The 72089-nt window shown below is 43.6% G+C and overlaps 1 protein-coding gene across 1 annotated transcript; it reads right to left on the reverse strand.

The window, feature by feature from the left end:
- Nucleotides 1-2736: 2736 nt before the first annotated feature.
- LOC124545712 (cytochrome P450 6k1-like) lies at nt 2737-56568 on the reverse strand. Its single transcript, XM_047124657.1, has 7 exons — nt 56552-56568; nt 54615-54739; nt 35037-35296; nt 29304-29442; nt 17263-17484; nt 6074-6325; nt 2737-2903 (listed from the first exon to the last, which is right to left on the reverse strand). Exons 1-7 carry the CDS (start codon nt 56566-56568, stop codon nt 2737-2739), a joined length of 1182 nt encoding a protein of 393 aa, XP_046980613.1.
- Between the last annotated feature and the right edge of the window lie 15521 nt (nt 56569-72089).

A 72089-nucleotide genomic window follows, 5' to 3' on the forward strand; every position in this document is an offset into this window, starting at 1 on the left:
TTGAGAAGGTGATTCTCAAACGCATCACTAGACACTGCATAACAAATGACATCCTGAGACCGGAGCAATTCGGCTTCAGGAATCACCACTCCACAACACAACAACTCTTACGGGTCGTTGAACATGTAACACATGGCTGCAACATAAACAAAGCTACAGGGGCGGTGTTCCTGGACATCGAAAAGGCTTTCGACCGTCTATGGCACAACGGCCTCATTCGCAAACTCAGCGACGCGTGATTCCCCGACGGGCTGGTGCGTCTAATACACTCATACCTCACAGACAGGAGTTTCAACACTGACGTGCAGGGAAAACAATCAACACGACACGGTATACACGCGGGAGTACCCCAGGGAAGCATCCTAGGGCCCCTACTGTTGAACCTCTACATAAACGATCTCCCAACCACACACAACACAACGATGGCAATCTACGCGGATGGCACAGCCATCCTCGTGCAAGATTGGAAACCATCAAACATTACGTCACGCCTACAGACTGCACTCAGAGTGGCTGAGCCTTGGTTGGAGAAATGGCGTGTTAGAGTAAACGTCGACAAGTGCGAAGCCGTTCTGTTCACTAGAAGACGGAAGCAACTGCGCAAACACCGATACTGCAGACCAATAACTCTACATGCACACCCAATACGTTTCCGTGAGAAAGTCAAATACCTCGGTGTCTGGCTGGACCGGAAATTACTCTGGGGGGACCACATACAACACATGACCAACCGAGCTAGAGCGAGGCTCAAACAGCTCTACCCTATGCTCAACAGGCGTAGCACACTGAACAGAAGGGTGTCGAGGTCCATGTACATGACACTTATTCGACCCCTGATGACGTACGCAGCTCCTGTCTGGGGATACGCTGCGCCTACACGCCTGCGCCGTCTGCAGCTCATACGAAACAAAGTACTCAAAATCATAAGCAATGCTCCACGACACACACGCATCGCGGACCTTCCCCGGGAATGCCGACTTGAGACTCACGGAGGTAATCCACAAACTCACCTCAAGACTATACAGAAACTCCAGACATTTCCAGAACCTGTTTATTCTGAATCTGGGGAACTACGACCACAACCACAGATGGAAACATAAAAGACCAAAAGACATACTTGTAAGGACCTAACATCTATGGCTAAGCACACGCAAACACAACGGTACAGGTGAGCCCATTACTGGATATCCAGCTGTAATACACTGCCGAATAACTGGCACCACGCAGGGAAGCCGTACCGTACACTGCATGCAGACAAGCTCCACACATCCCACGCACAGTGAGATGATCTATGGCCGATCTCCCACTACTGTATAACGATCTTGACTGTTCCAGGAATGTAGCGGCTGCAGCAACTGGGATACATCGCCATCGCTTTCCACGGTAATGATGCATGATACCCATACTAACAAATCCAACCTTGCATGAAATATCGCATCTAGTAAGCCACTACTGCTCTTACTACCCATCCCACTGTCGCAGAGGTTTTTTTCCCCACGGCACGAGCCTTGGCACTTTTTCCCCTCTGCTCTTCAAATCGCTACCCTCACTCGCGTTCCGTCCACTATCTATCACCTGATGGACCGTGTTAATGCGTAGTCTTACCCAGACGCACGGATAACATCACAGCCCAGCATCCTGTGATCCACTCACTAGATAACTAACATGTTGACGGAGGTGACAGTAGAACTTTTGCTTTGGTCACCACGTTGGTGCGGGCGTGGAGGGGCCCCATCTCTCTTTAAACCCACTTTCTTTATGCGGCTGAGCTGATAAGCTGACAATTTGCATACCCAAGTGTGCAGTGTATTTCACGCTAATATTACTTTTATTGAATGTCCCCCTTGATGGTGATTCAGTCTTAATTGTCATCACTGTATTTGCAATTACAGTATCTCTCATTATGCATCTATTGTTCATTAGTACTTACCATTTGTCATTTTTCATTTCAGTTTCTCAACATTCTTTAAGTGTAGAATTCTATCTCTTCATCTGCAAACATATCTTCTAGCTTACTGACGGTATTGACACCTCCTTTCCACGTATCTTAGAATTATTTATTCTACATTAGAGCCATTTAAAGAGCCAAATAGTAATCATAGGTCACTGGTATCACGTATGTATATTTTTTCTCAGGAGGAAAAGTATTCCGTAACCCAAGGTTCGATTATCTTCCGCATATTTAGTGTGTTTATTTCTCATTTTCCGTTGCTATGTGCCTTACCGCAGCGTCGATCTCTGTAGTTTATTCAGCCTCCGGGACAAGGGGTGCGCCGAAACCTTATCCACATCTTCGACGTCCCTTTTCAACAGGTTATTTGAGGCAACGAGAATAGTTCGTCATGTGAAAGTCTTCAGGTGTCAGATATTAGGACGAGAAAGACAGAGGGAGACTGAAATCTTAGCGGCGGCTGGTGTCAACAGTTCTAAATGCTAGTCATCTATGACATTTCTGTTTGCAAGCTACAGCGAAGATTCAATGTTGTTCCGACATTTCTTACATGATTCAACAGTCGTTTCGAATATATATAATTATATAGGATAATTGGTACGTTACAGTTTTTCAGTAGCAATAAGTATGGCCAAATTCGATAATCAATTTAAATACTGTTGGTCAATGTCAGTACATTCTATCATACTGTAAACGTATAAAAAAGTGTTACTCGCGTAGTACCTGTCTGACTGTAATGGATCATAATTCACAACAGATCAATTTCGGCGACCTCGTCGCTCTCGTTAGGAAATCTTCTCGAAGGCCAACTCAAACGATCCCTCTGACTTCCGTATCAGCTTCCGACGGTTTGCAGCCTGAGGTGCTGGAGTCTTCTCAGTGACGCTCACGCGGAAGTTGATCAGCACGTTCGCCAGGGCGATCTTCATTTGCGTGTGTGCTATTCTCAGTCCTGCAATAGAAAGACTTCGTGTCATTACAGTGTTGCCTGTATTGATGTGAATCCATTTGATACCCATTAAGCAGGCTTATCTGCAAAAGCACATATAAAAGCGATCCAATCTCAGTCTCATTGTTTCACTTCTACAACAAATAATTAGAAAATGGATAATGTTATAGAACCATATTTACTCAGAAAATACTGACAAGAAGTTTCTGTTTGGTTCTCCTTAACCAGGTGACCGCTTCTTCTCCCTCATTCTGGAGGAATGGATTTTTAACAACAGTATGACGCATTTTATATAGTTTTTTCTTTGTTTCTCTTTCTAGTACACCGAAGAGTGAGACACCCAGGCATAAAGATCTTTGATCAGTTACCTAATAATGTTATGAATGTGGTGATGTTGCGGTCTTCAAGCCCCAGACTGGTTTGATGCATCTCTAGTCTACACCGCCCAAGGCTCTCCATCTCCGAATAACTACTTCAATCTACATTCCGTTGAACCTGCTTACTGCCTTTGAGCCTTTGACTCCTTCTATAATTTTTACCCCCTCCCTTCCCGCCCCTTACCAAATGGACGATTCCTCCATGCCTCAAGATGTGTGATATCAATCTAATCCTTCTTTTAGTCAAGTTGTGCCATAAATGTCCTTCTTTCCCCAATTCGACCCAGTACGTCGTCATTAGTTACCCGACCTACCCACCTAGTTTTCAGCATTCATCTGCAGCGCCACATTTCAAAAGCTTCTACTCTCGCAATTCGCAACACGATCATCGCGAGAGGGTCAGCAACCGTGTGATACTTAAAATGTTTCGTTTATTTTGTGATATGACTAGTTTTGATAAAAGTTGATCTTCACGTCTGTGTGGTTGCATAAGCAACCGCTAGCATCCATACAGAACTACTCATCGGAATACTGTAACGAAATGTAATTGAACTAAATTAGGCTCTGTTGAGGGATTTCAATTAGGAAACTGGATAACTTAAGTAGTAGATGATTTTTGCTATCTGGGCAGTAAAATAACTGATGACTGTAGAAGCAGAGAGGATATAATACACTTATTGAAAATTACAAGAAAAGCATCTCTTGTATGAACTGTCTAAAGCCGACATTTTATTTCCGTACAAGGCTACAACCCAGGCAAATATCTTCAGAAAAAGACTTCGACACACTTAAATTAATATTCGACTAACGACCTGCCACGGCTTCGCACTGGTAGCGCCAAGCATCTACAGCCGTAAGACTGTCTGTCTATCAGCAAAAACCCTACAGTAGTTCCTGAGATTAGCCATTACACACAAGACAGAAAAACGCAGCGGGATACTTTAATTTATAGTATGTATAAATATTAACAACTTTCTTCAGAAATGCTTTTCTTGCTGTTGTGAGTCTCTTTTTATGTCCTCTTTACTTCTGACATTATCAGTTATTTTTCTGCATAAACAGCAAAACTCACAAACAGCAAAACTGCGTTTAGTACCCAATTTCCTAATCTAACTGCATCAACAACGCCTGATGTAATTCGACTACATACTGCTACCCTTGATTTACTTTTGTTGATATTCGTCTTAGATGCTCTTTACAAGACACTGTCCATCCATTCCAAAGCTATTTAGTCATGAAAAAGTATTCCTTAACATAGGTGGAACAATCAAGAAGACAAAATTTCAGATTATGCCTGAAGCTAGTTCTATTCTTACTAGATACATGACAACATTAACTAAGCGGTCAGAGGCTTTTGTGGCTGAATGTCTTACACGGATGTGATATGCTATTTGGGGTCACAATCATTCACACAAAGGGGTTTTTAGTTGCTGCAGGATCTTCTCATCAAACTTTAAATCACCAGCTTTCTCCTCAGAGTTTGAACATATTTTGTCGAAGTCCACCTACATAGGGAGAAATGATCATCATCATCCGTCCCTCTGTCTGTCTCTCTCTCTCTCTCTCTCTCTCTCTCTTTCTCTCTCTCTCTCTCTCCCTCTCTCTCCGTCCCTCTCTCTGTCTCTGTCTCCTCCCCCCCCCCCCCCACACTCACCCCCCTCATGTACACGGGCGAATGCGGCTCAGCTGGCCATTCTAAGGGAAATTGAATTTTCACGAAACCTTTGACAGAAGATTGCCTCCTACACATTTTGAATCCATATATTATAAGGCGACACACGAAATATTTTGAGTGAAAGAGGAAATCATGTATAGGAATTATATGCATTTTTGAAGCCTTAGATAGTGACCACTTTTCACAACCTAGAGGTTAGTGTGGCCAGCGCTATCACCAGAATATTCCATGTTTATTGTTTTGATTTACAGGCTTATTTCCTAGGCACCTTGATACTCCGTATCTGAAGTAGTGCCATGTGAATGGAGCAGACCGTTTTCAATTGCATTTTTCTATTAGGCCAAATATAAAAGACCAAGGACGGTTTGAAATGACATAGATTTATTAATTCGGAATCGACAGAAAGGGATAGGTAGACGGGTATATAAAAGGGTTTAGAACTCAAGCTGATCTGTAGTATTTTGTTTGTTATCTGGAACTAACTAAATCTTCTTGGGGCAAACACTGTAGCCACTTTTTCCAATGGGACACCATGTCAGCATTAGTGGTTCACTATATACTATCAAACTGAAAGAAACAAGGAACTATAGTACTTTGTGGAACAAAAGAAGACGCTCAAAAAATGATACGATGAAAAATTATTGCTCTGCGTATGGGTGAGGTACAAGGATAATATAAATCATTTTCTTTACACAAGGCGACTGAAAATCAGTTAAGTTTGTACTAAAAAGTGATAGGATAAGCTTCCTCTCTAAACTGACAACAGTGATAGTGTAGAATACAACAAGTTTGACAACACTATTCAAGGCAAAAATAAGTAATGCTCGCTTTTCCCGCCCTGACTACTTTATCCTACCGTCATACATGTTTGTGTTTGTGGGTGTGTGAGAGAGAGAGAACATAGTTAAGCACAAATAAGTGCGTTCAAACCTAAAGGTAGCTTAAGATGAATGTAAAAGATAGTGCTTTCCACGGAGAAAGTGTGTTATTGTAGTAAACTGATTCGTTTCACACCACAGCGAGAGACCGTAGTTGTGATTTATAGAACGAGCGATCCAAATGAAGTAGCTAACTATAGAATTATATACGGAATTTGTAGTGCCACAGCGCAGCGCACTCACCAGGGCACTGCCTCGGGCCGTCCCCGAAGGGCAGGAAGGTGTGGCTGGGTCTCGCCTTGCCGCCCTCGCCGCTGAACCTCCCCGGCAAGAAGCGCTCTGGGTGCTCCCAGTACCGGGGGTCGTGGTGCAGGCCCAGCACCGAGACGACGATGCCCGTGTCCTTGGGCAGCACTATGTCTGTGCCCGGGATCCGGAAGGGCTGCGTCGTTTTGCGGTCCAGGAAGTTCATCGGAGGGTAAAGCCGCATGGTCTCTGCACAAAGCGGTGAACTTATTCACTCATCATTCTCACACACCGAAAACAAATTCAGTGGGCAAAAATTAGTCGCCTCTTAAAAGAGCATTGAAGATGGTGTGACCCTCCATAAATGACAATGAAGTTTCTACGCACCAGGAGATTGTATGCACACACCCCACTGAGGTGCAACGATGTGGAAACGTGACAGGTTGCCAGAAAAGAGCTATCGTGTTTGTGTTTTCCCGTGGCCCGCTATGAAAAAAAGGCCGAATTATCTTCAGTACAGATGTCGAGTGTCCAACGTGTCTACAAGGACTGGTGAACCACTCGTAGGCATGTAACACGGCCTAGGAACAATGGTTGTAGAAATATTTCAAGCGTAACAGACCTGAGACGAGTGTCACACCTTGTGAATGGTAGTAATTTCAAACACGATGGGAACTGTTGCTGAGAAATACGGCTAAGTCCATCTCAACCAGTTTCGGAGCGAACATTGGACGTTTGGAGTTGGGTACGTCCTAAAAGCCTATTGCGCGTAGCAGCAAATAAAGCTGTCGATTTTCAGTGGGCCAGACAACACAGAAACTGATCGTCTGTAGTGTTGTCCCAGGAATCGCGATGGCGCCTCTTTTCAAGTGATTCAAGATGTCGAGTGTACAGGCGGCCCAATCGAGCGTTTGGGACTTATTATATGGAAGTTATGTAAGGGGCAGTCAAATGAAAACCCAACACCCGCGCCGGCCGGTGTGGCCGAGCGGTTCTAGGCGCTACAGTCTGGAACCGTGCGACCGCTTCGGTCGCAGGTTCGAATCCTGCCTCGGGCATGGATGTGTGTGATGTCCTTAGGTTAGTTAGGTTTAAGTAGTTCTAAGTTCTAGGAGACTGATGACCTCAGAAGTTAAGTCCCATAGTGCTCAGAGCCATTTGAACCATTTGAACCCAACACCCGCAGCAGTGGGACCATGGAATGGTTCCATTTAAAAAAATCGTCCCACGCGTTAAGACATTTCTCCCACTGGGACAGGAGACGATCAGTTCCTGTTTCATGCAACGCAGTCGACCTTTGACGGATCCACAACCGCACTGACTCTCGCACTTCCTCGTTCGACTGAAACAGACATCCATGTATGTTTTCCTTCAGGTCGCCAAAGATATGAAAATCACACGGTGAAGGATCGAGGGTGCACGGAGGATATTGCGGTGTTCCGCAACCAAATCGTTGAAGCATAGTCTTCGACCGATTGGAAGGGTGAGGGCGAGCGTTATGATGTAACAGGGTGATTCCGTCCAACAGCATTTTGACTTGATGGCCCTTCGCAGTTTCTGCAAATTATTTTCATAGCGCTGCGCATTGATTGTTTTTCCACGCTCGAGGAACAGGCGAGGAGAGGGCCTCTGCAGTCGAAGACCGTCATCACCTTATCGGAATCTGTGTGAACAACTTTGGAAATCTTTGACGGGGGAGATGTGGAATCTACCCGGTACTAGCTTTGCCGTTTGCCGTGGGACTGCCGGAATATTGTCGGACGGTATCACGATAAGGCCTGCCCCCACCCTGCCAAGCAGACTGAGGCTACGCTTCAGCGACTTGTTTGGCAAACACTGGAGCACCCTCCGTAGAGTCCGGATCCTTCACAGTGTCATTTTCACATCTTCGATGACCTGAAAAATGACGCTCATTTCAGTCGGACGAGAAAGTGCAAGAGTGGGTGCATTTGTGGATCTGTCAGCGGCCGACCGCGTTCTACCAAACAGGAATTGATCGTCTCGTCCCCCAGTGGGAGAAACGTCGTAACGAATGCTGTGGTTACTTTGCAATGGATCCATTCCATGGTCCCGTTGTCGCGGGTGCTCGGTTTTCATTTGACTACCTCTGATAGTTCAGAATGGAGGAATCCCTATGATTGCTTTTGAATACATTATGGGAGTGGCAGTGATCAATGTGTTACAAATGTTTACTATTAAAAACGGTCTTGATCACAATTTATATGTATCAAGACTGTTTTTAATAGTAAAAATCCCTATGCTGTTTTGCGGGGTGTTAATCGTACCATGACTCAGACTCACTCATCATGTAGCTTGAACATGAACCAGAATGTTTATTTCAACATTCTCGGTGACTGAGTGTTGCCTCTTGTAACGGGACATCAAGCTCTACCATTACATTTCCTCAACAGTACTTGTGGATACCAGAATTATTTTTCGAATTTTGGACAGTTTAATATATCTCCGTTGCTTTTCTGAAAACTTTCATATAGTTTTATACCCAGTGTGTTATATTTAAAGCTAAAATTTATGAAAAGGAATTACTTTATAAAATATTTTAGTTTCTATGTTATAGTCGATAAGTACTAGTTCTGAATGTACAGTTAAAATTATATTTTTTTAGAAACATTTGAAATTACGAATTATTTGAACACTTAAAGTTTCTATTATTATTTACTCAATGCCGTACTGTTTACTATGTTTATTTGTGGAATCATTTATGAAATGATAATTAAAATTAGAATTTATTTGGTAAGGAAAATTGTAAACCCTTTCTAATACTGTTATTTCCACAGAGTGTCAGAGTGGTAAGCTTGATTCTGATGTGATCGGGCGTATTTTTGTATAATGGGTGCGAACGATGTAATTTCGGCTTTGTTAATGTGAAAAATCAAAATACCGTACGACACACTATAATGTGAGAAAATCAGTGGAAAATATATTTAAGCAAAAAATTCTGCAACAACAATCTTCCAATCTATTTAGTTTAAACCAACCGTGAGGACCTGGTGTTAGATATCCAGCTTCAAGAATCAGACCCTGAAAGAAGTCTACTGGGCCCACTTGTATGTGGCACCGGAATACGATAATAATACTAATGTAAACTAAACTGAAAGTATGATATTATAAACAATGTATGCCTCTGATAGGCTTTATGAGGCGGATCGCTGACTGTGCACGACCGCAGATCCTAAGTTACTGTTTCTGGTCTGATATTGTAGTGTTTGAGTAAAAGAGCGCTTGGCACACAGTCGTAGGTGTAGGGTGATGTAGACAGTTTTTGTGGTGTGCTCTGTGAAGCCACCAAGTGTTGGATTGATGTAGGTATTACGAGAACATGGAAGCAGAAGTTTTCATGCGAGCAAGGTAAAGATGTTAAATAATTACGATTTTCGTTTTGCCAGCGCGTTAGTATAGGTGAGTTGGCTGATAATTTGAAAGTGTTGAGTAACCCCAGAATTTATGTAAACTAGTTAGATATTTCACTTTTGTAATGCTTCAAAGATTTGTTAACAGAGCTATATGTAATTTGATGATTTGCATTTATGCTGGTTAATGAGGTTAGATAATATGAGTACTTGCTGTAAAAATGTCATTGTTTGTGGATCAGTTAATAAATATGATTTTTTTGACCGATGTAACTTCAGCTGCCAAATATTTTTGGAAAACCAAACTTAACTTGCAATATAATTTCGCACAAAAACATCAGTGTCAGTAATTCACTACAATAATTACCGCCTCCCTGTCCAGGTCATATATTTTTCAAAGAAAAATTTTCTTAAATGTTCTTGTTTATCATCCAAAAGAATTTCGTATGCATTTCATGTATAATGGCCAGCATTGCACACTGCTGAGCCTGTAGCGAGCACTCATATTTTTTTTCTTTTTTTGTGAGAGACCAGAATACATTACGTTCCACAGTTGCTGCTTTAGAGGTAAGACAATTTAATTTATTGTTGTGTACACAGGGACCGAAGTTATCAGTTTTGCACAGGGCCAGAGGATTCAGTGCCTAAGGGGCTGAATGTATTTTGCAGTGACTGTATTTCTTTATTGGTAATGGAAGTTGCATTGCCCAATCAGTTTGTATAAACTTTTGCTAACAATAACACAGAGTAACCACACCACTTGCAGTTACAACACGCTACACGATAATTCGAGTTAAGTACCCATTTCACAGTTCAGACATTCATTCAACGAAATCTAGCACTGATAATATTTTTTTAAAGAACGTTACAACCCCTAGACAAGAAGAACTAGAGCCATCTCAATATGACAAGCTAAGGAAACTTGAAAGTTTATTGTAATCTTCGATCTTCTCAAACCTTCATCAAAGACTTTGCTTATGAATTACTTGGACTGTGCATTGATCAATGTGAACAGTAGATGGAAGAAGGAAGGACGGGGGAGATTACACCCCTCCTCTACTTCTTCATCACGAATAAGGTGTGAACACTCCCGTTTTCCATTACGACAACAACATGTTCACAGAGCTGCAAGCATACATTCCTGGTTTGACGAAGAGTCAGGCATCCTATAGCTCCTCGGATGGCACCCTAAATCACCCGACCTTAATCCTATAGAAGAAGCCTGGGACTATTTGTCACAGCGGGTGTAACGCAATAGTCAACATCTCCGCAATTTAGTGTCTCTAGGGGGCCTAATCACATTCGCTTCAGCATTATACGGCGTTCTTAAAGAAACTTCTGGACTCATCTTTTCTCGCCGAATTGAGGCCATTTTCAAAGATAGATACGGTGTTACAGGATATCGGCCTGATGCCTACTATTGGTTGTCGATGTCTTGTCCGTTGTGATCGTTGTCGCTACTTTACACGGATGTGGAGTTTTTCTAAAATATTAATAAGTTCCACCATTATGTAACACTACAGCTCAGTGAGATGTATTCTAGAAGTAAGAGCCGTTCAGACATTAAAAATAATCGTTAGAAACAGTTTTAATTGGCTGTTTCAGTTTTCTATCAATCTTCTTCGCATATCCGGCTCACCGCCGTTAAATTCTAATCACTATTCCTAACGTGCAGCTAGCTTCTTTAGTCCCTCAGCATAGAGGAAAACCCACTACAAATTGACACAACTGATAACGGCCGTCTTGATTTTCTCGTCATTATGACGGAAGAAGTGGTACCCACTGGGTGCGAGGTCGGGACTGTAGCGTCAATGGTCGAAAAGTCCTCAACATAAATGCTGCTTTTTGTTCTTGGTACAGGCAGCTCTGTGTGGGCGCATGCTGTCGTGGAGGAGAACTATCCCGTGACAACAGTCTAAGCGGAGTGCGTCTGGCACGACGAAATTCACTAGTGTGAGCGTCAACGGTTAACTGTCGATCAGATCGCAGTTTCTGATTCACTTGTACGGCCGGCCGCGGTGGTCTCGCGGTTCTAGCCGCGCAGTCCGGAACCGTGCGACTGCTACGGTCGCAGGTTCGAATCCTGCCTCGGGCATGGCTGTGTGTGATGTCCGTAGGTTAGTTAGGTTTAAGTAGTTCTAAGTTCTAGGGGACTGATGACTACAGCAGTTGAGTCCCATAGTGCTCAGAGCCATTTCATCACTTGTACGATTTAATTCCTTTGGACATACTGAGCGCCACTCCACGCTTCATCAGGCACATTTATACGGCCGCTTTCAAAGTTCCTACATCATTGTATTACCTTTCATTCACTCACTGCTGTAGCCTCTAAAACTAAGTACAACGCATGGCGAATTTAAGCAACTGTAGAAGCATTTTCAAACAAAACCGAATTACAAAATGCACATCACAACTGCAGGGAGCAAAGATTTTCGATGCCATTGTCGTTTGCTTTCATACACAGTCCAAGTAAATGGGTCTTAATTTTCAAATATCCTTCGTACACTAAACATGTACAATAATTTTATAATTAGCTTCGTAACTGATTATGCTACATAATGTATATGAATGATCTCTGTTTTATTTAGTATAGCAATTTTGATGAAAATATGTTGAAATGATTTTAAGTAATACTTTGGAAAGTCGATTACCGGAACCACGTGTAGGGCTTATCAACAGTTGGCAGGTAAAGCGGAGTAGGTGGGAGTGGGACAGAGATAGACCATAGCAAAGCCACCCACACTGTCCTCGTTAGTGCCGGAAAACAAAGACACGGAGTGAAATAAAGTTAACCCAGAAAATACGATTACAGATTTATGAAGCCGACAAGATTAGTTTATTCGTACCACGCATGGAGCTATCAATTGGGCACTTAAAGAGCTACCTAATTAAATCAATTATAACTAATTAAATCAATCAGAACTAATTTTCTCTATCGACGAATATTACCAATGTCATCCATGCATGACAGACTATCGGTTGCAGGGGGCTAATCACTATCTCTGACAATGAAACGCGGCAACTTGTTTACATTGTGTACTTGTTCCCTAGTATAGTAGATAATCAGTGCATTCACAAACTATACTCTTAGCCCAAAAAATGGTAGTTCGAGCGATTTGCTGCGGCAGTTCGCGAATTTCGCATAGACTGTTGTCCAAGCATGTCTGAATTGTAACTCTGCCATTGCTGTACAAATCCCTCACCGATTTGTGGATGACAATATGGACTCATTCATAAGGTACTGCCGTATTCACTCTGTAAAAACGAAACGGAAAAAAAATTTGCACTTGGTTAATACTCTTTAATTATTGTACAGGACAGGCAGCAACCAATTTGAAAGTTTCATTTTTATCAGGTTTCTACATCTACTTCTACATCTATACAGCGCAGGCCACTTTACGATGTGCGGAGGAGTGTTGGAGGACACGTGTTGTACCACTATCCTCCCCCATCACCACATCTTTTCTTATCCATTCATGAATGACGCTTGGGAAGAATGACTGTCGGTAAAACTCAGTATGAGTCAATTTCTCTGAGTTTCAACTAGTGGTAACTTCTCGAGACACACGTCGGAGCAACCCCGTTTCCCGAATCCCCTCGGAACGTCTGCATTAAAAAATTCAACGGTAAATATCTCCATGATGCATGATGCCCTCTTGTAGCGACTATGTTCGTTGAGCATCAACGTAATGCTCATCCGCCGACTAAACCGGCCCGTGGTGAAACACACCGTGATTCATTGGATCTCCTCTATCTGCGAGTAATGCTAGCGTCCTAAACTAATTACGGCACTGAAGAACAGATGGAACGAATGTTTTATAAGCCATTTCTTTCGTGAATGAATTCAATTTCCTTAAGATTCTCGCAGTGAATCTGAGCCTGGAATTTGCTTTTCATACTACACTTATGGCCATTAAAATTGCTACACCACGAAGATGACGTGCTACAGACGCGAAATTTAACCGACAGGAAGAAGAGGCTGCGATATGCAAATGATTAGCTTTTCAGAGCATTCACACAAGGTTGGCTCCGGTGGCGACACCTACAACGTGCTGACATGAGGAAAGTTTCCAACCGATTTCTCATACACAAACAGCAGTTGACCGGCGTTGCCTGGTGAAACGTTGTTGTGATAACTCGTGTAAGGAGGAGAAACGCGTACCATCACGTTTCCGACTTTGATAAAGATCGGATTGTAGCCTATCACGACTGTGGTTTATCGTATCGCGACATTGCTGCTCGCGTTGGTCGAGATCCAGTAACTGTTAGCAGAATATGGAATCGGTGGGTTCAGGAGGGCAATACGGAACGCCGTGCTGGATCCCAACGGCCTAGTATCACTAGCAGTCGAGACGACAGGCATCTTATCTGTATGGCTGTAACGGATCGTGCAGCCACGTCTCGATCCCTGAGTCAACAGATGGGGACGTTTGCAAGACAACAACCATCTGCACGAACAGCTCGACGACGTTTCCAGCAGCATGGACTATCAGCTCGGAGACCATGGCTGCGGTTACCCTTGACGCTGCATCACAGACAGGAGCGCCTGCGATGGTGTACTCAACGACGAACCTGGGTGCACGAATGGCAAAACGTCATTTTTTCGGATGAATACAGGTTCTGTTTACAGCAGTATGATGGTCGCATCTGTGTTTGGCGACATTGCGGTGAACGCACTTCGGAAGCGTGTATTCATCAACGCCATACTGGCGTATCACCTGGTGTGATGGTATGGGGTGCCATTGGATACACGTCTCGGTCACCTCTTGCTCGCATTGACGGCACTTTGAACAGTGACGTTACATTTCAGATGTGTTACGACCAGTGGCTCTACCCTTCATTCGATCCCTGCGAAACCCTACATTTCAGCAGGATAATGCACGACCGCATGTTGTAGGTTCTGTACGGGCCTTTCTGGATTCAGAAAATGTTCGGCTGCTGCCCTGGCCAGTACATTCTCCAGATCTCTCACAAATTGGAAACGTCTGGTCAATGGTGGCCGAGCAACTGGCTCGTCACAATACGCCAGTCACTACTCTTGATGAACTGTGGTATCGTGTTGAAGCTGCATCGGCAGCTGTACCTGCAAACGCCATCCAAGCTCTGTGTGACTCAATGCCCAGGCGTATCAAGGCCGTTATTACAGCCAGAGGTGGTTGTTGTGGGTACTGATTTCTCAGGATCTATGCACCCAAATTGCGTGAAAATGTAATCACATGTCAGTTCTAGTATAATATATTTGTCCAATGAATACCCGTTTATCATCTGCATTTCTTTTTGGTGTAGCAATTTTAATGGCCAGTCTTATACGGTCATTCCATTTCTGGTCGCTCTGGATAGCAGGCGGCGCAAGAATATTCTTGACAGGTGGCAGCGGTCTTGTCATCTTTCAATTGCGAAACGCAAACGGCTGCACGCGCAACAATAGACCTGCGACAATACCGAAGCATAGCCGTAGAAACATATACAAAGTCCATTTAGGTGAGTGATTGAGGAAGGCGCGCGAAGCAGCAGCGCCACATCTGCTGCAGCTGTCAGGGATCTTCTTTTACTGACTCTAATACAGTTTGTTTATGGTAAGTAATGTTTATTGTGTTTTGTCGCCAATAGTGTAATCGAACGGAACCGAAAAATGTTAATGATAAATCCAAGATTTTCATATTTCCTTTTATTCTGCACGGAAGTTCCTTGAAGTAGTTTGTGCCTTTCCTGTAAATTAGTTATACACCGAAGCGCAAAAGAAACTGGCATGGGCTTTCTTATTGAAATTCAGAGATATGTAAACAGGCAGAATACGGCGCTGCGGTCGGCAACGCCTATATAACAAAACAAATGCCTGGCACAGTTGTTAGATCGGTTACTGCTGCTACAGTGGCAGGTTATCAAGATTCAAGTGAGTTTGAAGGTGATATAGTCGACGCACGAGCGATGGGACACAGCGTCTCCGTGGTAGTGATGAAGTGGGGATTTTCCCGTACGACCAATTCATGAGTGTGAAATGCCCTCACAAAAGAAGACGAAGTAAATATTCCAGAATTCCAATCGAGAACAGCTGCCAACATGAGTAACGATAAGTAAATATCCTCGGAGTAGTGAGTCAACTTATCACTTAATAAAAGCAAGTCTTCTAGTCCAGACTGTATCAATTAGGTTCCTTTCGGAGTATGCTGATGCATTAGCTCCTTACTTAACAATCATATGCAACCGTTCGCTCGACGAAAGATCCGTACCCAAAGACTGGAAAGCTGCACAGGTCACACCAATGTTCAAGAAACGCAGTAGGAGCAATCCACTAAATTACGGGCCCGTATCATTAACGTCGGTATGCAGCAGGATTTTGGAACATATATTGTGTTCGAACATTATGCATTATCTCGAAGAAAACGGTCTATTGACACACAGTCAACACGGATTTAGAAAACATCGTTCCTGTGAAACACAACTAGCTCTTTATTCACATGAAGTGTTGAGTGCTATTGACATGGGATTTCAGATCGATTCCGTATTTCTGGTTTTCTGGATCTCTGACATCGCTGCGGCCGGAAAAAGGTCGTGCAACAACGGGACCGGCTGGCCGGTATGACCGTGCGGTTCTAGGGGCTTCAGTCTGGAACCGCGTGACCGCTACGGTCGCAGGTTCGAATCCTGCCTCGGGCATGGATGTGTGTGATGTTCTTAGGTTAGTTAGGTTTAAGTAGTTCTAAGTTACAGGGGACTGATGACCTCAGATGTTAAGTCCCATAGTGCTCAGAGCCATTTGACCCATTTTTTTGAACAATGGGACCAACGACGACTGAAGAGAATCGTTCAGCGTGACAGAAGTGCAACTCTTCCTCAAACTGCTGCAGATTTCAATGCTGGGCTATCAACACGTCTCAACGTGCGGACCATTCAGCGAAACATTATCGATATGGGCTTTCGGCGCCGAAGGCCCACTCGTGTACCCTTGATGACTGCACGTCACAAAGCTGTACGCCTCGCCTGGGATTGTCAACATCGACATTGGATTGTTCATAACTAGAAACATGTTTCCTGATCGGACGAGTCTCGTTTCAAGTTGTATCGAGTGGATGGGCGTGTACGGTTATGGAGACAACCTCATGAATCCATGGACCCTGTATGTCAACAGGGGACTGTTAAAGCTGGCGAAGGCTCCGTAATAGTGTGGGGCATGTGCAGTTGGAGTGACAGTCTGACAGGTATCACGTACGGAAGTATCCTGTCGGATCACCTGCATCCATTCATGTCTATTGCGCTTTCCGACGGACTTGGGCAATTCGAGCAGGACAGTATGACACCGCGCACGTCCAGAATTGCCACAGAGTGTCTCCAGGAACACACTTCTGGGTTTAAAGACTTCTTCTGGCCACCAAGCTCCCCAGACATTAACATTATTGAGCGTATCTGGGATGTCTTGCAACGTTCTGTTCAGAAGAGACCTCTACTCCCTCGTACTCTTAATGGTTTACGGACAGCCCTGCAGGATTGATGGTGTCAGTTTCCTCCAGCACTACTTCAGACATTAGTCGAGTCCACGTCACGTCGTGTTGCGTCACTTCTGCGTTCTCGCTGGAGCCCTAAACGATATTAGGCACAGTATCAGTTTCTTTGGCTCTTCAGTGTAGTACCTGTTATTATAAATCTAATCGTGTATATTTTCGTTTTTATAGTTTCCCTTAACTTTCCAAATGTTTTATTATCAGCTGTCTGTGAGCTATGTAATGACTCATTCCATGACGAAGTATCATGGACCTACGTAGTACCTCAGAATCTGGTGAATTAAAAAGAAAAAAAAAGCTAAAGGAAAAAGGGACTCACCGTCGATAACGCAGTCTAGCTGGTTCATGGCTCCCAATGCCTGATATGTAAACTCGCCGCCGTGGCGAAAGATGGCCTCACGGATGTCCAGGCGGACCCTGTCTTGTATTTGCTGGTTGACGGCAAGGTGGTACAGAGCGTACGTCATGGTCGAAACAGACGTGTCAAGCCCACCAATCAGGAAAGCGACGATGTTGCCAACTATTGTCTCGTCATCCATTTCTGAAAATGTGAAGTGCTGTCATAGGAGATGTAAACCAAAGAACAAGGAAATTTTTGGTACTGTAATTTCTTTAAAAGCAGCTTTACAAATTGAAAACGACATCGGCATTGAGGGTCGGACTGAAAGCTATGTGTAATAACACCTATACCCGATGAGTAAGACAGAGAGATTGAGAGACTGTTCGTGATTACTAGCTGCCGTCAGGATGTAGCTGTTCTGGTGTCTGGAGACCGATCATGTGGAAGAAGTAGCGCTGCCACATTCTTCCGTCATGCGGTTGCTACTTGAAAAGTAGTTAGACTCTGAAGACGTAGTCATTGCCTCATTAAAGTGAATGGAACGCAGAAGGGACCCGTGGTGAAGGCTGCAGTGTTTTGCGTAGGTTGCTAATTGTGTCTGAATACGATGCTCCAGCTATAGGCACCATTTGACTCACTACAAAATTTAGGGTGAGTTCATTTTCAGTGAACAATTTAATAATTCTGTGAAAAAGATCACCGCCAGTTTCTTGTGTTACTTTCTGTCTAAAGTGATTTATTATAACACTAGTATCACCTGAAAAAAGTACCAATTCTGCTTTATGAATCGTAAATGGAAAGTCATTCACATATGTAAGGAAAGGGGTGGTCCAAAAATTCAAACTAGGGGGGACTGCTATGATTTCTCCAGTTACTAAAATATCCTCTCCTTCAAACACTGTTGAACTGTTCAGCACACCTTTTTGTATTGTGTTTGTTCAGTATGATTTAACTAATTGTGTGTAAAGCCATCAGTTCCAAAAAATATAAGATTATCTCAGATAGTATCATGATCCATACAAGATGCAACCAAACACTTTGGGAAGTTAAAAAATACCAGCTTGCGATATTTTATTATTTAAAGTGTGTGAATGTACATAAATAGCATTCTCAATCGAGCAGCCCTTCTGGCACCCAAACTGTGCTGTGTTAAGTAAATTGTTTCTACTTATATGAAAGACAGCTCTTGAATACATCACCTTTTCGAATATTTTAGAAAAGACGTCAGTAATGAAACTGGACGATAATTATTTAAGTCTTTCTTGTCTCCTCCCTTAGTAGAAGGTTTAACAAATGCGTGTTTTAATCTGTGTAGAAAAATTCCTTGCGCCAGTGACGCATTACATATACCAGTAAGGACATTACACTATTAAGTTAGAACAATTTCACAGAATTCTGTCTGAAATTCCATTAACACCGTATGAGCATTTGTTTTTTATAATTTTCAGTGTTCTATTACTGTCAGTGATAGATGTTGGCACTATTTCCAATTGCTTAAAACTTAATGGAATGAAATTCTTAATATATTGTCTTTCTTTTATAAGCTGACAATTTAATTTCATTTTTGCTGCTATGTTAAAATATCATTTTTAAAAACGCCCGCAGTTTGTGTTCAGTCATAACATTGTCATTTAGTTTAACTGTTGTGATATATTGCACAATGACTCGTTTTCTTTCTCCCATTTCAAAACATCATATATAATTTTAATCTTATCATCTGTATTATTAATTTGTGTCAACACAAGCTTATTTTTGGACATTTTAACGACTTTCCTTAAAACATTACAGTATTTCTTGTATAATGCAAGTATTGTTGTATATGGCCTATTCTCGTTTATGTATAAAATTTTTACATGAGATTTTAATCCTGTCATTTATCCATGGTTGACCTTTTTTTGAATAAACTCCACAAATAACATTTTAGGAACGCTACTTTCAAATATCGACACAAATTTACTATAGAATACATTGAAGTTCACTTTAGCATCTCTTTCTATACATAACTCATCTCATACCATCTCTTTTATCTTATTCTTAAAACATTGTACCGTATTTCATTAATAGGCTTCCTGCTTTCTATGAACATGCCACAGAGTTGTTCGGCTCTATATTGTTTACTTCTATTAATTATGCATCGTGGTCAGATAGCGCATTAACTATTTGTACACATTAACTGTTTCAGCCTAAGCACTGTATATAAAAATGTTAATCATAGACCTGTATCTTACTGCATGCGAGCTGGAAAATCGTATACTGAAATCAGATTAAAACTGCCGAATAAAGATACCAGACCATTTTACCTGTCAGAAACGTTTAAGACAATGTATTTAAATATTTAAAAACTACAGTTTCTTATTGTCGGACAGGTAGCTCAATAAAGCATCTAGATTTCTCATACAAAGCTGAAAGTTTTATAGATGGTACTTGTAGAGTGTTGCAATTACAAGAGAACTATTCTGAAGTCACAACTCAGAAGTTCATGCTTCTAGGTTCTGATCTACAAAAAACTGCTTGATTCAATATTCTTGATTTTGTGTCTAACTTTTACATGTATTGCAATCCCTCTTTTTTACCCGTGACCCCTAAACGAAACTGTTTGTACGATGTTCAGAGAGGCACAGAACATGTATCATTTCAGAATTTTCTGCATCTTCTAGACACACGAGAAGTTGATTTGTCTTGTTCTTCAGGCCTCTAATGTTGTGGTGAAACAAATTAATTTAATTTTCTGGAAACTGTTATATAAATTATGGTCCTGTTCTCTCAAGACTCTCTGTCAGTAACCTGATCTTAACCTAAAAAATTTGCCCCTCTGACTCCAGCAATCACAGAAAATTTTGATTTCATGCTTGTACCCCCTTACACTTTTTGTAAGATGCTCAGCTAACCTGTTCTACCGTCTCATATTCAGGTGCAAGCCATGATTTGTACATCTTCCTTGAAGGTACAGGCACATTACAGATATGAGACTCTGTTTCAGACAAAAGCAATCCACTCAGCTCTTTATTTACATGACTGACAGTTGCGTTAACCCAATGCGAGTCAGAGAGTTACAAAACCTCTACAAACTCCACACGACTGTGTGCTCTTGTTACTCCTGTCTCCTCCAGTTCATCTTCAATACTACACTCTTAAGTTTCTATCCGCTCCTTCTACTATAAGTATCTGATCTTCATTATAACCTCTGTACAAAGTCCCTATGTTCCCCGTCATTTGGCTAAGTTTGGCACTAGGCTTCACCATGCCTATGACCTGGTATTCCACCCCAGACTTTTTCTGAACCATTTGGCCTACATCCCTTCCATAACCGGTATCTAACAGTAAGACTCTTTTCATTCTGTTTTGCACTGACTTAGCCTTAACTGTTCCTACGAGGGTGCTCCATTCTACTTTGCTTAAGAACTGGTTGAGAATCTTCTTCTATTTCAAGTAAGGGGTCAAACTCATGGTTAACCAGAATTTGCATGTGATTTCTCAGGTTTTCTCCTTTCGTTTATGAATGATGTCCGTTCTTTTGGACATGGTCAAACCAATAGACACCAGTCTTGATCCGCAATTTGGCACTGAAATGAATTCAGTGGCAACAAGTGAAAATTTGTGTCGGATTACTTTTTTTTTTTTTTTTTGCCACTGGCGCCGAAGGGAGGGGTGCGGACAAACTGGGCAGGGGTTTCAACCCGAGACCTGACCTCCATGCCCCCCCCCCTCCCCCCAACCGCCAGGAACCAAGAAAAGCTTAGGATACGTGGAGTAGAGATATAAAACACATAGATGATTTATTTTATTTTAACTTTTTTTCTAATAACACCAAGCATAGCAGGAAACAGGGGTCACAAAGAGGAAAAACAGCAAGTCGACACTCGGTTGGACTGACGATGCATATTTTTTCAGAGAAGGGCAATCCAGTGACTAGTAAATATGAAGAGTGGAAAAGGCGTCGATCAATTCCTCATTGCAATAACACTCCAGCTCCAGGGTGGGTGAAGAAAGACACTACAAAGAAAATTGGACAAAAATTGTATGTATTTGGGATTGCGGACAATTGCAAAATACCAAAAATCAAGGACATTTTTTTGGCCATCAGAAAGCAAATAGTGATCTGCGTGTCTTCAAATCCCCTTCACGTAGTTCACTGTCCTTTGTCGGGAGTATCTCAAGCCCGGGTAGAGGAGCAGGTGAGGAGACATCTGATGAGGAGGCATACAGGTAATTAAGGCCAGCACATGTCGCACCAGAACTAGGCACCTATCACCGAGTTGCTTACTAGACGATCCTCATCCATTTCCAGAAAATCATAAGTGACATACAAGAGGGCCTACAAGATTAATCCCCTGATGGGTTGACAGGCATACATGCTTCCCACGGACCATAAGGTACCACGCAGAGTGGACATCAGTGGCAAGATAAGGGGCACACACGAGTCGCCGGGTGGCACACCAGTCTGCGTGCAACTACATTCGGTGATCTGTTCTGCTGAAGAAAGCCATAGATCGCCTTCGTGGACATCAAGCGCGTTGGCAATATTGCAGTGCAGACAGTCGAGGAAACAATGGCGAAAGTGAAAGGAGGGCGGAGGGACGTCCGAAAGGTGGATACGACAGAGAGAGCGTGATGCAAGGACCTCCAGCAACAGGCTGGTAAGGAACGTGGTACAACGGCGCCACACCACCATTTGAGAGCTGACGAAAAGGGCTACCACTATATCAGGGGCATGGTACAGGCCTAAATCGCTCCTGTACCGCGGGAGGGTGAGGGTCGCATACCGTATGTTGAACAGTAAGCCATGGCAAACATATGAACTCAGTGTTGCTAGCATTGAACGGTGGAATGGGGAGTGCCTGTGTCCATTGCAGAAGATGGAGGACTCGCAAATGATGATCTACGAGCCTAGCTCGTTACTGGGACAGGAAGCACCGGTACACCGGCAGTGGAGCGCAATCACGCGTCACAGGTCACCCGTAAAATGGAGTCCCAAGCATTTGATAGTAGCAGTTGCATGCAGTGGAGCAGCGCTACCTCAGGAAGCTCTGCATCTATAGCCATAGCGCTCGATTTGTGAACGTTAAGCCAGCTACCAGAAGCTTTGCTGTAGGTGGTGACCCATGCCAGTGACTCCCTGACCTCAGCACAGCTACAAAAAACGAGAACGAGATCGTCAGAATGAGCAGTGCAGCGGGCCACCGAGAGACATCCAAGACAGGCGTTGACAGAGGCCTCAGAGCAACGGTTTCATGGCAAAAGTATACAACAGTGACGAGAGCGGGTAGCCTCGACAAACTGAACGACGGATCAAGATGAGAGAAGTGAGACTGCTATTTTACAGTGCATGGGACGTCGCTCCACGAAGGAGGCGCATTACGACATCGACAGGGGTACCAATGTATCCCGTATTGCAGAGCATTGCTTCCAGGTAGCTGTGATTGATCCGAACACCTGGAAGAAGTCAAGAACGGACAAAAGTCCAGGCACAGAATGAGTGTGAGCAAGAGTGATTATGTCATGATAGCGACAGAGGGTTGTAAGAATGTTATTGCCACCTTCCAAGGAGGTTTGATCAGAAGAAAGCATATACCAGGCCGTTCGTTTCAGCTGTGCAGCCAACAGCCAAGTAAAGATCTTTGTATCACTACTGGGCAACGTCAAGGGGCGGTAATGGCGTACGCGTGATGTCCCCTGAGGCTTGTGGATGAGAACGAGGAAACTGTCGAGGAAACCATCTGGAATCTGCGCGTTAGGCGACATAAGAACCCGACAAATTTCCGTCCACATCGGAGCCAGTGGGGGACGAAATTTCCGATAAAACTGTAGTCGGAAGTCATCAGGGCCACGTTACTCATTCGTAGAACCCACCTGGATAGCATCATAGACTTCATCCTCCATGATGTCGGCAAGCAGATGCATTGTTGCATCCATAGGAGTGTCGGGGGATTACAGTAATGTTGGCAGGGTGGTGGCGTTGTGCAGGGTACAGCTTAACATAATGTGCGTGGGGGGCAGACCCTATATCATGTTGAGTACCTAAGCGTTGCCCTTCATCAGTCGTAACAACATTAATCAAAGTCCTCTGACGGTGGCGCCATTCCACTATTATTTGGTATATAGACGGCCCTCCTGGGCTAACCCATCACGTGTGCACGCCCTAACCACAACTCCTTGAAGGAGAAATCAAGAGAGGACAGTGAGCTGTGGCTTGGCATGATTCACCATCACCTGATGCTCTGGCGAGCATGGCATCATAATACATTCCCGAAGAACGGTGACGTAGAATACTGGGTTTGCCGCCGCCATGCCATGACCTCCCTTTCATAACCCATCAACGCCTTGTAGAGGGCAGGCTTTGTGCAGCGGACCCGTCATGACAGGGCAGACTGGTATGGGTTACGGCGTCGACGACAAGCTGTCTATGTGGTATCGATGAGGTGCCAGTCGTCTATTGAAGTAAGATGGACCGTGTTCAGTTTCAATGGCCCCAGGCCGCGCAACACGTTTTGGCGGCAGAGACTGATAGCGCAGACATACGTGCCATGGTCAGAGAATGCAATGGGCCAGACTTGAACAGCCTGCATCACCCAACAGTATGGCAGGAAATATAAAAACGATCGAGGCAACTCGAGGTGAAATGCAGGCGATCACATGAACATGCTCCCAAAAGTCCAACCTTGGAGTCGGGACAGATATCTTGTTGTTGCTGATGGCCATTGTCTGTTGGTACCGACTCCAGTGGCAATGTAGAGAGACAGGTAAAACGTCCATCGTGATGTCTAGAGAAGTCGACACAGGTGTGACTGGCTCAGAGTGGGCGCAGTAGGATGTACTCAGTTCAGTTTTACTCTGACACGCGCCATTGAGAACACAGCAGCCTTCAAACCTCTTCCACGCTTTACCAGTGTGACTGACGACGTTGCCATGACGTCAAACAGGACCTCAAACGGAGGGTGGCACGAAGGATAGAAAAATACATCCCGAAAAAATCTTGCGGCAGGAGAGGCGTATCGTACCGAATAAACCATTCTACTTCATCTGCTTCTAGTCGTTGATGATGTCAAGGAAAAGTTGATTTAATCGTGGCTTGACGATAGGAAAACGCCATGACGGTCGGTGAATTAAGACATAAAGAGCAGCCTCTCGCAAGTATCACAAAAAGTGAGACGTAGACAAAACGAACTCACACTTAAAAACGACTTCGACTATCCGAGCACTCACTCTGTATGACCCAGATGGCCATCTTGTGGGACACTACTTAACTTACCAACCCCTTTCTACCACACTCGTTGCTCGCTGCATGTCGCTGCATTCAAATGGCTTTAAGCACTAGTGGACTTAACATCTGAGGTCATCAGTCCCCTAGACTTTGAACTACTTAAACCTAACTAACCTAAGGACTTCACACACATCCTTGCCCGAGGCAGGACTGGAACTTGCGACCGTAGCAGCAGCGCGGTTCCAGACTGAAGCGCCTAGAACCGCTCGGCCACAGCGGCCGGCTATCGCTGCATTCCCGTAAGAGTTCAGGAGAGAAAGCGCATCCGCACTGAATTGATATTAATGACCGTCCGAACCTATTTAGTCATTTATGAGTGGTGTCTGTTCTTTCGAACATGTCAATAATCTATAAAAGTTTCTCAAATAATTAAATTCAAGAAGTAAAGAAGTTAGGTTTTGATACTATATAAATATCATAAACTCAATTAAAAGACCCACTACGTAAAATTAATGAAATGCTTTCTATTATTACAGCTAGAGGTGACTTAAAAATGAAGAAACTAGTTTATTCTGCATACTTCATTAACAAGTTATCGCATCATCTTCCGCGGTAATTCAAATTACAAGAATAGTATTTACAGAAAATAGAAGCATGTTATAAGAATTCTATCTGATGTTCATTGAAGAACATTTGGCAGACACGTCTTGAAATAACTGCTTCACAATATATATATATATATATATATATATATATATATATATATATATATATATATATACATATATAATGACCTTTGTCCCCCCCATGAACCATGGACCTTGCCGTTGGTGGGGAGGCTTGCGTGCCTCAGCGATACAGATAGCCGTACCGTAGGTGCAACCACAACGGAGGGGTATCTGTTGAGAGGCCAGACAAACGTGTGGTTCCTGAAGAGGGGCAGCAGCCTTTTCAGTAGTTGCAAGGGCAACAGTCTGGATGATTGACTGATCTGGCCTTGTAACAATAACCAAAACGGCCTTGCTGTGCTGGTACTGCGAACGGCTGAAAGCAAGGGGAAACTACAGCCGTAATTTTTCCCGAGGGCATGCAGCTTTACTGTATGATTACATGATGATGGCGTCCTCTTGGGTAAAATATTCCGGAGGTAAAATAGTCCCCCATTCGGATCTCCGGGCGGGGACTACTCAAGAGGATGTCGTTATCAGGAGAAAGAAAACTGGCGTTCTACGGATCGGAGCGTGGAATGTCAGATCCCTTAATCGGGCAGGTAGGTTAGAAAATTTAAAAAGGGAAATGGATAGGTTGAAGTTAGATACAGTGGGAATTAGTGAAGTTCGGTGGCAGGAGGAACAAGACTTCTGGTCAGGTGACTACAGGGTTATAAACACAAAATCAAATAGGGGTAATGCAGGAGTAGGTTTAATAATGAATAGGAAAATAGGAATGCGGGTAAGCTACTACAAACAGCATAGTGAACGCATTATTGTGGCCAAGATAGATACGAAGCCCACGCCTACTACAGTAGTACAAGTTTATATGCCAACTAGCTCTGCAGATGACGAAGAAATTGGAGAAATGTATGATGAAATAAAAGAAATTATTCAGATTGTGAAGGGAGACGAAAATTTAATAGTCATGGGTGACTGGAATTCGAGTGTAGGAAAAGGGAGAGAAGGAAACATAGTAGGTGAATATGGATTGGGGGACAGAAATGAAAGAGGAAGCCGCCTGGTCGAATTTTGCACAGCGCACAACATAATCATAACTAACACTTGGTTTAAGAATCATGAAAGAAGGTTGTATACATGGAAGAACCCTGGAGATACTAAAAGGTTTCAGATAGATTATATAATGGTAAGACAGAGATTTAGGAACCAGGTTTTAAATTGTAAGACATTTCCAGGGGCAGATGTGGACTCTGACCACAATCCATTGGTTATGACCTGTAGATTAAAACTGAAGAAACTGCAAAAAGGTGGGAATTTAAGGAGATGGGACCTGGATAAACTAAAAGAACCAGAGGTTGTACAGAGATTCAGGGAGAGCATAAGGGAGCAATTGACAGGAATGGGGGAAATAAATACAGTAGAAGAAGAATGGGTAGCTTTGAGGGATGAAGTAGTGAAGGCAGCAGAGGATCAAGTAGGTAAAAAGACGAGGTCTAGTAGAAATCCTTGGGTAACAGAAGAAATATTGAATTTAATTGATGAAGGAGAAAATATAAAAATGCAGTAAGTGAAACAGGCAAAAAGGAGTACAAACGTCTCAAAAATGAGATCGACAGGAAGTGCAAAATGGCTAAACAAGGATGGCTAGAGGACAAATGTAAGGATGTAGAGGCCTATCTCACTAGGGGTAAGATAGATACCGCCTACAGGAAAATTAAAGAGACCTTTGGAGATAAGAGAACAACTTGTATGAATATCAAGAGCTCAGATGGAAACCCAGTTCTAAGCAAAGAAGGGAAAGCAGAAAGGTGGAAGGAGTATATAGAGGGTCTATACAAGGGCAATGTACTTGAGGACAATATTATGGAAATGGAAGAGGATGTAGATGAAGATGAAATGGGAGATACGATACTGCGTGAAGAGTTTGACAGAGCACTGAAAGACCTGAGTCGAAACAAGGCCCCCGGAGTAGACAATATTCCATTGGAACTACTGACGGCCGTGGGAGAGCCAGTCCTGACAAAACTCTACCATCTGGTGAGCAAGATGTATGAAACAGGCGAAATACCCTCAGACTTCAAGAAGAATATTATAATTCCAATCCCAAAGAAAGCAGGTGTTGAAAGATGTGAAAATTACCGAACTATCAGCTTAATAAGTCACAGCTGCAAAATACTAACACGAATTCTTTACAGACGAATGGAAAAACTAGTAGAAGCCAACCTCGGGGAAGATCAGTTTGGATTCCGTAGAAACACTGGAACACGTGAGGCAATACTGACCTTACGACTTATCTTAGAAGAAAGATTAAGGAAAGGCAAACCTACGTTTCTAGCATTTGTAGACTTAGAGAAAGCTTTTGACAATGTTGACTGGAATACTCTCTTTCACATTTTAAAGGTGGCAGGGGTAAAATACAGGGAGCGAAAGGCTATTTACAATTTGTACAGAAACCAGATGGCAGTTATAAGAGTCGAGGGACATGAAAGGGAAGCAGTGGTTGGGAAGGGAGTAAGACAGGGTTGTAGCCTCTCCCCAATGTTGTTCAATCTGTATATTGAGCAAGCAGTAAAGGAAACAAAGGAAAAATTCGGAGTAGGTATTAAAATTCATGGAGAAGAAATAAAAACTTTGAGGTTCGCCGATGACATTGTAATTCTATCAGAGGCAGCAAAGGACTTGCAAGAGCAGTTGAATGGAATGGACAGTGTCTTGAAAGGAGGATATAAGATGAACATCAACAAAAGCAAAACAAGGATAATGGAATGTAGTCTAATTAAGTCGGGTGATGCTGAGGGAATTAGATTAGGAAATGAGGCACTTAAAGTAGTAAAGGAGTTTTGCTATTTGGGGAGCAAAATAACTGATGATGGTCGAAGTAGAGAGGATATAAAATGTAGGCTGGCAATGGCAAGGAAAGCGTTTCTGAAGAAGAGAAATTTGTTAACATCCAGTATTGATTTAAGTGTCAGGAAGTCATTTCTGAAAGTATTCGTATGGAGTGTAGCCATGTATGGAAGTGAAACATGGACGATAAATAGTTTGGACAAGAAGAGAATAGAAGCTTTCGAAATGTGGTGCTACAGAAGAATGCTGAAGATTAGATGGGTAGATCACATAACTAATGAGGAAGTATTGAATAGGATTGGGGAGAAGAGAAGCTTGTGGCGCAACTTGACCAGAAGAAGGGATCGGTTGGTAGGACATGTTCTGAGGCATCAAGGGATCACCAATTTAGTATTGGAGGGGAGCGTGGAGGGTAAAAATCGTAGAGGGAGACCAAGAGATGAATACACTAAGCAGATTCAGAAGGATGTAGGTTGCAGTAGGTACTTGGAGATGAAAAAGCTTGCACAGGATAGAGTAGCATGGAGAGCTGCATCAAACCAGTCTCAGGACTGAAGACCACAACAACAACAACATGACCTTTGTCCTACCAGTACTTCTGTTCTCACAAAAAAAATGTGAAAAACATGAATGTAATACTAGGACCAAAAGAAAACTCAACAATGACTACAAGGACTTAACATTAGTTCAGAAAGGAGTCAGAAACATGGATACACAACTATTCAGTAATCTACCAGAGTACATAAATGTCATGTAGATAATTTAGCAGAGTTTTGTTGGACATCGCCTTCTGTTCCATTGAAGAGTATCTTCGCAGGTGTCTTACATTTAGCGTTCTATGTTAATTTACAATTAGAAATGGCACTGCAATACAGTACCATGTAGTATGTTTACACTATTGCACTATATACTATATATCCTTGGCTTCTCTCCGCATCCCTGGGACAACCCTGCGTGGGGTGAAATACGACTATGAGATGTAAAGTAATATCCCGTACAGTAGCTGACCACTAACTGTTAATACAGAGCTCTTTATTTTTTCTTTTACTTTTATTGCATTGGTTCCTCCCAGATACCAGAAAGTCCTGTATTCTGATGGAATCTATCGTACACGATTAATGAATGACTGAGTGAGGTAGGAGCGTAGAAATGCAGTAGTTTGGTTCTGATGTGAAGGTGAGAGCACGTCTAGAACTGGGGAAATGGTGACAGTGAAGGTTCATACCCATATCTAGTGTGGTTCTGATGTGAAGGTGAGAGCACGTCTAGAACTGGGGAATGGTGACAGTGAAGGTTCATACCCGTATGATTTGTACTGGCTGACGACTTCCTGTCCGCACCGCTTTTGGACTGTTTCTTATTTGCTGACGTCCGCAGCTGCATCAGCGTGTCCACCATGTCTGCGCGGACTATTCCTTTCTGCCTCCGCTCGTTCATCATCTGCAAGAAGTAAGTATCATTTTATATCGCAGTCTGAAGGAGTACTTCAGGTATAAAAGTCACCGCAAAAGTTAAATACGTGAGAAAAACAAACATTTTTTTAAAAAGAAGACGTACGAACACTTCATTTGAAAAGGGCACTAGTATAAAGTAGTGAGGGAAATTCCTTTGGCGTACTGAGCGAGAGAAAAATTATCTCTATGTCTGTGTACGCACCCTGTTCTCAGTCATCTCGCTCTCATGGCATACGATAGTGGAACAAAGAAATTGCCTAGTAGGGTTACTTGAGTAACATAAGAGATGTAAAATTTAATTGATGAAAGGGGAAAATACAAACACGTAGCAAATGAATTATCAAAAACGAATACAGACATGTGAAAATGAGATTGACGGGAAGCGCAAGCCGGCCGTGTGGCCGAGCGGTTCTAGGCGCTTCAGTCTGGAACCGTGCGACCACTACGGTCGCAAGTTCGAATCCTGCCTCGGGCATGAATGTGTGTGATGTCCTTAGGTTAGTTAGGTTTAAGTAGTTCTAAGTTACAGAGGACTGATGACCTCAGATGTTAAGCCCCGTAGTGCTCAGAGCCATTTGAACCAAGGGAGCGCAAAATGGAAAAGCAGGAATGTGTAGGGGAAAGGAAATAGATGACGGTACGATAGGTGATGTAATACTGCGAGAAGAGCAGGGCACAGCACTGAGAGACGTAAATGTCTTCTGGAGCAGGCGACATTACCTCCTAACTTTAAGCTTCACACACTGGAACGTAAATATTCCACCTGGAATATAGGGTATATGAGACAGACGAATAATGTGAAATTTCAAGAAGACTGAAATAATCCCAATTATAAAGAACACAGTTATTGATAGGTGTGAGCATTACGGAATCATCAAGTTAATAAGGGATGATTACAAAACAGTAACGCGAAACATAAGTAGAAAATGGAACGATTAAAACATGATTGCAAAATGCTAACACGAAATATTTCGAGGAAGATTGGACGACTAGTGGAAGTCGACCAAGGCAAAGATGAATTTGGTTCGGAAGAAATATCGGAATAAGCGAACCAATTCTTACGCTACGTGGGGGACTGATGACCTTAGCTGTTTAGTCCCCCTTAAACATCCCAACAACCACCACCATCTTACGCTACGACCTACAAGGTACGTTGAGGAAATGAGAATACACATTTATAGCACTTGTATATTCAGAAAAAAACTTTTGAAAATTTTGACAGGTGTACGCTCTTTGAAATACTGGAATTATTAACGATAGCACGCAGGTAGCGAAATGCTATCTACACCTTGTACAAAAACCGGACTGCAGCTAACAGAGTGTTACCGTCATTTCCGAATGCCCCACAGTACTGCATATTAGACGATTCGATCAGTTGGCCAAATGGAGATCAATAACGACAAACCTTTAAAACTCTGTCAGATGCTGATAACGCTGTCTCGTACGAGTACTTGGCATCTCAGTGCTCTTCAAAGTGATCGCTCAACATATGACGCTGTTCACGCCCCCTATATACCCTACCAAGCCTGGTAAAAACGTAAGCGTGAGTAACACCAATGCTTCGGTGGGCGTTCTACCCGTCGCAGAGAACTGCAACGCCAATCATTTACATACACATCGATGGAGTGTAAGTGCACGAAATTACATCAACATCCGACGTGTCCTCTGCGTGCTTCACCTTTTTGGCAGGCAGTGCACTTCCAGAGAAGACTTCCTAATACCTAAATTTATTTTACATGTTGATAAACATCATTTCCACATTTTTTATTGCTCATGAGAACCACACATTGCATGTTGTACCAGCTTACAGCAAAACCTTCCGAGATGGTGGTCCAAATTGCTGTACACACCGATACCTCTAATACCCAGTAGCACGTCCTCTTGCATTGAAGCATTCCTATATTCGACGTGGCATACTATCCACATGTTCATCAAGGCACTGTTGGTCCTGATTATCCCACTTCTCAACAGCGATTCGGCGTAGATCCCTCAGAGTGGTTGGTGGGTCACGTCGTCCATAAACAGCCCTTTTCAATCTTGGCTCTGAGCACTATGGGACTTAACATCTGAGGTCATCAGTCCCCTAGGCTTAGAACTACTTAAGCCTAACTAACCTAAGCACATCACACACATCCATGCCTGACGCAGGGTTCGAACCTGCGACCGTAGCAGCATCGCGGTTCCGGACTGAAGCGCCTAGAACTGCTCGGCCATTTCAGTCTATCCCAGGCATGTTCGATAGGGTTCATGTTTGGAGAACATGCTGGCCACTCTAGTCGAGCGATGTCGTTATCCTCAAGGAAGTCATTCAAAAGATGTGCACGATGGGGGCGCGAATTGTAGTCCGTTAAGACGAATGCCTCGCCAATATGCTGCCGATGTGGTTGCACTATCGGTCGGAGGATGGCATTCACGTATCGTACAGCCGTTACGCCGTCTTCCATGACCACCAGCGGCGTACGTCGGCCCCACATAATGCCTCCCCAACATGGGGTTGCTGTCAAGTTTCCTCCGAACCATAATAGGCGCTGCTCATGCATGGTTGTTCACATCTTTCGGCGGGTTTAGTGACGTCTCTGAACAGTCAAAGGGACTGTGTCTGTGATACAATATCCACAGTCAACATCTATCTTCAGCAGTTCTCGGAACCGGTGTAATACAAAACTTTTTTGATGTGTGCATGTCTCATTCATTTGGATTTGCAGTTCCTTGTGCTTGCTGTGTTTGCAGTTAAAATTGTTGCATGTAAGGTCGTGGCTGGACTGGGACACAAAACAACCACGATTACAGTGTCTTTTGGTGAAGTACAAAGTGCTTTTACGACCATATTTCTGAAAATGTGTGTTACGTTTACGTGTGCTTCACAACACCTCATCAGCACGATAAGAAAACTGGGCTTGCCACACAAAAAAGTAAGTAAAAAGAATATAGGCACGAAACACCGCGACAAACTAAATTACATTTAAAGCATAAAATGATAGGTTAACTCCCAACAAAATTTCTCATCAACGTCGTTTTGTTGCAGAAGACAAGCTATCTGTAATAAATAATACACAAGTGGTCCTGAAAAACCATGCAAACTGACTGTAAAGGTATTAACTAAAAGAAGCAAATTGTTGATTGAACTGAATATTCCCGTAATTTTGTTACTATTTAGTATTTATTGCAGACTAAATAAAACAGAAACCCACTGATGATGGCACAGAGGTGCTGAAACATGTTTGGTAATTTGGAAAAAACGGTTTTTTGCATAACTGGCGGTCCTTACATCCAACAATATGTCTCACTCTATTCTCAATTACTGCCTTCGGTTCACGTCACTCGACCTGCACTCTGATTTCTGTGTAAGGCTGCGGTCTGAGTGGCACCGATATTCGTGGATTCTCCCGGCGACCGATGTCGTCCGAACATCGTCCGAACACATCCGATCTTTACAAGTCAATACGCCACTATGTGCGCGGTCACAATGTAGTCGATCTCATCGCCCGACTGTACAGATTTCGGACGACAGTCGGTGAAATTCAAATCAGTTTTTTTTCGGTCACAATTGCCGACACGATACGAAACACGGACTGTGGGAAACTGGTAAGTTAGTCAAAGGAGGAATTTGTGGCGTCTTGAGAATGAAAAATATCGTAATCGGGATATAGCTCGGAATCTATGGACTGAGATCGCAGGTTCATTGGAAACCACAAGTAGGCAAAATCTTTATCAGAAATTTTATGTGTCGATTATAAGTTCGAAAAATAATTTGTTCGAGTGAAAAGAATGGTGTATCTTACGATTAAAGTTACTGTAGTGGATCTTTTGGGGTTGTGTAGGCGGACATTAGCTGTCTACGGATAACTGTTACTGCTTTTATGCCAGTAGGCTGGTTATTGTGTTCCATGACATGATTTGCGAATATGGCGCAGAAATGCTTTTCCGCTATACAGTGCTTTAGGTGTTCAGAGCACCTTAGTCCACCAGTGTTTGTCTTTCACACGTATACTGAATGACAGTCACTGAATGTTAACAGACATATGTCTGCACAACTTCAAATAAACTCAGCAAAACAGGTTTTTGATGCTTACCAAGAGGTGTGATTTGAGCTGTGTTAAAAAATCATATATTCGCATTAAAGATGCAATTCTGGCTCATGTAAAACTAAAAGTGACAGTTTGACATTTGACTCCTGGCGATTACGTCCTTTCAATGATTAGGCCTATACTGTTTTCTAAACAGCACAATTTCAACGTTTTTGTGTGATATGTTGGGTGTTATTTACCATCCTCTAAATACTAATTTAAAAGCCAATGTTTTCACTCTTGCACGTCAAATACTACGATTTTTTTATTTATTCGATATCGAATTCTGGAGCTATGCTTTGGGCAAGTATCCTAAAAGACACTGTAATATAGTTGATTTTTTTATTAAAAGCTACATTGAATTCGAAATAATAGAGCTACCAGAAGGCTTGTTACCTCCTTTTTCAAATCCACTAGACAAGTGTTCAAAGAGTAGTGAAGTTTCCAGCACTAGAATCTGACTATCTGAATATACTTATTGCCAGTGCCGCATTAAAATATCGTTTTTAGAATAAAGTGAGCTGTTGTGAAACCGCTAAACTACTTTTCATTAATTAAATAATGTTTGCTTACTCATATACAAATTTTATTCATTCATCACGTAATAGAAACATCTACTTTCATCACGTAAATTAATCATTATATGACGATATCCTTATTGGCAAAAGCGTTATACACCTAAGTTGCCTCTGTAGCAAAATAAACCATACTCTGAATAAAGTGTTTTGGAGAGATCCTTAGTGAACCTAATATTTTTGTAATACATGGGTATTACGTAAAACTTGTCTGCTAATTCCAATAAATGAAGACAGAGTGTTCGGTATTCGAGACGTTCTTTTTGAAGCAGATATAACTCATTAGGGATATTTTTAACAGCAAACGGGGCATTGTAGCACTCGTCTCGAAGCGCAGAGGCGTCCTGGTATCCATCCCACCCGTAGAGGTTAAAATCTAACCTACTTCATTCATAGACTAGATTCTAACCTAACCTGTCCGCCCCGGTAGCTGAGTGGTCAGCGTGACAGACTGTCAATCCTAAGGGCCCGGGTTCGATTCCCGGCTGGGTCGGAGATTTTCTCCGCTCAGGGACTGGGTGTTGTGTTGTCCTAATCATCATCATTTCATCCCCATCGACGCGCAGGTCGCCGAAGTGGCGTCAAATCGAAAGACCTGCACCAGGCAAACGGTCTACCCGACGGGAGGCCCTAGCCACACGACATTTCCATTTTTACCTAACCTAACCTGCTCGATCCCGCCAAAAACTGATAAATGAGATCGGACACTCAGTAACCAAGCTGTCGTTTGATGTTATCGGGCGACTTCTGGCGACGGAATCTGACGACCGTTGCAGGTACCGTTGTGAACGCAGCGTAAGGCGTAGCCAACCATTTGGTGCGTACACTTTATTTCTGATAATTGCAGAATTTTGGAGAGTGTATTCCAGTTAAATTTATATCTGTGTTCATTACATACAAAACATTTTAGCTTTCTCGGCTATCGCAGGCTTTCGTACCTGTACGGTGGAGAAGTAGAGGAGGGTCTCTTCCCTCTCGGATGTAAACGTCAAGGGAAACAGCTTGAAGAGTTGTGGAGCCAGGAGACTGATGGCGAGGGACAGCTGAGCTAGCACGTCTTTGCGTGTGAGGCTCATGACGTGTTCTCTCATCGGCGATTTGGCCTCCGACATGGAGCCGGCGTCCGCCCCCAGCACTATCGCACAGAGCACGTGGGCCGTGTACCGAGCCATCAACTGCCACACGTCAATGGCCTCACCTGCAACGATGTGGAGAATGTCTTGAGCACTTACTTAATCATACTTAATGAGCAGAAAGCAAAAGGTTGTGCTGAATAGCACAAATAATGTTGGTAGGGTGGTAAATTCTACTGAATGGGGAGTTATCACAAAGGGAGTCCCAGAGGGTTCAATTTTAGGTCCTCTGCTGTTCCTTATTCATGTGAATGACCACCCACTTAACCTTCAGCAAGCGGAACTAGCACTTTTTACAGATGACACGAGTCTTATAATAAAAGCAGCTGAAGATATTGTTAAGGATGTCTTTCAAAGAATTATTAAGTGGTTCTCAGAAAATGGACTCTCCCCTAATTTTGAAAAAAAAACTCACTATATCCATTCAGTACACCGAATAGAGTCATACCGACTATTGAAGTAGCTTATGAACAGAGCTCAGTTAACAGGGTAGATTTCTCCAAATTTTTGGGCGTTCACATTGATGACAACTTGAACTGGAAGAAGCATATTACTGAGCTTCTCAAACAACTAAGTTCAGCTTCTTTCGCTCTTCGTAGAATCGCTAGTCTTGGTAATAAACAGATCAGCCACCTAACGTACTTTTCATATTTCCATCCAATAATGTCTTATGGAATAGTTTTCTGGGATAACTCTCCACTTAGACATGAAGTATTGATTGCACAAAAGAGAACAGTGAGAGTAATTAGTGGTGTTCACCCAGGGACGTCATGTAGGCACCTTTTCAAGGAGTTGTGTATTTTAACTGCACCATCAGAGTACATATATTTGCTAATGAAATTCGTTACAAATAATCCATCTCAATTCGCGAAGAACAGTGATGTTCATACGTACAACACTAGAGGGAAAAATGATCTTTCCTATCCGTTATTGAAGCAGTCAGTTGTTGAAAAAGGAGTACATTATTCAGCAACAAAAATCTGTGATCATTTGCCCAACAACATAAAGTGTCTGGCAAGTAGCAGATCAAGTTTTAAATCTAGCTTAAAATCATTTCTGTTGGACAACTTCTTCTACTCCGTGGACGAGCTTCTGTTTCAGAAATGGTTGAATAAAATTGTACCTCTAAATGTAGTTGCATGTGTAGAACTAAAAACTTCAGTAATATTAATATTATCACTATTCACGTGTGTATATATATCCTTTAATCTGACTTGATCCACATCATATCGATAAAATAATCGGGAAAATGATCTACGGAACATGACATAACTAAAACTAAACTAAAAACGTCACGTCGTATAATTATTCGTGAGTAATACTATGAAGCGATATGAAATGTGGAGAGAATGTGAAATCGTTATAAGGGAAGGCGAATGGGAGACAAAAATTTGTTGAAAGTATTCTGGAAAAGAGCGGTACATCTGTACGGAAATTTCACACAAGGCGACAGTCTGACCAATTGCAAAGTATTATTCCAGAGTTTGGAGACCTTACCTAGCAGGCATAACGAATAGACATCGAACGAATTCTAAGACGCAATGGCAGGGTCGTAACAAGGAGGTATAGCCCTTATGAAAGTGAAACAGAAATGCTATAGATACTTAATGGGAAGTCATTGTGAAAGAAAAGACGACTTCGTTCTCACGAAATCCTGTTGCGAAATTTAGAGAACCGGTTTTCGAGGACGACTTTGAGACGGTTCAGCCGCCACCACCATATACCTCGCGCACAGATCCCGACAATTCTATCGCTTGAGCGTTGTCCCGCAGCTACGCACGGTCAGCCATTGTTAACCGGATTTGGCATGTTAGCGGGTAAGGGGTGACCGAATGCCCTTCCTGCCGCCACCCCGTACCCCCCAGGACGGAATTAGTGTACCCCAACTGTCTGCGTCGAGTGGAATACATGGAATAGTGCGAATGTGTTCAGATGTCTGCGAGCCGTGTAAGGAATCACTCCTATGCAATGCAGAATTGTCCACTAGATGTCACGAGGCGGATAGTGCTGTGTTGTCAAGAGAAGCAGCAACAGCAGAATGGGTCAGTCAGAAGAGTTCAGTAACTTCGAACGAGGACTAGTCACTGGGCGTCACCTGAGTAACAGATTCATCAGGGACATTTCAGTTCTTCTAAAGCTGCGCAGTTCGACTGTTGGTGGTCTGACTGTGAAGTGGAAACGCGAATGGACAACCGCAGCTCAACCAAGACTAGGCAGAGCACATGCACTGGCGGACAGGGTCCATCGTCCATTGCAGAGAGTGGTTGTAAAACACCGCATGAAATCAGCGGAAGGAACCTCTTGCGAGTTGTAACTGCTCTTTAATTGAGAACAGTATTATGGCTTATTCTCATGCAGGGGAGAGGTGATCGATAATAGCCGGCCTATGCGACCGTGCGGTTCTAGGCGCTTCAGTCTGGAACCGCGCTGCTGCTACTGTCGCAGATTCGAATCCTGCCTCGGGCATGGATGTGTGTGATGTCCTTAAGTCAGTTAGGTTTAAGTAGTTCTAAGTTATAGGGGACTGGTGACCTCAGACGTTAAGTCCCACAGTGCTTAGAGCGACTGGAACCATTTGATCGATAATATCGTAAATAATTAATAGCACTGAAAAAGTTTTAATTAAATTTATCGACATACAATCTCTCATCAGAATAACGCCCGCAGCAAAGTAGCGCCCCAGGGAAATCAAAGAAGGTTCAACGCGACTACTTTTATTTCTACATTATACTACATAAACCATGCGCGGGTATTGTTAGTTGCCTTGTCTTGTTTTCTGCGCACTGAATAAGTCTACGTAGCTGCGGTGTGCGATATAGCTGGCTGGCATTTCCGTGCGATATGCTACGCAAAGGATCAGGTTAAACTGCAAGAAAAGCGACTATAGTTACTTTATACGGGACAGATTTAGGCTGAAAGTTACACTGAGGTCTAGGTAGATTTTAGCCGTTAGGTTACGGACTAAGAATATCTAATTGTGTGCGCGAGAGAAAGTAGCGCTCAGTATTAAACTCTGCTACATGCCGAATAATCGATAACAGGTGCTGTGGACTATACGAAACGACGTTAAACTGAGTATAAGAACGGAATTGGACACTTAGCTTTGTGAAAGTAAAGGCGTACGAATGACTGCATCGAAGTATTGTGATGGACGATAGTCCTTGTTATAATATCTTTGAGTGACGAACTATAAAAATCACGAATATTTTAGCTGCCGTAATTGCTGAGAGTAATTGTAGGATCAACCATCCTTCCCTCTAAATACAAAGCGAAATCATTCATGATCATTTAATAATTATTAAATGTTGTTAATAAAAAACTAAAGTGATTTCCACAATAGCGTGTGTATTAGTCAATGATAATCATAGGAAGTTGCAAGCTTTATCTCTGGATGACGGAAAGTTCGATTATTAAATATTACGAAGCGTAAATAGTGACTTAAAAGCTATTTACCATTTCATTTCCAATCGAACAGAAATAATACAAAATCAGAAACAGTGCGGGTAAGTAGTAACGTCGGAAATAGGAAGTTGAAATAATAACGTACATCCAAAGACGTTATTAACTATCTTGTCCTCGGTAACGCAGAAAAAAATGAAGGGTGCTCGACTGTGCAAAAAGTCAACATTAATTATTATGATGAAAACGCAAAATTCAGTCGCCATTAGAGTGAAGATGATTGTGGCTGCTCCATCGACGTCTTACGTCACAGAAGTCGATTACAGCAGATCGAAGGAGAGCGGCTACAGATTCCGAAGTATTACCAATAGTCCCGCTAGCAGCTAGCACTATGATTGCGCGTAGGGACTTAGAAGAATGCGGTACAATGTCCGAGCAGCTCCTCGTAAGCCACACATTTCTGTAGCCAGCGCTAAGCGACATTTGAGGTGGTGTAAAGAGCGACACCACTGAACAATAGATGGCTCGAAATGAGTGATTTGGAGTGATGAATCACACTATACCCTGGGGCAATCAGTTGGAGGGTATGAGTTTGGTGAATGCCTGGAAAACGTTACCGACTATCATACGCAGTGCTAACAGTGAAATACGGACAAGGTGGTATTACAGTATGGTGGGCCGTTTTTCGTGGTTAGAGTGTAGTTCCCTCATTGCGCTTAAGAAAACCCTAAATCTCGAAGGATACTAACACATTTTACAGCATTATATACTGCGTACAGTAGAGGTACAGTTCGGAAACCATGATTGTATCAGTATGACAGTACAGCCTGTCATGAAGCAGCATCCATGAGGCGACGATTTGTGGAAAACAACATTCCTAAAATAAGCTGGTCTGCCTAGATTTCTGCCTGTACCCCATGGAACACCTTTGGGATGAGTTAGAGTGACGACTTCGCCCCACGCCCTAGCGTCCAACATCACCACCTTCTCTGGTTTCAGATCGTGAGGAAGAATGAGCAGTAGTTCCACCACTGAGACTGACACCCCACTGAAAGTGTCCCCAGCAGAGTTCAAGCCGTCATTATGGCTTAATGTGGAAACACACCACACTAATTTGCACTAATAGATGCCCGAATCCTTTTTAATCGTGTAGTGTAGTTAGACAAGAAAAATTTACGTGCACGAAATATCGATGGCTGTGTTCTCGTTTTCGATTTAACAAATAAAATATTCTCTTAAAATACATTCAAGTGGAGGAGAGATGTAGGCTCCTTTATTATACACTATGTGATCGAAAGTATCCGGACACCCGGCTGAAAATTACTTACAAGATCGTGGCACCCTACATCGGTAATGCTGGAGTTCAGTATGGTGTTGGCCCACCCTTCGCTTTGAAGAGAGCTTCCACTCTCGAAGGCAAACGTTCAATCAGGTGCTGGAAGGTTTCTTGGGGAATGGTAACCCATTCTTCACGGAGTGGTGCACTGAGGAGAGGTATCGATGTCGGATGTCGGCCGGCGAGGCCTGGCACGAAGTCGGCGTTCCAAAACATCCCAAAGGTGTTTTATAGGATTTAGGGCAGGACTCTGTGCAGGTCGGTCCATTACAGGGGTGTTATTGTCGTGTAACCACTCCGCCACTGGCCGTGCATTATGAATAGGTGCTCGATCGTGTTGAAAGATGCAATCGCCATCCCCGAATTGTTCCTCAACAGTGGGAAACAAGAAGGTGCTTAAAACATCAATGTAGGCTTGTGCTATGATAGTGTCAAGCAAAACAACAAAGGGTGCAAGCCCCCTCCACGAAATACATGACCACAGCATAACACCACCGCCTTCGAATTTTACTGTTGGCACTACACACCCTGGCAGATGATGTTCATCAGGCATTCGCCATATTCACAGCCTGCCATTGGATAGCCACTTTGTGTACCATGATTCGTCACTCCTCTCAACGTTTTCCTACTGTTCAATGGTCCAATGTTTACGCTCCTTACACTAAGCGAGGCGTCGTTTGGCATTTGCCGGCGCGATGTATGGCTTATGAGCAGCTGCTCGACCATGAAATCCAAGTTTTCTCATCTCCCGCCCAGCTGTCATAGTACTTGCAGTGGATCCTCATCCTGTTTGGAATTCCTGTGTGATAGTCTGGATAGGTGTTTGCCTATTACACATTACGACCCTCTTCAACTGTCGGCGGTCTCTGTCAATCAAAAGATGAGGTCTGCCTGTACGCTTTTGTGCTGTACGTGTCTCTTCACGTTTCCACATCATTATCACGTCGGAAACAGTGAACCTAGGGATGTTTAGGAAATCTCGCTTACAGACGTATGACACTCAATCACCTGACCACGTTCGAAGTCTGTGAGTTCCGCAGTGCTCCTCATCCCGCTCTCTCAAGATGTCTAATGACTACTGAGGTCGCTGATATGGGGTATCTGGCAGTAGGTGGCAGCACAATGCACTTAATATGAAAAACGTATGTTTTTGGGGTGTCCGGATACTTTTGATCACATAATGTGTGCATGCTACTTCCAAACAAAGTACGTAACAGTGCTGCATTTTATCGATGAATAATTTAAATCTGTTAAATGCATTTAAATTGATGCTATCGTTCTAATTAAGTCGTTAGTAAGGACTATGCTTCTTTCCTTTTACACCGTTTAAGAGTCTCACGTCACTGTTGTTTAGGTTATGTGTGAACAGCTTAAGATTTTACCAATAAACATATTACAGAACGAATTTCAGATTTGATGGGATTTTCAATCCCAACACTCACATTTGGCGGCTGTTGTAGAGGTTACAAAATTCATCATATGAATTAAACCACTCAGTATCCGTCACGTTGGTATGAATATGACAGGTGATAGGCCCTTGGCGTTTTTCAGCACAAGAAGTATTTTCAGTATAGCTTAGACAGCGTAATAAGAAGTTTTCAAAAAATGTCCCACGTTATTATTCAGAGCAGACTTTTCTGATAAAACATGAAGTCATGTATTTGAAGAAAAGCCATTGATATTGCTAAATGACTATCCATGAACCCAGAACCAACCACCGCTTCTAGAAGCAACAAAAATTTGATTTTCAGTATCGCGCATAATTATTGACCAGATTTAAAAATTAAATTCTGTTACAATCTACTCATTAAGCTGTACAATTTTATGTTAAAAGTTTAACACAATAAAACAAGTACTACTGTTAGAATTGTTTATCTTTAAGCAGCTAACTGACAGAACGCTAATATATTGACTTTATTCATCCAGTATTTGAGAATGAAGTACATAGCGACTTCCAATAAACTTTACGCATAATTTCAAACTCTTACGAAACTTTCTCTCCCTGCTACCCCCCCCCTCCATAAAATAATTACAGGAAAAAAGTTTATCGCTGACTACATTTTCTGGTGTTCGTACAGTAAAACTTCAGCAGCAGACACGACGTTTTTAACTTATTACTTCTCTACTACTGACTCTCTTCAGAACACATTTTGAACACAGTATCGACATATACGAAATTGTATCATTATGCGACTCATAGTTCAGAAGACATGACGTCATAGACATTTAGATGCGTGAAAAACTACACCAAAGCGCCAATGAAACTGGTACAGGCTTGCGTATTCAAATACAGAGATATGTAAATAGGCAGAATACGGCGCTGCGGTCAGCAACGCCTATATAAGACAATAAGTGTCTGGCGCAGTTGTTAGGTCGGTTACTGCTGCTACAGTGGCAGGTTGTGAGGCGTGTGCAGTTGGAGTGATATGGGACTGCTGACACGTCTAGATACGACTCTGACAGGTGACGCATACATAAGCGTCCTGTCTGCTCAAGTGCATCCGTTCATGTCCGTTGTGCATTCTGACGGACTTGGAACAATCCAGCAGGATAGTGTGACACCTCACACGTCCAGAATTGCTACAGAGTGGCTCCAGGAACACTTCTGTGTTACAACATTTCCGCTGCCCACCAAACTCACCAGAAGTGAACATTATTGAGCATATCTGGGATCGCGGCTGCTACGGTCGCAGGTTCGAATCCTGCCTCGTGCATGGATGTGTGTGATGTCCTTAGGTTAGTTAGGTTTAAGTAGTTCTAAGTTCTAGGGGACTGATGACCACAGATGTTAAGTCCCATAGTGCTCAGAGCCATTTGAACCATTTGAACCATATCTGGGATGCCTTGCAACGTGCTGTTCAGCAGAGATCTCCACTTCCTCGTACTCTTATGGATTTATGGACAACCCTGCAGGATTCATGGTGTCATTTCCCTCCAGTACTACTTCAGATATTAGTCGAGTCCATGCCACGTCTTGTTGCCGCACTTCTGCGTGCTCGAGAGGCCCTACATGACATAATCAAGGTGTACCAGTTTCTTTGGCTCTTTAGTATAGCTTCTGTTTTAAATGGCCTGAAGTAAAACTTTAACGTGAGGCATGACGTCTTAATTCATTACTTCAAATGGCCCTGAGCACTATGGGACTTTACATCTGGGATCATCAGTCCCCTAGAACTTAGAACTACTTAAACCTAACTAACCTAAGGACATCACACACATGCATTCCCGAGGCAGGATTCGAACCTGCGGGCGTAGCGGTCGCGCGGTTCCAGGCTGAAGCGCCTAGAACCGCTCGGCCACACCGGCCAGCATTCATTACTTCTTTATTAATAACTGTATTCGCAACACATTATGGAGACTGTATCTATATATGTTACTGAATGTACATTGATGGCCAAAATTTAAACAATAAACCGCTAATTGCCCGTCCTGTGTCTAATCCACGATATAATCGTATTGACTGACAACCAGATGCCCGCACGGTCGTGTTCTGCACGGAAGATGGCATTCCAGTCAACGGATAACGATGCCAACAATGACACCAGGGCACCTATGATACGAGGTAGCGTTTGCCAGGTAGCGCCGCATCCACAATCGCTGTGTACTTAGTCACAGACGGTGCAGATGCCTACCGGACTCTCTGTGGTGGAGGGCCGTAGAAAGACAGGAAGCACGACAGTCGCCAACTGATTTGGTCCGATGGCTTGATGTGAATCGTTCTGTTGTTTCTCGGATGTGGCGACAGTTTATAGAGACTGAAACTGTATCCCGAAGACCAGGGCAAGCCCGACCACGTGGAACTTCAGAAGAGAGGACCGTTAATTGGCTGTAAGGGTATGACTTTACCACCATAGTACTGCATGGCAACTAGCATATGAGCTCGCAACACCTACTGGATGTGTTGTATCGAGGCAAACGGTGTGCAAAGGGCTTGAGCAGAATGGCCTTTACTGTCGGAGACATGCTGTATGTCTACCTCTGACGCGTCTTCACAGACGGGGACGCCTAAAGAGGAGTCATCAACATGCTACCTGGACGTTCGAACAGTGGACCAATGTTGTTTCCACAGATGAGTCCCAGTTTAGTCTGGAGAATGGTTCTCGACAGGTCAGTATCTGGAGGGACCCAAACATTGTGGAAAGAGACCGAGACCAAGGAGGACCTCCAATGGTGTGGGCAGGGATTTTGTTTACAATACGAACACCTCTTCATGAAATTTTACAGGTGAAACGGCAAGGTTCAGCTGGTGTCAGGTATCGTGACGAGATCTTCGGACCTCATCTGCGGTTGTTGCGAGGTGCTGTGGGCCCGGACGTCGTACTGATGGACGATAATGTTCGACCTTATTAGAGCACGAGTGGTTGATGTTCTCTTTGAAACGGAAGAGATAGCGCACGTAGCGTGGCCTGCTCGCTCTCCCGATTTGGTATCCCATAGAGCATGTCTGGAATGCACGAGGGACGGCCTGCATCACGTAAGCATCCAGCAACCAAAACTGCGAGCAGCTCTGCAGAAAGAATGGGCTTTACTGCCTCAACGTGAGATTGATGACATCATTCACAGCAGGTCCCGTCGTTGTCAGGCCTGTACTGCTGCCAGAGGTGGTCATACCCCATATTGAGTACATTAACCAGTTATCGGAATGTGAGCGCAAACCTGTTCAGTTGGGAAAAAACGAAGAACATTTTTGTCTATCGTTATACATGTTCGAGTTGTTTGCGTTCTGTATTCATTACATTGTTTCTACACCCACGAAAAAATGTTTGTCATCACACCGGTTCCCAGAACTCTTGAAGACAGACGTTGACTGTGGGTATTGTATCACAGACACAGTCCCTTTGACCAGAGATGTCACTAAACCCGCCCAAAGATGCAAACAACCATGCATGAGCAGCGCCTATTATGGTTCGGAGGAAACTTGACAGCAACCCCATGTTGGGGAGGCATTATGTGGGGTCGACGTACGCCGCTGGTGGTCATGGAAGGCGTCGTAACGGCTGTACGATACGTAAGATCCGAAAGATAATGCAACCATATCGGCAGCATATTGGCGAGGCATTCGTCTTAATGGACGACAGTTCGCGCTCCCATCGTGCACATCTTGTGAATGACTTCCTTCAGGACAACGTCGTCGCTCGACTAGAGTAGCCAGCATGTTCTCCAGACATGAACTCTATCTAACATGCCTGAGATAGATTGAAAAGGGCAGTTTATGGACGACGTGACCCACCAACCACTCTGAGGGATCTACGTCGAATCGCCGTTGAGGAGTGGGATAATCTGGGCCATCAGTGCCTTGATGAACTTGGGGATAGTATGCCACGACGAATACAGGGATGCATCAATCAAGAGGACGTGCTACTGAGTATTAGAGGTATCGGTGTGTACAGCAATCTGGACCACTACTTCTGAAGGTCTCGCTGTATGGTGGTACAACAAGCAATGTGTGGTTTTCATGAGCAATAAAAAGGGCGTAAATGATATTTATGTTGATCTCTATTCCAATTTTCTGCGCAGATTCCGGAATTCTCGGAACCAAGGTGATGCAAAACTTTTTTTGATGTGTGTACTTTACTATCAAAAATGGATAAAATGGCTCAAGCACTAGGGGACTTAACATCTGAGGTCATCAGTCCCCTAGAACTGAGAACTACTTAAACCTTACTGACCTAAGGACATCACACACATCCATGCCCGAGGCAGGATTCGAGCCTGCGACCGCAGCAGCAGTGCGGTTCCGGACTGAAGCGCCTAGAACCGCTCGGCCACAACTGCCGGCTGTACTTTACTATCAGCTGTTCATACTGTTTTGTGGCAAAATAGAGGCAACCTTGCTGAATTTCCTTTTGTTGCTTTAATTTTGGATATCAGTTTAGCTGCAAAATTATATGATTGTACAATACGTAGTTCCGTAGGTACGACCCCTTACACATTGTGGTGCATGAAACGGGAACTACCCAGATTATACTCACCCAGTGTTTCATAACGAGAGCACTCAGCGACTTCCAACAAACTTTAGGGATAATTTCAAACATTTCCTAAACTTTTTTCTTTCTTACATGCTTAACGTCAAATATTTAACGAATTAAATAATTTGTGGTGTAATCAGTCGTTTGAAGGCGTTTTATAAATCGGTTTGATTCTTTAAAGAGTCAGGGGTTTCTTGGTTGTGACATAAGGTCAAATAGTCAGGACGAATATGATATTAACCGTATTTTACCGCCAGTACATGTTACTTTTTGCAAATAACTCCAAGCAATTCTGCTAGACCTACCAACAAGAGAGACTGCGATTCAGATGAACTAGCTCTCTGGTTCTTCTTCTTCTTCCGTATCCGGATGCACCAATTATATCTTCCCTTCCCAGTACTTAGCATCGTAGTTTGCTTTGTCATTGTCTTTCAAAATATCATCTGTAGTGCATGTTATAGACATATCTGGGCAAATCAGTAGGTGGTCCAAGTCCTGTATTGCCCCGCATTCACACCTATCGCTATCACTGTAACCCCATTTAAATAGGTTTCATTTGCACCCAGTTACTCCAGTGCGCAGCTGGTTTAATGACCTCCAAGTTGCAAAAGGTAGTTGAAATCCTGCAGATCCCTCCTCAAGTAGTTCCATTGTGGAGTGTGGCACCATTTCTTCCCAAAGAGATAGCCGCCTTGCGACGGGCTTGGTGGCGAGCTCTTCAGTAATTTCAATGAAGCTCCTGCGGGATTTCAGCCGGACACGTTGTTTTCGGTGCATATGCAGCGGGTGTCGAGGATCATTCTTTTGTTTTGATCTTTCGATCTCGGCGGCTACTTGTCTGCGAATAGTGGGTGGTGCTATGCCTATGATGGGATAAATGATGTCTGTGGGAGTTGGTTTGAGGCATCCTGTGGCAATACTTACAGTTTCGTTTACGGCGACGTCAACTTGCTTAGTGTGAGCAGAGTTCCTCCAAACTGGCGCCGCATATTCCGCTGCTGAGATACTCAGCGCCAGACCCGCGGTGCGCAAAAAATGTGGTTGAGCTCCCCACGATGAACCTGTTGGCTTCCGCAGTATGTTGTTCCTGGCACAGACCTTTTTTTTAGTGTTGTGACAGTGCTGCTTAAAAGTGAGTGCTCTGTCCAGTGTTACTCCCAGTTATTTTGGGGTTTTTGTGTGTTTCAGCTCTTCCCCTTGCCACATGACTCGAAGTTTCCGTTTGGCTTGTTTGTTCCTAAGATGGAAGGCGGATACTTGAGATTTACTAGGGTTTGGTTTGATATTATTGCCGTCGTAATAGGTAGCAAGTTCTGTTAGGGCTCCTGTGAGATTCTCCTCCACTTGTTCAAAGGTTTTATCCTGAGTGGCCACTGCTGCATCATCAGATATATGAACATTCGTGTCTAGTGGCTGATGGGAAGATCATTGGTATAGATGTTAAATAATATTGGAGCCAAGACACTACCCTGTGCAAGTCCATTTTTCTGTGTCCTCCATCGGCTGTTTTTAGATTGTAAGGTTACATAGTAGCATCTGTTCTGTAGCATGCATTGCACGAACATAGAAAGGGTGTAGTCCTTAGTGACATTATATACTTTCTGGGTAAGCAACTTACGGTTAACTGTGCCATACGCAGCACTGAGATCCAGGAATGCGACCCCAGTTACTTCTCCTCTCTGATAGCCGTCTTCGATGTACTGTGAGAGATTAAGGATTTGGCCACAGCATGATTTTCCTGGTCGAAATCCAGCTTGTTCGTTAATGAGGGCTTTGTCCACATAAGCAGCTATGCGTTTGAGGATCATTCGCTCCAGTACTTTAAATAAATGACAAAGCAGTGAGACAGGCCGGAAATTTTTAGCTTCAGCTTGGTCTTTCCCTGGTTTTAATAACACAATAACCCGAGCTTTCCTCCACAGTTTAGGAATTTGCATTGTTGTGATACAGTTATTCATTAGCTCTAGGATCCATGCTTGTGCTCCCGGTCCAAAATGTTTAATTTGCTCAGGTCTCAGATCGTCGAGGCCAGCGGCCTTATTGTTTTTCAAATCGTTGATGGTTTCTGTAGCTCCTGAATAAAGAAGGGGCGAGCTAGGAAGCTAATCTCCTCGTTCAATTTTCTTTTAATTTTGCCATTCCTGATCTTCCTTTCAGTTTTTCCGTTCATGAGTAGTTGGTGAGCTATCTGATCAGGTGTAACTTCACTGTAATTTGGTTGTGGTTCTGTTGGGTCGTTGTTGAGACTTTTGACCAGTTTCCATACCTTCCTACTGCTGTGCTTCATGTCCGTCTCTTGTAGGAGGTTACACCACTTTTCCTTTCTCGCTTCGGAAATGCCAGACATCAGTACCTCACCTGTCTCGATCGTTTCCTCTGAGAGGGGGTCCTTATTGTACAGTTATTCATACTTTTTCAAAGCTTCCTTGCTGCTACCATTGAGTCCAGCGATATACTGGGTGCGACACCCACTAGGTGTGCGCCGTCGAGAGGTTTTCTTGACAAGGTCTATAAAAGTTTCATATGATTGTATCTCTGGTTTAATTTCCAAGATCTCCTTATCAAGATCCTTTGTGAAAAGTTCCCAATGAGCTTTTTTGAAATTGAAGCGTCCCTTGAAGGGCATTACATCTGATTTGATTACTGCAGTAATGCAGCAAGTTATTGCTCTGTGTTGCGATCTTGGAATTGGGTCCTCGATTTGCTTTACAGTTTGCAGGGATACCTTTTCGGAGACGAAGATGTTATCTGGATTATATCCTCGTTTCCATCTTCCGCTGTTAAATGATGCAGGCAACTTTGGGTCATGTATCAATTTCAGTTTAGCCTGGTCTGCCCAGATCTCCAGCATTTCGCCATCGTCATTTGTCTCTTTATAACCCCATGCGAGACCGTGACAGTTAAAATCTCCTAGTACAACTTTAATGTTTTTTGAATGTAAATTTCCAGGCTCCGTAAATTTGAACCTCGCACTGGGTGGTTTGTACACGGATGTTACAGTACATGAATGTAGCTCAATAGTTAAAATTTCTATATTTTCTTCGCAGGTCAGAGCACAGGAGCATACGTCTAAGTTCGGTTTCACAAATATAGCACTTCCGTACCTTTCGTGTGATCTCTCAAGAACTAATTTCATGCCCTGTATTTTTGGTCTATGGCTAGTTGGTGCTCTGTGTGTTTCTTGTAACACTAAAACTTCACAGTTGTTTCGTTTGCACATGTCAGATAATACAATTTCTTTATTTACAGATAAGCCTTCAATATTGCAGGAAGTTGTCACTAGTGATGGTCTTGATAAAGGCCTTTTTTGAGTCTCTTCGGAGAGTTGTTTTGCCATCTTTGGTTTTGGTGCTCCGGTGTTTGCAGGATTGGCCGACTAGGTCGTTTCCAGAGGACGCCCGATTGCTTGTTGTTCGAGTGGTGAACGCAATCTTCGTGGAGGTTCCTGCAGCTCTCTGGTGACCGGCCTTTTTCGGGACCCGTTCGGTTTTAATCGTTCGCCGGTTCTTTTTTTATCTAACTGTATATTGCTGTAAGTGTTCTCACAAAAAGTCAAAATGGAAAATTTGAACTACTGTACCCAATGACAGGAGCGTACTATGATATGAGCCGCGAAATAGTTTCAGATTCCACTTGCAAGTAGATTGTATACATTACACGTTAAGTCTCTCTTCAGACGGGTACTAAATTGATATGCCTGTCTGTCTGGCGAGGTAAACTGCGAATTCTGTTTGTGAAGACCAGTTTTTTGTTAAGGGGGACGCATATACGTCCACTCTTCCTGGACCCATCTGGCTACGCCTTTCTGATAGCAAACACGTTTTAGAACAATGATTGGAATCATGGCATAATATTTTTAAAATGAAAATTCATAAAATGTTTGTGATGGAAACTCTTTCTCTCGTGTCACGTCCTATATTCCAACAAAGAAATAAGTATATACAGGTAAAATAAATAAATTATGTTTGATAAGTTTCATACACATGTCAAACTCAACTGAGAACAGAAGTTTTCAAATTTTGATGTAATTTTAAGAGTTGGGAATCTTAACGATGAAGCTTAGATTAAACAGAACTTCCGGTAGTCCGATTGCCCTTTAAATCCCTTCAAAGGGTTATCAGCTATGCCTCAGAAACTAGAAATTAAAAATGTAACTGGGAACTGTTTTGATAATTCATTTAATTTTCTTTTAAAACTTTATTTTTAACGAATTGTAGAATATGCATACACAAACTTAAGCACTCCTATCATTAAATACTATTTGACTATTTGTGTAAGCTAGAGTTGAAATTCTGATCTCTTTGTGTTCAAATAAACGGACTATCATACCCTAAAGTGACTTGCAGTGAATCAGGACTTCTTGTTTTAATTTAAATATATAGCTATAAATTATCGTCCGTGCATGCTGAACGGTATATGCGAAGAATTATAAGTCTAGATGTCGACAAAGGTCTGAAACTAAGCAACATTGGGATAACGTAATTAGCGTGGGCAACTTCACTGTCCAGTCACATCAATGTGACCACCGTCTAAGTTCGACGTTAACGAACCAATAACCACACACAGACAGCAAGTTGCAATGCTGGCAGTGGAGGATACATAAATCGTGTCGGGGGACGAGAAAAACAGCGCAGCCGTTGTGGTAATGCGAAAACGGGGCGATTTATATAACGTCCAAAATGGCAAGATCACTGGCTTTTAGGCCAAGGGTGGGAGCACATCCGAAAGGAACTAGTTTGTAAACAGTTAGTGTGCCGCCGTGGTTAATGTGCACCGGGAGGGAGGAGGAGGAGGAGGAAGGGATTATATACTTACATGGATATGGTGTATGTTCTTTCGGACATGTTCCGAAGGAACAGACACCATATCCATGTAAGTATATAGTTCTGGCGATACCGGCCCTGACCTTCTTCTTCTGTGCGGATGCACACATATTCCCCGAACTCTTAAGGGACTTGGAAGAATGTCTTCGACGAGTAATGAGTGTGTTGGGGTGGGACACTACGAATGAAGTGTGTGGATAAACAAGGTGAGAATGTGCGTCTCCCGGGAGGCGTGCGCGAGATAGTCCCTGCAGTCGCACTATCATCTATGCCCTCGGTGGCTCAGATGGATAGAGCGTCTGCCATGTAAGCAGGAGATCCCGGGTTCGAGTCTCGGTCGGAGCACAGATTTTCACCTGTCCCCGTTGATCTATATCAACGCCCGTGCGCAGCTGACGGTATTAATATAATTCTAATTTAGAAGAAGAGATTAGTGTTTAACGTCTTGTCAATGACGAGGTCATTAGAGGCGGAGCAGACGCTCGGATTAGGTTTCAAAGGAACCATCGCGGCATATGCCAGAAGCTACCTAGGGAAATCACAGAAAACTTAAATCAAGATGGCTGGACGCGGGTTTGATCCGCCGTCCTCCCGAATGAGAGTACAGCATGATAACCACTGCGCCACCTCACTCGGTAAAGGTGTGCTTTGTATGTGTGACAAAATGACGCTATTCAAAACAGGTACTGAGGTAACTGTGGTGCACCGTGGGCCATAGATAACAGGGGTGAACGACGGCTCCGTAGATACGTGTGGGCTAATAGACGTGCACCTGTTGAGCAGTTGATTGCTCAGGAACCACGGGGCTACCAATAGTGTCTCCTCAACGAGTCTTCAGCAAACGTGGCTGCTTATTGGCCTCCGCAGCAGGCGCCTCGTTCATGTACCCATGTTGACTGCTGTTCATCGTCGACGAAGGCTGCAATTTGCACCCCAGTAGCGCAACTGGACGTCCAATGAGTGGCGACACGAGGCATTTTCAGATACATGACGTTTTATGCTCTGTCAAACAGACGGCCTACGGTGTGTACGGCCCTGCAACAATCGTCGGAAGGGTCCTGGCCAGAGGAGGGAGCGTTATGATCGGTGAAATGTCTTACTGCTATCCCCTGGGTGATCTCGTCATTCTGGAAGGCACAACAGATCGATACAAGAATGCATCTATCCTTGAGAACCCCCTATGTGCAGTTTGTTTCTCCTTGCCACGACGGCATCCACAAGCATCACAATGCAACGTGTTACACAGTTCACAGTAAACTACGTGTTTCGAAGAGCACCAGGATGAGTTTACTGTTCTCCCCAGGCCACCATACACCCAGGATTTAAACCCAATGGAGAATCTGTGAAACCAAGCCGATCGGGCTGTTCGCACCTTGGAACCCGCAAAACTTAGCACAGCTGGTCGGGGCATTCAAGTTGGCACGGCTCTACATCCCTGTCGGTATTTCTAGAACCTCATGACACTCTTCCTGCACGTCCACGTTGCAAATGGGAGTTATTCAGGTGTTTGACAGGTGGTCACGTTAATGTGAGTGGACCAGGTATAATTGAACGAAAAAATGCTGGAACTGGAACGACGAACGTGTGACCAGCCGAGATAGAAATAGACCGACCGAACGAGACCGAGTGGGAACGAGGTCGACCTGAAGGGATTGGTGAATGGCCTTCCATTCAGTTTAGCGATCCATTCCTTTGGGTTCCTTTCTTCGTGAATGGCCCAGTTCTAGTGGACACACCCCTTGGCTCCACGTAGGGCTACAGGGTAGCGTGTGTAGGTCCGAACAGATAGGTACAAGCAGACTCGTTTGCTCTGGTCACTAGATGCTATATACCCACACTCTGGCCGCTTCACGGACTACGACTCTTGCTTATCCCATGAACTCCCTACGGATTATTGGGCTGGCAGGACCCTCGTGTTGTGTTTACCGACCACTACATCTGGATCTGGTTCTGCACAATGGGTTTGTGCTGTGTGTATACTGTTCTTGTGCCTTGTATTCGATAAACGTGACATTTACCACGTCACAACGGTTCAGTTTAACTATGTGTCAAATTTTGTTATTTCGTTTTGCCTACGTCACTTTGCTTACTTCATAGAGGCATGAGATTTAATAAGAACAACTTTTTGGACAATACATTTTTTTGTTCTTATAATGGGGAAACAATAAATGGTTCAAAGGATCACAAGAATATATATCGTTTATAATTTGTTCTTACACTGAAGCGCCAAAGAAACTGATATAGGCATGCGTATTCAAATACAAAGGCATGTTAAAAGGCAGAAGACAACACTGCAGTCGGCAACACCTATATAAGAACAAGTGTCTGGCGCTGTTGTTAGACCGGTTACTGCTGCTGTAATGGCAGGTTAAAGAGATTTAAGTGAATTTGAACATGGTGTTATAGTCAGCCCACGAGCGATGGCACTCAGCATCTCCGAGGTAGCGATGAAGTAGCGATTTTCCCGTACCACCATTTCACGAGTGTACAGCGAATATCAGGAATCGGGTAAATCATCAAATCTCCGACATCGCTGCGGCCGGAAGAAGATCCTGCAGGAATGGGACCAACGGCGACTGGAGAGAATCGTCCAAAGTGACAGAAGTCCAATCCGTACCCAAATTTCTGCATATTTCAATGCTGGGCCATCAACAAGTGTCAGCGTGCGAATCGTTCAATGAAAAATCATCGATATTGGCTTTCGGAGCAGAAGGGCCATTCGTGTTCCCTTGATGACTGCACGACACTAAGCTTTATGCCTCGCCTGGGGTCGTCAACACCGACAATGGAGTATAGATGACTGGAAACATGTTGCCTGGTCGGGCGAGTCTCGTTTCAAATTGTATAGAGCAGATGGACGTGTATTGGCATGGGGACGACCTCATGGTCAGCAGGGAACTGTTCAAGCTGATGGAGGCTCTGTAATGGGGGGGGGGGGGGGGGGGCGTGTGCAGTTGGAGTGATTTGGGACCTCTGATACGTCTAGATACGACTCTGACAGGTGACACGTCTGATCACCAGCATCCATTCATGTTCATTGTGCATTCCGACGGACTTCGGCAAATCGAGCAGGAGAATGCGACACTCCACACGTCCAGAATTGCTCTACAAGTGGCTCCAGGAGCACTCTTCTGACTTTTAACGCTTCCGCTCTTCCGCTATCCACCAAACTAAGCAGACATTAATATTATTGAGTTATTGGGATGCCTTGCAATGTGCTGTTCAGAAGAGATCTCCTCCCCCTCGTACTTTTACGGATTTATGGACACGCCTGCAGAATTCATGGTGTCAGTTCCATACAGCACTACTTCAGACATCAGTCGGGTCCATGCCACGTCTCGTTGCGGCACTTCTGCCTGATCGCAGGGGCCCTACACGACATTATGCGAGTGTACCTGTTTCTTTGGCTCTTCAGTGTATGTGATAATACTGTGTGATTACGAAAAACTATTTTTAACTCTTCGTGATATTTATTACCTTCAGAATAGCTGATTTTGTAACTGCAGGTAAACTTTTAATTTTTGCCGTCAAAAGCTAATATTTTCACACGTGTAAAGGACGCGGAAATCAGAGACCATACCAGACGTCTGGATACTTCGCCTCAGACCGAGACGAGCACATTGTCATTTGAGTATTCACTGGCTGTTTCGCTTTTAAATAATGAGAAATAACACACGTTCTTAATAAACACCGTGTCATGCCATAAATAGCTTCAGGATGGACCTCTGCCACCCCGTAATTAAACATACAGTGAGGTAGCCCGTAGCACCATAGCAAGTCTCAAAGATTTTAAGTGTCTATCGTTTCATCTTCATTTTGCTTCACATCTTGCTGCTAGAAAAACAAGCACCGGTACCTTTCTCAACTTCGGCAGCGAGGTGCTGCACCAAGTCCTGTCCAACGCCCTCCATCAGTGGGAACATCGCCTTTATCTTGCCGGGAGTGAATACTGGCGCCAGCTTCGTCCTCAGCGTTTCCCATCTGCGAAATAAATGTGGTTGTTAATTACGAGCTTCGTAAAATAAATTACTTCCTCAGCATCTATTCATTACACTGACAACAATATTTCTAGAAATTTTTGGTCGTATCATGACAACAGACAAAGGAAGAATTATACAGATTAGATTAGATTAGATTAGATTCACTTTCATTCCAATTGATCCGCAGTGAGGAGGTCCTCCAGGATGTAGAACATGTCAGTAAAACAACAATACATGACAGATATTTACAACTCAAACAAAGAAGCTAATGTACCATTCCACAGGTCGCAAGTGGAATGATTGTCATTTTTTAATGAACACTATATGAAACAATCATTTTAGAAATACTAATGCACTGAATTTAAAATAAAAAAGTTTTTATTTATTTATTTATAAGGTAATAAACGTGTAATACAACTACTATAATTCTTGTTTACAATGAACACATTACTGCACTGAAATTGTACTTATATATATATATATATATATATATATATATATATATATATATATATATATATATACAAATCAGTTTGTTCTACTGAGAAATTCGTCAATGTAGTAGAAGGAGTTGGCCACCAATAAATCCTTTAGGCTTCTCTTAAACTGAATTTCATCGGTTGTTAAGCTGTTTATGGCTGCTGGCAAGTTATTGAAAATGTGTGTTCTTGAATAATGGACACCTTTTTGTACAAGACTAAGTGACTTTAAATCCTTGTGAAGATTATTCTTAATTCTAGTATTGATTCCATGAACTGAGCTGTTGGTTTGAAAAAGTGATATGTTTTTAATGATAAATTTCATTAAAGAATAAATATATTGGGAAGCAGTAGTTAGTATCCCTACAATAGACGAACATTCTCCTTAACAGCCTAGACAGGTGACTTTTGCTAATACGTTGCGTACAAGCATTAATTTCAGTTTTTTACTCCGATTTAAGCGCAATATGCTCTCCATAGGCGAATAAACAACGAGGAAAAACATCGTAACTATCTTACAGTAGAGCTTTAAAATTGAGTTGCTATTAGTTGTAGTCTTCTTTTCATTGATAATTTGTGTTTGTCAATACCAGATGACTTTCATAATGTTTTACTTAAAATTTAACTTTAATCGTATTACTGGAAGAATTTGTAATGTTTATTGTGTCTTTCATATCAGAATTCAGGCATATGCTCGTTCTTTTATTTCCACTTGATCATGGTCCACAAGTCACTAATGGCGCTTTTGGAATAGGTTGCTAGTTTCACTACGCACATCAGATAAATATGCAAACGGGAGATGTCTATATGGTCAGTAAACCGAACGCCTCTAAAGAATAAATCAGTCAGAAAGATGTGCTTGCTTGAGAATAAGGACATTACTGAGATGTGTTGTATTTTTGGAAGGACGCGGCCACTGATTTACCCAAAGTAAATGTAATACAGCAAAGTAAGTAAGTATAGTCATTTGCGTCTCCGCTGAAGAAGTGCAACGGGCTAACATCAAGGAAGCTCCAGACATAAGACTCCTAATGTAGTTCCAAAATGCACCATTATTCTTCTAGGCATATATTTCGATCGCTCAGATTATAATTCCAAGTCTCTCGCATATCTACAATACATAAACAAGTGTGCATGAGTGGCTGCCACCAATCCAAAACGGTTCATCCACATCTACGTAAGTATGTACCCAACGTCAGCCTACAAAGTAAAAATCACAGAAGTTTCTGCAAATGAAAGATAGGTTGTATGGATCACACTTTCGGAAGGATTAAAAGAGTGTCGGAGCGAAGCTAGAGCACTATCTTCCATGTGAAATTGTTTTGCCGACTGACATGAGATATCCAGGCATGACCCCGTAAATGGAAATGCCGTGTGACCAGGGCCTCCCGTCGGGTAAACCTTTCGCCTGGTGCAAGTCTTTCGAGTTGACGCCACTTCGGTGACCTGCGTGTTGATGGGGATGAAATGATGGTGATAAGGACAACACAACACCCAGTCCTTGAGCGGAGAAAATCTCCGACCCAGCCGGAAATCGAACCCGGGCCGTTAGGTATGACATTCCGTCGCGCTGACCACTCAGCTACCAGGGCCGGACTGGCATGACTCCCTAGCTAGTGTTTAGTGTATTATTCAGCCAATATCTTGATCTACGAGGACGGGTCTTGAGTTGTGCCCGGCTATCACAATCGCTAAGAGCACTGACATGCTTAGAGGAAGAATTTGGGTTGGACTACATGTAAGAGGTAGCTCTGTTGTGCACCCAGAGACAGATAACGTTGCATTTTCTGCAAACTAGCTTCAGACACACTGTTGAACACGAAAACTTACTATTTGTCCTTGTAATTCAGTTTATATCGAGTCGTCATATAATGAAGTTGGTACAGATGTTTGTGCAATTCATGAGTTTGAGGCTTTTCTTTTTGTAAGGAAGAGGAAGTAAAATTGACTTGAGTGTGTCATAGACAAGTAGTCTTAAAAATAATATAGAGATTCAAGGATCTGTAATGTAAAACGCACTGAACAAAAGTTTGTTAGTGAAACTTAGCTTTCTGAAACTGTTAATATTTTTATTATGACCCAAATTTTTCCGACGCAGCTGCATTGTTCTCGATGAGTGTTTTTCCTTTAAAGATTCAAATTTTTCTTTAAAAAACAAGCTTTGGTAATATAAGCGTATTATGGATTAAGAATAATGTTCCTGTGGCACTCTGTTGCGTTCTTAAATGTTCTGCGATTACAGCATCTCACATACAGCTATAACGATTTACTAAGCATAGTTTGACAGCCAAAGAATTTATCAATCGTAAAAAAGGATGACTAACCGCAGACATGTATTAGTTCTTTGGTGGCGGTTCTGACTGACAAACGTGTTTCCATGTGTTTGCTCTGGGTAAATTGTTATAATCTGTCAAACAATTAGATCCCTCTGGAAGAGCTGATGGATGAAATCCAAACTGCATGTTTGAGAAGATCCTAAATGGTGCTTGTTTAGCTTTTCTCAGATAGAGGAGTACAACTTAGCATTTGTAACTAAGAACAAGGTCTTTTGTGTCTTCCTGAAGAGAATCGTGACGGTGATACTTAGGACTTACAGCCTGGGCAGTAAAACTAGGCCACGGTGAAAGCGCTATCGCTGTCGTGTTTACAGCTCACGAACGTCACAAGTGGACGTCTGCAGCCATGACTTGGAAGTGGAGGCCAACTCCGCCTGTAAAGGGACGACTCCAGAACTTTCCACTCGCTGGAGAACGGTTTATACGGACACGCGGCATCTTTGTTCAACAGTAAAAGTCAGCTGCCACAGCTATCTGTTTTTGTCCCAGCAATATACAGGAGACAAGAGCTTCGATACCACAGAGAAGTAACCTGTTGAGGTCCTGGTCATGTGACTGAGGTACCTATTGTATGCTGTTACACGTAGTAATAGATAGTTTCTTTAATTAAAGGATAAGAGGGAATGGAATGTATTTTACTCCCGGAGGTGACGCATTGAACAGTGAGTTTTATTCCACTAGCGGAATACGTCCCTGAGGGATAGTGAAGGTAAAACGCACATCGTAAGTCTAGTGTTGTAATGGATGCAGAGATTTCGTGTGGTAAGAACAAAATGTAATAATGTGATTCGTGTAAAAATTAGTCTCAGTCTTTGTTATCAAACTGAAGGATAACTTCAAGAAAAGTTAAGAAATCTCTACAAGCACACATAAGTTTGGTTTGGAATACGGCAACTCAAGTGCATGAGTGATTTGTGTGTTGGCCAGTGATGATATCAGGTTTAACTGAATGGGAACACTGGACGCACTGTTTTTACCAGTATTGTGTTTGCTTCGGCCAGTGTAATTCGTGCAGTACTATTGCTTTTTGTTGCCTTTGTTTTGAATAACATAAAGGTTTTACTGTGCAAGTCATTGGAAATTTAAGTACAGGAACACGTTTCCTAGGTTCTCCTAATATAAGAAAAATTGTTAGATTCACAACAGTTTATCAAAAATGCACTGTGCGAACACCGGACAAAATTTTCGAAGCATAGTGGCTGCTACCTTCGACGATGAATATCCCAGCAGTAAAAACTGGATTCTCATCAGGATTATCTGGAAGTACACTCTAAGACAAAAACAAAAAAGGAAGAAAGAAAGAAAGAAAGACGACGCTTCCGAATGTGACGTAGATCACTGGATGTGACGTACATGTACAGACAAACAAATGATTGAAAGTTCAGAAAAACTGGGTGATTTATTCAAGAGAAAGAGCTTCACAAATTTTGTAAGTCAATAACGCGTTGGTCTAGGTCTGGCCCTTATTCAGCTAGCTGTATGTCCTCTTGAGGAATATCGTACCGTTGTATCGTCAAAATCTCGAGCTGGCTAGAGAGCACTGCCCATGATGCTCCAAACTTTCTCAATTGAGGCGACATTCGGCGAACTTGCTGGCCAAGGTATGGTTTGGTAAGGATGAAGACAAGCAGCAGAAACTCTCACCGTGTGCCGGCGGGCATTGTCTAGCTGAATGTAAGCGCAGGATGGCTTGCCATGAAAGGCAACAAAACGCGACATAGAATATCATCGACGTTCCGCTGTGCTGTAAGGGTGACGCGGATGACAACCAAGAGGTCATGCTATGAAATTAATTGGCACCCCAACACTCCTGGTTGTCGGACCGTAAGGCTGGCGATAGTCAGTTTAGCATTCAACCGCTGTCCGGGACGTGTCCAGACACGTCTACGGTCTGGAATCTCACTGGCTGGAATACAATTGTCTTCAGTGAAGAGTCCCGCTTCGAACTGAGTCCCGATGACCATCGCAGACGTGTGTGGAGACGCCCCGGACTGTCACCCGCCATATTGCTTGATAACCAAGAGTGGTAGTCTGGTGACATTTCATTTCATAGCAGGATCCCTTTGACCACCGAGATCGTCTCAGCTGAGAACGTTTGGAGCATTGTTGGCAGGGCCTTCTACTAGCTCGTTATTTTGACTATTTAACGCGCCAGCTGGACAGAATTTGGCGCGATATCCCTCCAGAAGACATCCAATAAGTCTTTTAACCTATGCCAAGCCGAATAACTGCTTGCATAAGGGTCAGAGGGGGATAGAAGCGCTATTGACTTGTTAAATTTGTGTAGCTCTTTCCCATGAGTAAATCATTCATATTCATTTATTTATTGTATTGGTGGAATAAGATAGAATGTATAAGACTTGCTGATGACATGGTATTAGTGGCAGAAAGTGAGCGGACAGTGAATAATACGCTGAAAGATCTGAATAAAGCTTGTGTGGAATTTGGGATGCAAATAAACACAGCAAAAACAAAGAGTATGGTCATCAGTACAAGACGCAGACTGTCCAATACTAAAATAGGACAATCTACCATTAGCCAAGTAAGTGCATTTAAATATCTTAGAAGCACAAGAACTGAAGACTTGAGATGTCACCAGGAGGTGAAAACTCGAATTTCCATAGCGAAGGAGGCATTCAACAGAAAGAGGAGACTCTTACGTGGCAAATTATATAAAGGTCTAAGGAAAAGGCTTGGCAAATGTTTTGTCTGGAGTGTGGCACTATATGGGGCAGAAACATGGACGCTGAGACGAGAGGATGAAAAAAGCTTAGAAGCATTTGAGATGAGGATGTGGAGGAGAATGGAGAGAATAAGCTGGATGGAAAGAGTGAGTAATGAAAGAGTATTGGAAAGGGTTGTAAGAGAAAGGAAAAAGAACTAGTTGGGATACTCATCGAGAAGGGAGTGCTTGCTAGCAGATGCTTTGGAAGGATTGGTTTGTGGGAGAAGTCTGAGAGGAAGAAGGAAATACAAGATGATAGACGACATAAAGGGAAAAGGAAATTATGCAGAGCTGAAGAGGATGGCAGAAGACCGGACAGCCTGAAGAACTACCATATGAAAACCTGCCTTTTGGCAGAAAACTGATGATGATGATGGTCTCTATTTACACGACATCGTATTTTTGCTTCAGCCAGCGCTGACAGGAAACTGTTAACTACATTGTTCAAATGGTTCAAATGGCTCTAAGCACTATGGGGCTTAACATCTGAGGTCATCAGTCCCCTAGACTTAGAACTACTTAAACCTATCTAACCTAAGGACATCACACACGTCCATGCCCGAGGCAGGATTCGAACCTGCGACCGTAGCAGCAGCGCGGTTCCGGACTGAAGCGCCTAGAACCGCTCGGCCACAGCGGCCGGTAACTACATTGTTAAGTGGCTTATTTGAACCACAGTGAGATATTGCATTGAAATCTACGCATGATGATACTGTTCTGTTATCAGCTGACTTTAGGAAACAACGTTCTCTAGGAACCTCTTCTGCCACACCTAAGTCGACGTCGAAAACGTTGTGCAGCAGACGGGTGAACGTCGAATTCACACTGTGCCGCTGATGCAATTACAGATGTGTGTGATGAACCTCGCTTAAGACTAGAACGAGTCATTGTAAGAGCGCTATCCTGAACTTCCTCATCGGGAGTGAGACGTACAAGTGCATCCGGAACTAAAGGTTCAGCATAAGAGTATTCCATTCTGGGCAGAGAAAACTGCAATGTTGAATAAGATCCTGTAGGTCAGCCAACCAGTTTACTTCCAGTCATTAAATACGTTTGTGTTTAGAAATGAATGGACAAGAAAAGGCACAAGAAGTCGAACCACAAGCTACTGGGTTCTATGAGTGGCCTTAATTTGTGAAAGAGCCCGTAAATGTGACTACTAAAAGACAATAGCAAAGCAGAGTGAACACGAGCATCAGAAATGTTACTAGCCTCGCAAACCAGCAGAACCCGCTGGAGAATTGTACTCCAAGTTTTCATTAGTGATAAAGCTGGCATAGATAGCAATAGTGTCGATGCAGCAGGTGTAACATTCTCCCGCTCTGCTGCATACTTCATGTCCCTCTTCTGTTTCCGTGGTATATCGTACTGGCTCTGAACATGCTGCTTTTGTATGTGCTGCGGTTGCAGCTTCAGCTGCTGCTGCTGCCACAATTCAGTAAACTTTGCGTCCCAGAGTATGAGTCCCTACTCGCCCCTTCTGTGTCGTAGCCTGACGCACAATAGGCTGATCGCTGCCTCGTACAACACAGTGCCTGGAAGCCAGTATATAGCCGACGTTACGACTGAAAGTGAGTTCAAATCAGTACCAACGCACAGTGCCAGAATCATCTTAAGCAACAAAACAGGATCAAACAGAGTTTTAATTCAAAGTCTAGATCCAAAAAGCAAGTTAATGGTTGTACTCAATAATCAGTGTACGGATCTTCTACAGCTACATCTACATCCATACTCCGCAAGCCACCTGACGGTGTGTGGCGGAGGGTACCTTGAGTACCTCTATCTGTTCTCCCTTCTATCCTTCTATTCCAGTCTCGTATTGTTCGTGAAAAGAAAGATTGTCTGTATGCCTCTGTGTGGGCTCTAATCTCTCTGATTTTATCCTCATGGTCTCTTTGCGAGATATACGTAGGAGGGAGCAATATACTGCTTGATTCCTCGGTGAAGGTATGTTCTCGAAACTTCAACAAAAGCCCGTACCGAGCTACTGAGCGTCTCTCTGGAGTTTATCTATCATCTCCGTAACGCTTTCGGGATTACTAAATGATCCTGTAACGAAGCGCGCTGCTCTCCGTTGGATCTTCTCTATCTCTTCTATCAAATGGCTCTGAGCACTATGGGACTTAACTTCTAAGGTCATCAGTCCCCTAGAACTTAGAACTACTTAAACCCAACTAACCTAAGGACATCACACACATCCATGCCCGAGACAGGATTCGAACCTGCGACCGTAGCGGTCGCGCGGTTCCAGACTGTAGCGCCTAGAACCGCTCGTCCTCTCTGGCCGGCTCTTCTATCAACCCCATCTGGTACGGATCCCACACCAGTGAGCAGTATTCAAGCAGTGGGCGAACAAGTCCACTGTAACCTACTTCCTTGTTTTCGGGCTGCATTTCCTTAGGATTCTTCCAATGAATCTGAGCCTGGCATTTGCTTTACCGACGATTGATTTTTATATGGTCATTCCATTTTAAATCACTCCTAATGCCTACTCACTGATAATTTATGGAATTAATTGCTTCCAGTTGCTGACCTGTTATATTGTAGCTAAATGATAAAGGATCTTCCTTTCTATGAATTCGCAGCACATTACATTGGTCTACATTGAGATTCAATTGCCATTCCCTACACCATGCGTCAACTCGTTGCAGATCCTCCTGCATTTCAGTACAATTTTCCATTGTTACAACCTCTCGATACACTACAGCATCATCCGCAAAAAGCCTCGGTGAACTTCCGATGTTATCCACAAGGTCATTTATGTATATTGTGAATAGCAACGGTCCTACGACACTCCCCTGCGGCACACCTGAAATCACTCTTACTTCGGAAAACTTCTCTCCATTGAGAATGACATGCTGAGTTTCGTTATCTAGGAATTCTTCAATCCAATCACACAATTGGTCTGATAGTTTATATGCTCTTACTTCGTCCATTAAACGACTGTGGGGAACTGTATCAAACGCCTTGCGGAAGCCAAGAAACACGGCATCTACCTGGGAGCCCGTGTCCATGGCCCTCTGAGTCTCGTGGACGAATAGCGCGAGCTGGGTTTCACACGATCGTCTTTTTCGAAACCCATGCTGATTCCTACAGAGTAAATTTCTAGTCTCCAGAAAAGTCATTATACTCGAACATAATACGTGTTCCAAAATTCTACAACTGATCGACGTTAGAGATATAGGTCTATAGTTCTGCACATGCGTTCGACGTCCCTTCTTGAAAACGGGGATGACCTGTGCCCTTTTTCACTCCTTCTAGAGACCTACGGTACACCGCTGCAAGAAGGGGGGCAAGTTCCTTTGCGTACTCTGTGTAAAATCGAACTGGTATCCCATCAGGTCCAGCGATTTTAATTGTTTTTTCTATCCGTCTCTCACCTATTTCGATATCTACCATTTTGTCAATTGTGCGACAATCTGGAGAAGGAACTGCAGTGCAGTGAAACAGCTTTGGAAAAGACATTTAGTATTTCGGCCTTTAGTCTGTCATCCTTTGTTTCAGTACCATTTTGGTCACAGAGTGTCTGGACATTTTATTTTGATCCACCTACCACTATGACATAAGACGAAAATTTCTTAGGATTTTCTGCCAATCTTCAGTAATGATATACGATCTACCGATCCACCCACGGCATATGATGATTATCTCCTGTGGAAGGCCAAGGACATCCCATGTTATGTATTTGTCATTCGCTTTGGAGTCGCTGCAGCCGAACGTAAAACTATGTGCTACATAAATATCGATGCTTGTCTTCGACCCGGTCTCCAAGCCACTGGAATGGCAGAATATTGTAAGGTGGCGATCAAACAGCTATCCTTTGAAGAGCTTACAGGTTTGAATCGGTATGCCAGTCAGAGAAAATCGCCGTGTGCATAAACGAGGCAGCTCTGCCTCGTGATGACTGGGTGTTGTGTGATGTCCTTAGGTTAGGTAGGTTTAAGTAGTTCTAAGTTGTAGGGGACTGATGACCTCAGAAGTTAAGTCCCATAGTGCTCAGAGCCTAAACGATTCAGTCATCCCTACGACTCAGCATGTTGGAAACACCCATTTGATAACCACCGTGTCCTGCTGCATTAATGAGTCCATAACTGGGCGCGATAATCGCATGGGAAGAGATCGGGACTATAGGACGGGTGCTCGAGTGTCTCCCACACGAGTTGGCGTAAATTCTGCGTTACAATACTTGCTATGTAGGGACTTGCGTTATTATGAACTTGGCGCATCATCCCCCATCGGTGGGTTTCGACAGAGATACTGCCCTATACGCGTTCTTCATTCTCCGATGGATGTCTACAGGTGTTAGTCCTTCGGCAGCAAAGAAAAGTATAACAGCACGTTGTATCGAGAGGATGGACGTATACAGGTATGGAAACATCCTCACGGATCCATGGACCCCGTTAGCGGCGGACCGTTAACGCTGGTGGAAGCTCTGCAATGGTGTGGGGCGTGTGCAGTTGGAGTGATATGGGAGCCCTGATACGTCTAGAGACGACTCTGACGGATGACAGGTACGTAAGCATCAAGTCTGATCGACTGCATCTATTCATGTTCATTGTGCATGCTGACAGACTTGGGCAACTCCAGCAGAACAATGTGACACCCCACATGTCCAGAATTGCTACAGAGTGTCTCCAGGAACGCTCTTCAGAGTTTAAACACTTCCGCTGGCCATCAGACTTCCCAGACATGAATATTATTGAGCATATCTGGTATGCCTTGCAACGTGCTGTTCAGAAGAGATCTCCACATCCTCGTACTCTTACGGATTTATGGACAGCCGTGCAGGATTCATGGTGTCAGTTCCATCCAGCACTACTTCAGACATTAGTCAAGTCCATGCCACGTCGTGTTGGGGCACTTCTGAGTACCTGTGGGGACTCTACACGATATTAGGCAGGTGTACCAGTTTCTTTGTCTCTTCAGTGTAGATAAAGTAACATAACACACAAACTACTCTGTCGAAATGAGTGAAGGACCGGGAACTTGATGCCGAAGGTCTCCCTGTCGTGCACAGAACGTTCGACTCCACATGCTGTTAGGTCAGCGTGACTATAGCGCCAAATGGTCCTGCAACACGAGGCAGTTCAAGAAACGGGAAGCGACAGTGTGTGTGTGTGTCAGTTAGCGAGCAAGTACCGTGCACTGTGGTGATGTTCTGCGCTACAACAAGGCGCGGCGACAACATTCTGAAGAATTCGTACGGGCATGAATCATCGGGAAACTGGATGGAGGACGAATTGTGACGAGGTTAGCCAAGGAGTTTAGTACTGCTCACAGCACTGTTTCACGTGTATCGGGAGCATTCCGACCCACAGGTACAGCTATCAGGATGGAAAGGATGAGATCAAAATGGTTCAAATGGCTCTGAGCGCTATGGGACTCAACTTCTGAGGTCATAAGTCCCCTAGAACTTAGAACTAGTTAAACCTAATTAACCTAAGGACATCATACACATCCATGCCCGAGGCAACATTCGAACCTGCGACCGTAGCGGTCTCGCGGTTCCAGACTTCAACGCCTAGAACCGCACGGCCACTTCGGCCGGCAAAGGATGAGATCGACCACGGTCAAAATTACAGCAGCAGATGACCGCTACAGTGTGCAGCAGGTGCACCCACATTTAACAGGACTGCAAGGCTGAAAACTCGTGCTGCACAGTGGAATGGCGACTGCACGGGAGAGGGGGGCGGGGGGGGGGGCAGGATTCTCTTTTCCCAACAACCAGTACGTTGTGTTACGCTGATACCCGCTCATTGGCGGTACCGTTTGCGATGATGCCACGAACACAGGGTCTGGACCCAGTGAGGATTGGGGTCGCTTGCTCTTCTCGGATAATGATGATGTTTGGTGTGGGGGGCGCTCAACTGCGTTGTCATCAGCGCCCGTACAAATTCCTAATTTTTCCACAGTCCATTTTTTTTTTCGCAGTGTAGCCACTGCAACGAATGATGATGACATGATGAGGACAACACAAACACCCAGTCCCCGGGCAGAGAAAATCCCCAACTCGGCCGGGAAGCGAACCCGGGACCCCGTGATCCAGAGGCAGCAACGCTAGCCACTGGATCACGAGCTGCGGACTTTCTCGGATAAGGTCAGACTCCAGTACATGATCACTTTTGGTTGTCCAGGTGTTGAGGTTACTTACTTGGTGTTCTGCCTGACGGCAGGTCTGATCATGGGGGAAGCCTCGTCAGAGAGGTCCACCGCATGAGCGTCTAGGGAAGTGATTCCTTCCACTGATGATGACGAAATGATAATGAGGACAACACAACACCCAGTTCCTGAGCGGAGAAAACCTCCGACCCAGCCGGGAATCGAACACGGGCCCCTTGGCGTGACAGACGGCCGCGCTGACCACTCAGCTATAGGGGTGGACGGTCTTGAGGCTGTGGGAGGGAATAATCCTGCAAATCTTTGAACACGGTACACTCGCCGACCAACGTTTTTGTGACATCGTATTCGTACCCCATGTGCGTCTTATCAGGGATGCACTCGGCCCTGACGTCACTTTTATGGATGACAATACGGGACTGCATCGAAGAGCACGTGTGAAGGGACGAGAGGATATTCGGCGAAGGAACTCGCATGATCGCCCCCCCCCCCCCCTCCACTCCCCTACCCGGACTTAAATACCACAAAGCACGTGTGAGATGCGTGGGGAAACCTACTGAGGCACGTCCACATGCACCAACGACCATCCAGCAGTTGTCACCCGAACTGGTGGAGGAATGGCACTCCCTACCACGAGAACTCCTTACCAGCCTTACAACCTGTTCGGAAGTACATTGCAGAGCATGCATTGCTGTCCGTGGTGATCACCTGCTGATGGTATAATAAGCCGAAAGCCGGAACGTAACCAAATAATTGTTCTCCAGGATATCAGGAAGTGCTCCTATTTAAAATTGTTGTCAGGTTCTGCTAAGCATTGAGGAAAAATTAAGTTACTGGTTATCGGACTTTAATTGAAAATAATATTAACATTCATGAATATAACAGTAAGAACAAAAATAGCCTCCATTATTCAGAGCCGAACTTTACTCTTGCACGAGAAGTAGCAAAGTACACAACTACAAAACTATTTGACTCTTCCCTTGTGAATTAAAGGTGCTGGAGGATAACGAAAGTTTTTGCAAAAATTGAAATTATTTCTGCTCGACAACTCCTACTCCATAGGTGCATTTCTGAGAACGTAACATGTATGAATTATATTGATCTAATTTTGTTGTAGATGAAGATTTAAAAAGACAGTTATGTAAGTATATATTTAGAGTGACATCCAAAACTCTCGCTAAAATTTTTCGTGTTGAATAAATCCGCTCCAGCTATACTTTGCGATTCCTTTATTCGGATAAAGTCGTAGACACAATTCGGGTTTCAGGATGTAAATCCTATCTTCAGGCACTATTAAAAACAAGAGGAACTATCAGAAGAGTCCGTACAAATTTGAATATCAGGTCAAACTTTGATTGTGTAAGAGAAAATCACATCAGTCAAGTACAAAATCCAGTAAATTTATGAAGTAGCATTCGAGATCCCGTGCGGGTGAGGCTTGGAAATTTGCTTTGAGTCAACCAATACCAGTAAAACGGAACCTAAGCCAAAAACCGTGAATGTATCAACAAATAAACACTCATTGCCAGCCTAACATAACCTACGAACTAACTGCGAACCACGAGACATGTGGCATGGCCCTGAGAAAGTAACATGAATGACTGCCCGTTGGTTTTAGCGCTATTATTAGTGGGTAGCGCTCGAGAGTAAACGTGAGGGTATGGCCATGTTATTAGTTATGATTTCTGCAATTCTCCCTGCCGGTTAGTTCTGGCGGCGGCCACTCTATGGCGTGTTACGTACTGAGACGTCTCATTGCAGCTCACGGGGCAACCCGTGACAGGTCTTGCTGAGCGTCCACGACTTTCTTATGCTACCACATCTGATCGTTCGCAGTCGCTGCGTAGGTTACATTAGGCTCGCAATGATTGTTTATTGATACATTCACGTTTTTTCGGTTAGGTATCGTTTACTTCTACCACTTGGCTCAAAGAACATTTTCATGCCTACCTGCAAGGGATCTCACGTACTACTCGATAAATTTGCTGGATTTTTAACATGACTGGTTACGCAAACAGAGTTTGACCTGATGTTCCTATTTTTATGGACAATTTTAAAGTTAATTACAAGGTGTACAACTTTGCTTCCGCCATTTTTCCCCAACATTTGAGGTTTTAATGAAACAGATTGGTTACATATGTATCATTCAAAGTATATTTTCCATCGCTGGCCACTACTTTCTCCCATCCTTCGGGCAGTGTACGAATCCCGCGTCGAAAAAATTGTTCATCTTTTGAAGCAATCCACGAATCGATCCAATTTATGACTTCTTCATGAGATCAGAAGTGTTGGTCAGCCAGGCCATGCGCCATTGATCTAAACAGGTGATAGTCAGAGGGAGCAATGTCTGGAGAATCCGGCGGGTGGGGTAGGACTTCCCAGTTTAACGTTTCCAAGTACGTTTTGACCTCTTTTGCAATGTGGGGTCGAGCGTTGTCGTGCTGCAAAATCACTTTATCGTGCCACTCGCTGTATTGCGGCCGTTTGTCTTTTAATGCTGTGCTCTAACGCATTAACTGCGTTCGACAACGATCACTTCTGATTGTTTCACTTGGTTTTAACACCGCATAGTACACGACGGCGAGCTGGTCCCACCAAATGCAGAGCATGATCTTGGAGCCGTCAATATTCGGTTTCGCCGTCGACGTGGAAGCATGGCCGGGATATCCCCATCATTTTTTGCGTTTATAGTTATCGTAATGAACCCATTTTTCGTCCCCGGTCACAATGCGATCCAGAAATCCCTTCCGTTTTTGCCTCTGAAGCAACTGTTTACAAACACACATACGCCGTTCAACGTCTCTTGGTTTCAGCTCACACGAGACCCAAGTTCCTTCTTTCTGAATCATGCCCATAGCCTTCAGACGTTTTGAAATGGCTTGCTGTGTCACTACCTCGGCAAACGGCGGAAGCAAAGTTGTACATCTTGTAGTTTCTCTTGGTTTTGGCAGCGTCTGAAGACGGAATTTACATCCTGAAATCTGGGTCGTCTGTACGGCTTTATCCAAATAAAGGAGTTGTAGAACTGACGCGCATTTATTCATCGTCAAACAATTATGTAAATGTTCAGTACCTAGGCGCTTTTGTATTCACAGAGAAAATGTGTTTTATTTCTGAACCTACTGACACGTACTACATCATATTGAGTTGTCGCAAATATGATCCACGGGGCATACAATAATAATAATAATAACAATAATAACTACTCTCACCTGTCTCCATTTACACCCAAGACAGACTTTGCCAACAGCGACTCACTTCCGACAGCGAAGTTACGGCTGTTAAATGCTGGAAAATCCGTCGCCAGCACACGAGACAACAGTTCCGGGTCCTTGACCATGAGCAGCGGATTGCCGAAAGCGAACATGCCCATGAAGGGCGCATCAGCAGCCTCCAGGTAGCAATCGTATATGGGATCTCCGGCGTGTTGCTCTCCGATCGCCAACCCACTCATGTTGCCGAGGAACGACGTGGGCTTCAAGTAAGGCACTCCCAGCTTCTCCCAGAAGAAAAAGTTGCGCCTTCGGTACCAGTACGCGAGAGGCAGGACCACCAGCAGAGCGTCCACCATCCAGCTCCCAGTCGCCACACACATCTCCGACGCTTGGTTCCTCAACCTGGAACAATAAAAGATAGGTAGAGGTGTCAATCACTGACACAGCTATTATTAGCGGATATTAGCGGCAACTATTATTGGACATTAATACGGAATTTGATCACCATTCGTATTTATAAAGTCCTGAATTCTACTGGGGTACACTTTCAGTGAGGTCTCTGAATGTCTCTGAGAGAATAACAGGCCATTCTTACACAAGAGCCGAAACCAGAGTTATTGGGGCTTTTGGACGCTGCGGTCTCGAACGAAGTCGACGTTCTAACTCATCCCAAATAATGGTGGGAACAAACAAATCGACACAATCGATTCCGTCGCTTGTTCGAAAACGATCACTCGGCTGTAGTTCTATGTATCGGTTGAATTATTCATTCATTCCTTAGAGTGGACCAGTTTATTGGAGCAACCGATGCAGTCGGTTGTACCTTTTCGTATCGGTTTTATGAGGTTTATTCAAATGAAACCTCGTCAATGCATCTACCTCTGCCTTACACGTAAGGTGGCACCACGCAACTGCGGGTATGGTGGCGCCAACTATTGGTAGACAGACTGACGCTTGCGCACCGTTTGATGTTGCACAGCACCAGTGTGGTTTCACGCCGAAGAGAAGGTGGTCACACAAGTTATCGTCCACTACCGAACATGCAAGTGAACATGCAGGAACAACGAGGAGTGATTCGATTTTTGGCGGCGGAGGGAGTTGGAGGCCGTGAAATGTATCGACGGATGAAGGCTGTGTACGGTGAGTGCGGTCTGAGTGTTGTGGAATGGCACAGACGATTCCTTGAGGGGCGTGAGTCACTGGAAGGCGATGCTCGTCCTGGACAGGCTCATCGTGTCAGTACATGGAAAGTTGTTGCCGAAGTGAGTGCTTTAGTTTTGGACACCGAGGACGAGATTCATCGGTTACTGGGCATTCGCGGACATCGATTCGCAACGGACGACGAAGTGTGTGACTGAGTCCAGGCCTGGATCCGACAGTAGCCTACTGGCTTCTTCAAGGATTGAATCGACCGGCTAGTGTCGCAATGGGATAAATGTGCCAATAGTTCTGGCGAATATTTTTGAGTGCGTGTACTGTGTATAACTACATTTTTGAGTTAATAAAATCATTACCATTATTTTACACTAGTGACCGGGTTTCATTTGAACGCCCCTTATACTATTCTTTCGTTCTTTTAAGTGAAACCAGTCTGTGGGAGCAACCGAATCAAAACAGTAGACGCAGTTCGGCACATTCAGTATTGAGCGGAAACATTTGAACGTGCTGCCATTGTTAATCCACTACTGTTCACAATACTCTGTTATCCGCCTGTCGCCTCTGTCATTGTAGCGCCGATATTTACCTTTCATTGACTGCCTGTTGGCAGCTCTTAGTCCAGTTTTTCGTCCATGCTTGTGACTAGGCGTTTTCTTATTTAATAGTGAACTTTTGTGCCTAGACTAGAATGCCGAAGTTCTCAGTGACTTGACAATAAGGAAATCATAAGACTGGATAAATTCAAGATAAATTCAGTGCGATATACAGTATCTGTAAGGATGATTAATATTAAGAGATGATACTATTTAAAGACATTCAAACAAGAATAACGAATGATGACAAATACTTCTCGCAAAAAATACCCCCCACAGGTGACAGTGTATGCTTAAAAAGCAAGTAATCAAGTCACCAAACTACTTAAAAAATTGTACCTTTCATGCTTTCTGTTCACGATGCAACCCATAGACGTTTCTTGGACAGATCCAGCACGTAACGAAGCCACTTTAAAGACTTTCGTTCCCAGTGGCAGCCAGAAGGAGAGAGAGTGACGTAAAATTAATACAGAAAATCCGGTTCCACATTCACATTGCTGGCGAGATGACGAGCAGATTCATACCGAGCACGGACGTATCGAGTGACTAATTATAAAGTCTGTAAATGAGTCCGCAGTCATTTTTTGGCACTTTATTTTTACACGTCCGTCTTGATCACACAGATTTCTTACACTTTATTACCGGTTTCGGCTACTGCGATCTTCGGATCTGTTACAAAAGTAAGCATTGTGTAAGCGAGAGCTACAATTAGTTAACGCTAAATCTAA

The sequence above is a fragment of the Schistocerca americana genome, chromosome 8 (genome assembly GCF_021461395.2).
Source record: "Schistocerca americana isolate TAMUIC-IGC-003095 chromosome 8, iqSchAmer2.1, whole genome shotgun sequence".
NCBI lineage: Eukaryota > Metazoa > Arthropoda > Insecta > Orthoptera > Acrididae > Schistocerca > Schistocerca americana.

Bases quoted from the DNA above. Each gene is read 5' to 3' on its own strand.
- LOC124545712 (XM_047124657.1), bottom strand. The intron at 35,297-54,614 runs GTACCGGTGCTT...ACATCGTTGCAG, and splicing joins CGCTGCCGAAGTTGAGAAAG to GTGAGGCCATTGACGTGTGG. The intron at 2,904-6,073 runs GTGAGTGCGCTG...TTTCTATTGCAG, and splicing joins CGGCCCGAGGCAGTGCCCTG to GACTGAGAATAGCACACACG.